Source organism: Pyrgilauda ruficollis, unplaced genomic scaffold, assembly GCF_017590135.1.
Source record: "Pyrgilauda ruficollis isolate IOZ18807 unplaced genomic scaffold, ASM1759013v1 scaffold1, whole genome shotgun sequence".
NCBI lineage: Eukaryota > Metazoa > Chordata > Aves > Passeriformes > Passeridae > Pyrgilauda > Pyrgilauda ruficollis.
In genome coordinates, this window is record NW_024508100.1 from 18,909,810 (window position 1) to 18,970,220 (window position 60,411).

At 36.7% G+C, this 60,411-nt stretch overlaps 2 protein-coding genes across 3 annotated transcripts; both read left to right on the forward strand.

Annotated features, from left to right (window-relative positions):
- The first annotated feature begins 1,422 nt into the window (after nucleotides 1-1,422).
- On the forward strand, nucleotides 1,423-15,775 carry TMEM33 (transmembrane protein 33). Its single transcript, XM_041467511.1, has 8 exons — nucleotides 1,423-1,491; nucleotides 1,583-1,647; nucleotides 2,945-3,039; nucleotides 3,491-3,678; nucleotides 4,656-4,723; nucleotides 5,428-5,561; nucleotides 7,488-7,571; nucleotides 8,939-15,775. Exons 2-8 carry the CDS (start codon nucleotides 1,591-1,593, stop codon nucleotides 9,066-9,068), a joined length of 756 nt encoding a protein of 251 aa, XP_041323445.1. The 5' UTR covers nucleotides 1,423-1,491; nucleotides 1,583-1,590; the 3' UTR covers nucleotides 9,069-15,775.
- A 4,977-nt stretch (nucleotides 15,776-20,752) lies between these two features.
- Nucleotides 20,753-50,048, forward strand: SLC30A9 (solute carrier family 30 member 9). 2 transcript variants are annotated; one of them, XM_041458747.1, is made up of 18 exons: nucleotides 20,753-20,839; nucleotides 21,555-21,731; nucleotides 24,085-24,147; nucleotides 26,848-26,947; nucleotides 27,310-27,402; nucleotides 27,625-27,707; nucleotides 28,599-28,657; nucleotides 29,360-29,427; nucleotides 30,781-30,883; nucleotides 32,723-32,778; nucleotides 34,048-34,183; nucleotides 34,610-34,649; nucleotides 35,061-35,162; nucleotides 35,632-35,739; nucleotides 36,661-36,826; nucleotides 42,157-42,286; nucleotides 45,049-45,162; nucleotides 46,622-50,048. In XM_041458747.1, exons 2-18 carry the CDS (start codon nucleotides 21,626-21,628, stop codon nucleotides 46,664-46,666), a joined length of 1,572 nt encoding a protein of 523 aa, XP_041314681.1. In that variant the 5' UTR covers nucleotides 20,753-20,839; nucleotides 21,555-21,625; the 3' UTR covers nucleotides 46,667-50,048. The 2 variants fall into 2 exon arrangements, with proteins under 2 accessions (XP_041314681.1, XP_041314765.1); XM_041458831.1 differs by having other exon boundaries at nucleotides 20,757-20,839; nucleotides 35,091-35,162.
- Nucleotides 50,049-60,411: the final 10,363 nt, after the last annotated feature.

Consider the following 60,411-nt stretch of genomic DNA (forward strand, 5'->3'; position numbering starts at 1 on the left):
TACTTCTCAGTCACCTAAATGAGAGATTAATGGTTGGGAAAGAAGCAAGAAATCAGGTTCTGCATCTTCAGTTTAAAAGTGTTAACTAGCCTGAGATTGCTTAGATTATTTGTAATTGTTATAGTATTAGAATCTCTATCAGCTGACTCTTTTGCTCCTTTCTCGTCAACCTACTTCATTACACATTCTTCCTGAGTGTCTTCCAATCAATTTTCAGGTTTAATCACCATAAGTCAGAAATGAGGCTGATTGCAGATGTTGATTCCCAGCATCCTTGGTGACAGGAATGTGTCTTTCTTGCTGTTAAAGAGTAATTGAATTGAAAGCCTCTGGGAACGATTAGAACCTGGCGCAGACGCTCGCTGTCCTGAAACCCGTGCTGCCAGGAGGGGGAACCTGCTGCACATCCTTGAGAGAAAGCCAGAAGCACAACTACATGAAGCCACAGCAGCCAAAAGTCAAAGGTGTCGGTCGCCAGGCCTGCATTTTCTTTTCTTTTGCTTTGATGACATTTCAGACGAGTTACTGACTTCCAACAGAGAACAGATATATGTTCACACAGCTATCCGGCACAAATAATTAAAAAATCCGTCAATATTAAGGGCAAGGGGAAGATTAATGAAAGGAGGATTAAACCTTTCCAAGACCTTGCAAATTACATAAGCTACATGTTGGAGAGTGAACAGAAGGCTGCTTCTGCTTTGTGCTATCCTTCTGTCAGAGGTTGCTGAGTACCTGTAGCTGAGTAAAGCTCCCTAGCTTTATGATTTGATGATTATTCACCAAAGATTTCAGAAACTTGTTTCAAAAACCCCGCTTTTTAACATAATACCGCTGACAGTCTTTAGGCCCATGTGGCTTTGAAGCAGTGCGTGTTTGGGTTTTTTCCCCCCGTCTTTTTACATTATAGGGAACCAATGACATTAAAACACAGGGGCACAACCTTGCACCGCTTGTCTGACACCACGGGGCCACTGCAGCACCGGGACCTGCGGATCGCCCTACACGGGTCCTGTGACGCTACAATTCCCATCCGTATTGCTGATGCTCAGCACTGAGCATCGCCAGGCTGCTGTGGAAACCCAGAGCCCTTGAAGTCCAGTCGGTCTCAGTGAGCAAACACTCCCCAGACTGGGGCCGACGCGAGCATTAATACTGTTGCTGTTGCTGTCACCACGCACAAGCGCCCCTGAACAGACTGTAAAGAAGGAGCCGAGCACCTGATGTCCGGGCTGCTTTACGGACAGCGGAGAAGGGACCAGAGTCCTGCCCAGCGGGCTCGCCCCGCGACCGCAGCCGCGATCCCGCCGCGATCCCGCCAGGCCATCCCCGCGCTGCCTCCCAGCGCCGGCCCGTGACGCCGCCAGGCGCCGTCGGGAGCATCCCAGTCACCGCCTACATTGCCCGGCAGCCCCGCGGGAAGTGGCGTCCTGCCGCATCCGGGAGTGGGGATCTGCCGGAGCGTGTTCCGTGCCTGGAGTGGCGCTTGCGGTGGGTCGCGGCCGGGCCGGGAGCGGGAGCTCGGGGGGCGGCGGCTGCGGTCGCCCGTGTCCCACAGACTGAGGTGCTTCTCTCCCCGCAGGTGCGGCCATGGCGGACTCCACGCAGAACGGGCCCATGCCAGGCGGGGCCGGCGGCGGGGCCGTGGTAAGGAGCTCCGGGGCCTGGGGGCCCGGGCCGGCCGCGGTGCTGCTCCGGCGGCGGGCGGGGGGTCCTGCGGGGATGGCAGCGAGCGCTGCTCGCCCGGGTGCGGCAGGGGCGAGCAGCTTTCGCTTTCCCATTGAAAGCGTGCTGTTGGTGTGCCGCCGCTCTTGAAAATGGCTGAATTGGAAGTAATTCAGTGTGCTAGCATCTGTATTTCACAGAATCATAGAATATGTTGAGTTTAAAGGGATCCACAAGAATCATCGAGTCCAACTCGTGGCCCTGCACAGGACACCCCAGAAGTCACACTGTGTGCCTGAGAGCATTGTCCAAAGGCTCGTACTCTGTCAGGCTTGGTGCTGTGACCACTTCCCTGAGGAGCCAGTTCCAGTGCTCAACCACCCTCTGGGTGGAAAACCTTTTCCTGATAATCTAACCTAGCCTTGACGCGGCTTCATGCCATTTCTGTAGTTATATTGTGCAAGTAAGATACGAAATCATACTATGAAGACGCTTGTAGGTTTCTGGTCATTTCCATAGACATGCACTAGAAATATAGAGGAAAAGATGACTCTTCAAAAGCTGGTCCAAATTTGGAAAAAATTTGAAACTCTATCAGAAGGAAGGAAGCTGTTGTTTTGACTTTGATGCACATATAGCCAAAAACATTCTGTGTTTCATTAGAGCCTTTAGGGCACTTTGGCTATATCAGGACTGAGGAGGGCAGTGGTTAGGGAAGAGGTGCAGGATTACTGTGAAAAGTTTTCTGCTTTTTGAAGGCCAGGAACATGTAAGCCAAAATGATGCCGCTTTTCTTGTAATGTGGTTATGCTAACTTTACCTGACCCTATATTTTTCCTCCTTCAGTTGGAAGAATTGTGGAGATTTAGCCCTAGGTTTGTGCATTGAATTCTAAAAGAAGCCTTGAAGCAAAAGTCAGGTCTAGAGACCCTACATTATAACATTTGTGAAGCTGTTTAGTGAGGCGTATTTGGATAGAAAAACTATTTTTCTAGAAGTTCTTACTGCTGTATTTGATTGCAATGTAAAAAGGAGCCTCTTGGTTCTGAGGAAGCTGAGCTATTTTTGATCTGGCTAGTAACATCATATGAGCCAAGTATCACAGAACAAAAAAAAAGGTTTTCTGCTTCAAGCTATAATTTGCTTACATTTGAGGTTGGGGAAAGACTTGAAATTTAATAGAGTTGGGAAGAATGTTCATTGTATGCAAGTATTAAGATACCAACTTCTGGTGGGGCTGGGTTTTTTTTCTTCTTTTATTTTTTCTTTTCCACTGTAGCAATTTCTGATGGCTAACAAGTTGGATACAGCAATGTGGATTTCCCGCTTGTTCACAGTTTACTGCTCAGCTTTATTTGTCCTGCCTCTTCTAGGGTATGTACTGTAACATAAATATAAATGTTATATGCTGAAATATAAATATAAATATTTACAAACAATCTAGGTTCTCTTTGCACAGAATTGTTTTTTTCATGTAAGGTAAATTGCTTTTATTCAGGTTACTTAGATGCTTTTTGTCATAATAGCTTACAGATTTTAAATTGATTTAAAACACTTGTAGATGTGTTTGGAAAATGTATTGAAAAAATGTAAAGTAGTGGTAAATGCATGTTTTTGTTTGTAAATGGAGTATTACACTGAGTTGTCTTAGGCACCTGCAGTAAAGTCAGTGTTAAACAGCTTTTGAGTTATTTTCTGGAAATAGTGTTTATGTACAATAATATAAATAAATACTTCAGGTATTGTTCAGTTGTGATGCAATTCTCAAAGGTAGAAGCCTTCTGAGCTTGGTTCACATGGTAACATCTCCTCTGATGATTTGCAGGTTGCACGAAGCAGCAAGCTTTTACCAGCGTGCCTTGCTGGCAAATGCTCTTACCAGTGCCCTCCGACTACACCAAAGGCTACCGCACTTCCAGCTTAGCAGGGCATTTCTGGCTCAGGCTTTGCTGGAGGACAGCTGCCATTACCTGTTGTACTCCCTTATCTTTGTGAATTCCTACCCTGTTACAAGTATCCTTTTCTTGTGTCATCCTGCTAATGTTTTTAAATATATTAAAAACATGATTCTTTTCATCACCTTTGCCATGATTTGAAAAGCTAGTTGAACTAGTTTGATATGTTTGCTATTCATAGAACATACTCTATGTAAAATATGAGAGGCTTATGTTGATTGATACATATTCAGTTTAATCAGCTCTATAATTAGAGCACTGCATTTTCTGGCTACTTAGACTTTCTTTTTTTGAGGCTTAAGTTTAGTGGATTTTATGACCAGCCTCCAGTGATATTTGGAGGAGATGGTAATTTTCATTTATTGCCAGTGCAGGGTTTATACATGTCTTCTCACTGTAGTAGACATTCATCCTGTAGAGAGACAATTATTCAGTAGTAACTGTCTCACATAAGTTATTAAACTGATAAAGTCTGCAAAATTTGCTCCTGTGGATTGTCAAAGGTGACATGTCAGAGCTGACATGTCCTTATGCCACACGATGTGCACTTAATGTCCTACTCTTTAAATCCTTCTGGCAGAGAAATGTCTACATTCTTGCTCTGTAAAATCAGAATGGCTGGCAACTGCATGTTCTTTGGTAAAGAAATTAATTTTGTAGCATCTTCTAACAAAAACTACGACTACGCGTATTTCAGAGGTTTTGAGTAGTAAGCTCAGGTGTGCCTTCTGTGCAGAGAGAATGCATTTCAGTAGAAGCATACTGGTGTCTAATGGTGTGTGTTATACTTTTGCATACTTGCAGACACAAGACAGACTTTAATTTGAAGCTAATAAAAGTGCATAGCAAAGAGGTGTAAGAAGCAGAAGGAAGAGCTGTAAATATAGGTCTTAGACTTATGCATATCTTCATCCAGTATAGGTCATTCCAGCCAAACTTTTGCAAAGATCCATCGAGCCATCACTGGTGTAGTATAACATCATGGAGAAATAAAGCACATGCACACCCTGTAATTTTCCTTATGGCTTGCTTCAGTGAGTATTTTTCCAGTTCTGCTGTTCTCTTTGCTTCATGCTGCCACATACACAAAGAAGGTTCTTGATGTAAGTATGATATGTATATGTTACGATGAATACAGTTAGTATTCTTGGGGTTTATAAACAAGTTTGAGTTGCAGCTCTGGTTTGATTTTCTTTGGCTGCATTAGAGGAATTAGAGTGAAACTGTAATACAGAATCTCAGCTAATTATTTTTCTCACTAATTATTTTTCTTCAAATGCTTTTCTTTGAAGGAAACAGAATCTTTGAAACAATTAAGTTGAAACTTAAGACTTGTCTTTTTCAAGCTAAACCACAGCCTCTGAATTTTACAGTTCTATTTCAGTAATAAAGTAACAAACTACAGGGTGAGACTAGCAAGCAAAATACTTGCCAGTTGGACTTGCTGCTCAATGCACTGCCTTGTGCATCTTAACATAACTCCAGGCTTTGGTGTTCCTAACTGGGCTCTTGCTACCATGGGCACTTCCTCCTAGTAGACTGAACAAGGCTCGTGGCTGTCTCTGTGCAGTTGAACCTAAAATTGGTGGGTGAGGGAATTGCAAAATCTGATGCTTTTAGTTGAACTCTGTAAATTATGGAATTCCAAGCCTGCAGTTTTCCTTAGGATATTAATCTCAAAACTGATAAAGTCTTAAAATGTTGAAATGGGTGATAAATAGCAATTGTTTGCATTTTGTTTTCTCTGTACTAATGGAGATGGATGTAACATTTATGTTTTCTGTAAATAATTTTTTCTTCTTTTAAGGCACGAAGTTCAAATAGTTTGCCTTTTTTGAGAAATCTCTTAGAGAAACTGAATGCTAATCAACAGAATATTCTAAAATTCATTGCTTGCAATGAAATTTTCCTGATGCCAGCTACAGTTTTTATGCTCTTCAGGTAAGAATAATGATAAATATTTAAATAATTAGAAACTTGCTACACAAGACTGCTTTTTGCAAATGAGTTCTCTGTGGCTCATAGTACTCCATTTGTGTGGCTCTGGCTGACAGGCTTGAACTTCAAATAAAATTGAAATGATTCTTAGGCTTCTTAAGTTGGTGCATCCTGACATCAAAAGGCATTCACTATGATGTAACTGAGCACCAAAAACCCTTCCCTTTGATAGTGTGGGTGATGAGTCACATGGGAGTTTTTCAGGCTTGACACTTGAATTCGCCTACATTTCTATCAGCACGTTGTTCAGTAAGTTTAATTTTGGTTTGTTTAGTAGAATATTAAGATCTTCAGCTTCACTGAAAGTGAACTATTATTTTTGACAATTAGATTCCTGAAATTTAAATGGAAAAATTTCATTATGCAAAAAGTGTGCAGGCAGGAGTAGGTTGCATTCTCTCCTGTGCTCCTTCTGAGCAGTGACCCTTCTGGGTTTTTTTTATTCCATTTGATTTTGCTTGCTGTGTTGCCTGTTGAAGTCATTTTAGGGATCTCGAACATGTTGGAATCCTACTGAAGTTGTGCAGGCATAATGACCTGCCAGTCACAGAAGTTTGGGTCATTGCCTTTTAATATTTGGAGGGGGATTGCAGCCTTTGTTCTATACAAGTTATGGCAAAGTGGGAACATTTGTCTTGAGTGGTCTCATAAGCAGTAGAAGGGAGGCTTTACTTTCTTGGATAGGTTGCATAATTTGTCTTATATTTTGATATATCAGCTGAACATTTCAATGCTTCAGCCCTCAAGGATTGCATTCCATCTGAGACCACTTACCAGCTGACAGATACACTCTATCCAGTATTTGAAACTTTCAAGTGCTTTGAACTTAGTACAGCTTTTTTATTTCCTTTTGCCTCTGTGTGGAGAATGTAGTATGTGAAATATTGCTGCTTGATATGTCATCTGGTAGATACTGAAGTGTTTGTAAAAGGTCATATGCTAAATTTTAAAATAATTGAATTGCTAAATGCAGCTATTGTGAGATTTTGTTCTTTAAATGTTGTAGCGTATAACTTGTTTGTCAATACTGTACAGGTTTCAAGATTTCCTCTTTCTTCCCTCATGTAGCTCACTTTCAGTTTATATTTTTCTTCTGCCTAAAGATGCTGCTAATACTTGAAGGAGTTCTTACTGGAACTTACTTATCATGATGTTTAAGTTCAAACACAATTTTTCAATAATATGCTATTTAAAGTGGCTTCAGTCACTAAAATTAGGGCATTTCTGTGCTTCACTGTGTATGATCTATGTGTTATGTTTCCACTATTTCACAGCACAGCCATGTCAAACAGCAGTTTTGTGAAATACCAAAGCCTAATTTCACTGTAACTGGGTATTAGCTTGGCATTAAAGTCTCATTATACATCTGTAATTGTCTACAGTGTGTTCTGAGAAGTTATACAAAAAATGCTAGAAATATGGTCCAGATATTCAAAGTGCTGCAATTAGACTGAACAGGGTCACTGTAACTGGACTGCTTATGTCAGCCAGTTTCTGGGCTTACCAGCAAGTGTTTTCTTGCTATGGAACACGTGTCCACCATCATTCCTGTAATTCTTTGCACAGCACCAGAAATGAGGCATATGAAAACGCTTCATAAATATAAAATCAATACAAGAACAGCACTTCTTTAACTGCTTCATTGAGCAGTTTTATTCTATAATGTTTCTGCATTTCTAAGTGTATAGTTATGTACTTTTGCTTGTCAGATCTCTATTTTCTGATCCAATGTGACCCAGATCTTGTTTTGAGCCTAAGTAGTTCGCTTGCTTTTCTTAAAAAAATTTTTCTTAAAAATTCCTGGTTTTGGTGTTCTGTTTTGGTTTTTTGTTTGTCACTAGTAAGCTCTACTGAACTATTCTCTTTCAGTGGACAAGGGAGTCTGCTGCAGCCATTCATTTACTATAGGTTTCTTACATTACGCTACTCTTCTCGGCGAAATCCGTACTGTCGGTAAGTGCTAAATTGATTTTGGGAGTTCGTGTTTAACTGCATAGTGCTTAGGCATTCAGAAACTTCTCATTCTAAAATGAATGCAGAACTCCTAATACTACATCTGCTAATGGCAACTGTAGAATGTGAAATACACCTGGATGCTAAATAAAAGCCTGGCTGGTTAAAGGTTAGATTTACTGAATGTAAGTGATCAGAAAAGTACCACCATTCTTGAATGGGAGCTTTCAGAACATGCTTGTGTAATTAAACTACACTTTGTGAATAGGAAGTCTTTCTTATGAGAGAGATACCTTTATTTTTAGATTCTAGGTATATCTGAGGCTAAGCCCAAATATGAATAGCCACTTAAAAACTTGTGTAATATTGAGAGAAAAAGGATGTGGATGACGTTAAACATGTTCATTACCTTTTTTAGTTAAATTCATAAGTAAAGCTAATTGTATTTGAAATAGAACCTTACTGATTTTGAAAGTTGGTCAAGCCAATATTATTGCTTTAGATTCTGAAATCATAAATATTCCTGTGAGTGTTGTCTTAGGTGAGTGCTTTTTAGAAGTTTTCTTATGAGCATTGCATAGCATAAGATTTTATGAACAGACTTTCCAGTCTACTTGATCAGAAAGTGGCTTGCTAGAGTGCCAAAAAAGTGGCTTTGGCTGCCATGATATGCAAAGACAGGTGTGAGAATCATAAGCTTAATTGCCTTCTATTCCTTATTTTTGTAAGATCACTTGTTCCATCCTGCTACATAAATTTGTTTTCAACAACACCAACAACATCTATGAAACTGCTTTACTATTTTGGTATCTAAAAATAATTTAAGCTGTACATACTAAAATTGACATTCAGTAGAACTAGTTTATCCAAAATGTTCTGCTGGCATTTTTGTAGTTTTAAGGAAAATTTTTGACAATGATTTTATTTCTCATGTCTGTCTTCTAATAGTTGCTTCTGCAGTGCAGGGTTCTTGCATATTGCCAAGAAGTAGCACAAACACAATAGCCTCCCAGCTCCTTACACTATTTGTGATAAAGCATTATTCCTTTTTTTATTTTTTATAGTGCTTGTGTAGCCTTTATAGTATTTTTTTCCTTTTGTATTTTTTTGCTTGAAGGTGGAGTTTTTCTGCTGTCTCTAGCTCAGTAACTTCCAGCTGAGTATAGAGTTAGTTAAAATGTTAATGTTTAAAAGTCAAGAATTCTGAAGCTCTTGGAAGCAGTACTGAGTTGGTCTAAAGAATTTAACTTAAAATGTGTATGTGAGTGTGATATTGAGAAAAGAAGTTAATGAAAAAGATATATGTGGATAATACTTCTGATAAAAGCTGTAGGATTTTAAAACTGTCTTTAAATCTGATTTTTCAGGACTCTCTTCACTGAGCTCAGGATTGTTGTTGAACACTTAATAACGAAGCCCTCGTGCCCTGTTTTTGTAAGAAGACTATGCCTCAGTGGCATTTCCTTTATAAGCAGATTGGCACCAACTGTTGCATAGCCAAATTCAGGCACTCGTGTTTTGTGAACATTATGAGCAGCTGGCACTTCTGCTGATGATTGGAAATTCCTGGTTTTACACTGATTTCACTCCAGGCTGTATAAAAATACATAAATGCTTTTCTTGGAGATAATGTGAAATTTAGCATATCAAAAACAAATAATAGAAACTTAAATTAACTGTGCTGTATTGTTAATTGATGAAAAAAGTAGCTGCATCCTATCTAAAACATGCCCTATCATACAAGTTTGTTGTTTTGTTTTGTTTTTCTAAATCAATGATTGTTTGAGATTGATTGAAAGTTATTATAAGAGATCTGTGCTCTCTAGGTTTATGTTAGTTGGAATTCTAGCTACTTTAGGATGTCTCCAGTGGATAGCAGTTGATACATATACCTATGCAGTACACTTTGGACAGTATTCTTCTGCTTACTAAATGTATTTGTAGAACTATTTTGTCCAATTTGCTATACTCAGTGTGGAAATACGGCTCACTTTGAAGTTAACACAAGGGATTAAAATCTATCAAGCTGACAGAGATAACACTCCTTTCTGAAGGAGAGGCTATTTTTATTAATAATACTTTAAAAGAACTCTCCCATGTTTCTACCTTGTGACATAATCTTACATTATGCTGTTGGAAGAAATACCAAGACTGATCACACAAAACTGTGCAGTTTTCTTGTCATAACAAGTTGTTTTACCAAGCCAAACTGCTGACCTGTAGATTTAAGACTAAGAGGCAATACTTAAACTTTTAACAATGTCTCAAATGAACTAATCAATGTTAATGAAGTAACTTTTGCAGAGTCATTGCAGATTTGTTCTCGTGTCCACACAAATGTGAGACTGCAGTAATTCAAGCATGTTAGCTTTTTAGAAAATTAATCTGTAGGTAGCTCTGTATAAATTGCTATTTGAGTTTCTGCGACCCTCATTGTGATGAGAAATTTGCATAAAGAATTGCACCTGTTTAGGCAGCTTCTGAAACATATGGGTGTAGGATTTCTTGGCATAAATCCATCTGATGACTGATCTGAAGCCAGTGTCATGACTACAAAAGTGAATATTAAATTAAGTGCATAAATTAATTACACTGGTTATGCATTCACCCAGCAGCTGAAGGGTCGGTCATGGAAAAATAATACTGTCTGAACACAACTTCTTTCCAGAAATTCAAGGCAAAATATTTGCTGAATTTTAGTTCAATTTTAGTAGTTAGTGTTAGTATTCTAATTGCATAAAGTTAAAGGGCTTTCATTGGCCTTTTGTAAAATTCTGTAGTACTCAACTATTCTTCCATGATCAGAGAAACCTTATGAGAAAACAGTTTCAAAGACAGTCTTGAAGCAAAGTATTTTCCTGTAACTATTGAGTTATCTTGTTTGTGATATGGATATCATTACGACTTTCCAGTTGTATTAGTTTTTAGATCAGAGCCATGTATTTATAAAGTTATTTCATTTTTTTTTTGCTCAACCTCTTGGTACTGATGAAGCAGTTGGTAATTGAATATGATATTCTTTGACTACTTGTCTTGCTCTCTGAACGTGATTAGCTATTTATAGAATACTCACACACTGCAGAAGCAACTGCATGCAGTTAATGCTCTACAGCTGCTAAAGACTTGCAATGAGATTGATTATGTGTATATCCTGTAATTTGAGGATTTGATAAAAACTAAAATTTCTACTGCAATAAAAGGAGTGTTAAATGTAACTCGCTAGGCTCTTCAGGCTCATTTTCTCTCTTTAACACAACTTACTGATGCTTGAACCTGGAAGTTGAGCAGAATGCTGTCCTGTGTGTACGTGTGCATGTTCTTATATTCCCACTGCTGCTTCTGAATTGGAATATAATGTCTTGTGCATTTCTAAATTATTTTTTGCCTTCTAAAGTGCAAAAATTGATCACCTTTTCTTCAAAATCTAGCTCAAGTATAAGCACTGCAACAATGGTATCTAATCAGAGAAAAATCCAGACCTACTTACTACTGTTTCAGTTCCTCAGCACGATTCTAGACCCTCTGCCATGTTGCATGATGTGTTTTTTGAATGGTGACATCAGATTCTCTTCAGCTGTTGGCACCACTGTGATGTAAAAATGAATTTGGTCATCTAAGTTGATCCCCCATACTGGGAGTGGAAGGTAAATAAATCTGTAATTACAGTAAGCAAAATAACATGTTACTTCTGAGCAAATTTTTGTGGTCTGACTGCTGTTATGGGTGCATTCTACTGTTCCCTAATTATATGATGGTACTAAATTAGAGAGGAGTCTAAACTGGATCCAGTGTAATGCAGCTGTAACTGAAGGATGCTAAGTAGAGATCCAACTCAATGCATGCAGGAGAAGGCTTAAAAAGGAGTAAGTGAATGACAATGCTGTGAGTAAAGAGCTGGAAGACAGTGCTGTGAAACAGAACTTAGATGTGAAACTGCATTTATCTCTTTCTACTAAGTCTTGAAAATGGACGAAGAGAAGTAAATTCCATAAAAGGGATTTGATTTGGTTTTGCTAGTAGCATATTCTTGGCTTTGCTTGACAAAAGAGCAGCTTGTGGCCTGGTAAAACTTATTTCTCTGATGTGTCAAGAAAACATGGAACAATGTTGTAAGAATAACGTTCAAGCCAAATATATAGAGCAATTGACCTGTGCTCTGCATCAACTTCGATTTTTACTGTAGCCTTTCAGCTGCCTGAGTGATAACATCAACTTTCCTCAATGCTGGCAAAAACATTCTATCCTTGAGCCTGCCTCCTCACCACATTTTTTGACTGTTTCTATTCTAATGATTAAACTAAATGTAAAATGCTGGTAGTATCCTGATAGCTTGAGGGGGTTTTTTGGTGAATAGAGCTGTATGTTCATGCTGCTATGCTGTCAACAGCTAGCTGTGATGCAGAGGCTGTGACAGAAGTCTGTGATTGTAGAGAAATTTTGCAACTGACCATAAAGTGCCTGCCAATCCCAAAATGAAGCAGAAGAGATTTTGTATTACTGAAAGGTTTCCTACTTAATGTGATAACTGCTTCCACTGGCATAAATCATACCGCTCATTGCTTTTTGTTGTCTTAGCTTTTGTAAGTTAAGTGCTGTTGCACAGATTCTGTGGGTAGACCAAACCCTTGCTCTGTACAAGCTTTCTGTAGTAGTGATGGTCCAGCTTAACATTTGTCTGTTTTCATCTGTAGATAAAGTATCAGGAGCCATTGGGTCTGTTGGAATAGCTAATGCCAGTTAGGATTTCTTACACGCAAAGTAACTCACCAATACATCCATCCTCTCCTTTATTGCATTTTATTTGATTTTATACATATATTGTCATTTCTGTGCTGTCAGTTTTATGTTTTTCCTCCTTTCTTTGATGGGTGTTTAAGTGGAGCAATATCTGTTCATGTTGTAAGGATTTAAATAAAAATGAATTATAATTATGAGCCACTATTTCTTCCAACAGTTTTGGAGCTGCTAACTATGTATGTGATTGTATTGTCCAAACAAATAACATAGCCAGTTATTTTGTACAGTCTGTGTTAGACCCTTTTATCATTAGGTACCTGTATTGCAACATTTGCTGTACAGATGCCATGTTTATTAAGGAAGTTCTTACCCATTTTAAAGACAGGAATGGAGACATGGAAGGAAAGAGCACTTACCTGATGTAAGAGTTCTGGCAGAGCAGGAAATAGAAAAAAGTTGGACAAGTGCCCAGATGAAACTCATTTGTTTCTGCTCGACATATAACTTATTAGTCCTGCTCCTAAAATTATTGTAACTGCGGTCTTAAATACGTTAAAAAGTACTGTACCTTACATTGCTCAGATAAAAAGTGCTGTACTTTACAGTGCTCAGATTAAGGGTAAAGAAGATAGTGCGCTAAAACAACATATTCTTTTAAAGTCAAAACTGATTTTCACGTGCAATGCTAGGTATGCCCCTTGTATCACCATCTCTGACAAAAAATAATGCAACAGAGTAAGATCCCAAGCCCTTAACATGCTAGATGGTAGTAGGGTACACTAATCTGTTTTAATTGTCTATAATTTTTAATTGCTGTGGTACACCTATTTGTGATTAAACTATATATATACTGAAATTGGTTAGTGTATCTTTGTATCATAACTTCTGTAGTGCTATAATTTTTTTAAAGTCACAGGAACAGTCAGGCCTTGCTGTTTTAAATCACCTTTAAAGGACACAACCTTAAGCAATTCTTTATTCCAAAGACGGAAAGATATCAGAATGGATAGTGTAACAGAATTTAATCTTGAATGTGGATTCAAAAATATTTTTCACAAAATCTCAGCATTACTTTTTAATTTCTCTGCAGAAGCTAGCTCTGTGATAATGGCAGATGTTGTGCAGGTAAGGGAGTTTCATTGCTTAGTTCTATGCCATCCAGATGGTATAAACTTTTAAAATTAATTGAAAAATTCATCTTTTACTTGTATTCAAGGACTGAGGCACAAAATGCTAATGTAAGGGCTCAGAGGGGAAATATAGTTCTCCTGCATATTTGAGAAAATGTGAAGCCCTTTCAAGAAAATCTAATAAACATAATAATCGCAGGCTGCTGACACTAAGGAAAAAGCACCTCATTCGCTCTTTCTTTTATGCAGCGATTTACCGGTCCCTACTGATTTTCAAATTGGATCACTGCAGTAAATTATCCATACCAGTACCTGTGAAAGAAAGCACTGGGATCCATATTTGTTCAGTGCTGTGCTTAAATCAGCAAGAATGATAAATTTGATGGTATGAAATTGGAAATACCAAGGGCTTCTCTCAGTGAATGAGCAAGTAGTTCCATTTGTAATTTATTGTGACCCTTTTTCACTGTGTGTGCTTTGTATGTCAAATATTTATTTTGAAACAAATTAAATAGTTTTCTGTATTGATACCTATTGTTTTGTTGATATTCTTGAAATCAAATTCTGTATTTCTTCTGGATTTTAAATATTACCAGTTTGTGTTGCAAAACAGCACTTATTTAAGTTCAGATCTCTGAGTGAGTTTGAGTTACTGACCAACAGCTTTGTGTTAAGTGTTCCAGGTGCATGTTGGGTGTTGTTTTTTTGTGTATGTGTTTGGAATAGTGCAGAATGCAGTGAGCTACTGCAACACCTCATTTACTTTTTCTAGAGAAACAGGAAGATTAGGGTATATATCAAAACAAAAAAGAGCTGATCCCTGCCTTTAATTTATTGTAACTATTCTGCTTTATACCTGGCATAGATAATACCAAGTCCTGTGGGAAAAAATCTATCTATGTGCCCAGTCTACTGCTATGTTTTCAGTGCAGGTGTTAGCAGAGAAAGTTGTATACCTGTGTTTTGGCGTGAGGAAACTGCTTTCTTGGAGCAAGTGCAGATCATGATATTTTCATTTGCTATATGTGTCCCTATGAGTAACTCGTGTTACTTTGCCGGTGTTAAAAGCAGTGTTAAAAGTAATTTAGATGAAGATGATGCATCAGTTCAGATATTTCATGGGAAAATGAAACTGAAAATCAGAAATTGTAAAAGATGCAGGACTAGATTATCTGTAGGATTTAAAGCAGTATCTACTATAGTTTTCATGAAGATAGAAGAATGGGGAGAAAAATAATGAGAACACAGAAAATCACAGAATCATAGAATATACTGAATTGGAAGGGACCGGTCAGGATCAGGAAGTCCAACTCCTGACCCTACGCAGGACACTCCAAGACTCACACCAGTTCTCTGATATAAAGATGTCTGGAAGTCCTGCTGGATGCTCTGTTGCTTTCACAAACCCCATTTCACCAGTCATGGTTTCATGCCATCAGTATCCTCTGAATAGTACTTAAATTTTCAAGCTAAATTTTCAAGTAAATTATGTATAATTTATTCTCCATTAAAAAACAGTTGAAATAGCCATACTGTACAGGAGCTGACAGTCTAATCTTTATTTACTTAAAATGGAAAACAGCTGCAGTGAACTATGTTTTCTTTTACTATGTTTGGAAGTTCTGCAGTGAAAAAGTAAAGAAAGAAATAATCTGGGCTTCTTGGCCTTTTTTTTTTTTTTGGCTTTTCCATGTTGCTTTGCTATATTTTTTTCTTTGCAATCTGGGGGAAGACCTTGTATGTGCAACTCATGAGGTTTTGTCCTGATGTATGCTTGCATAGAACACAATATAACTTAGTATTAAGTTATAACATGATGTAACTTAGTATTTTAATATTTTTGGATTTATTTTTTTTAATCTAGAAATTCTGACCGAACAGATGTCTCCACACTACGATCCCTTTCAACTTACTTTCTGCTGTAATAACTTCAGTTAGGTTCTGACTAAAGCAGAACAAAAATAATTGTGAATCCTTTCAGTAATAAAGTTTAAATCAAAGCCATGGATCAAAAGTTTTTTGTAATGGTAGATGGAAATCTGAGGTTAACTTTCTGAATTTTCATATGTCTAGTGGCATTTTCATTTGTGTAACTGTGTAATACAGAGAAATATTGAAGCCTTAGAAAACTACAGGTACAGCAACAAGCATCAAGTTCAGAATGTGTTTGTGCATCCAATGGCTGTATTCACATTTCTAATTATCTCAAATTTTTTAACATCACTCTGGGGCAGAGGTAAGATGTTCAGTTGCATTAATATGTATGTACTGTGACTGGATGATGTATATATATTTACAGCAGTAGATAAATGACTAAATAAAATGTAGTACTTTGGAGGTTTTTTCCCCTTTTTGGAAATGGTAATACACTTTTGCACTTCATGATGAAACAGCCTCTTCCTGTCCTCTGGTGTCCTTCTCTCTTTGCAGAGTGCTACACATTTGCAAAGGAAATAGATGTTTAAGAAGATTGTTGCACTGCAAGGTGTTTCTAATATACTGCCTTTATGCACTTCAAAAGTACTAATTGAGCTTATTTCACATTCTTGTAATTCTTTTTCCTTTTTCCTTATGAGCCAAAGAATCAAGCTGCTATTAAGCTGGTCCTTGCTTCGTTCATGCAAGAAATTATAGGACAAGGAGCAAGACACTGGAACTGATTAAAGAAGCTTCCTTCAGTCCTGTGTTCTTATGCATGTCTGTATATTACTGTAGAGAATAAGTAGTTGTTTCAGTATTTTGTGTTATGTACCTAGTATTGTTTTTAAGAATTTTAAGCTAGCTTTCTTGCTTTTGGATGAAGGTAAGTGCTGCAAGGCTTAAGAGTTATTTTTCCTTGCTCAGAGGCTGGAAATTTTATTTGATTGTATGATTTATCTACTTGAAATGAAATTGAATTCTTCCTCTATGTGCTAATTTTATTCCAAACCACTGACCTCTAGTGGCTGGTTTGCAACTATGAAGCTAAAAATTTTAGTAATGTAATATGCTCTTCCTGAGTCTCTTGGCTACAGGAAAGTAATTTTCAGTTTAAATTTCTCAGAAGAATAATACCTCTTCACGATTTACTGTCCTTTGGCACTTACTAGCTGCTGCTGGGTTTGAATCAGCTTGTTGAGGACTGTTGCCCCCAGTTTAAGAAGCTGCAGATGACTGCTGATGTTAAGGTGAATGAACTGCATGTGAATAACTGAAAACACTTCTCCATGTGCTGGAAATGAAAATATTTACTTTTTGTTTTTGTAGATCTTTGACCCAATGACCATGAAACAGCTTTACAGAGCTGCATGACTCAGAGTGCTGTTATGCAAGCTTCTGAAGATGCACCATTCTGTGCTTCAGAAGAGGCATTCCCCTCATGCACCTGCCTGTCATAAAATATTTTCTCATTTTCTGTGAATTTAAATGGTTTGCCTGAAAAACTTAAAGGCTGTTTGGGAACACTGGACATGATGTATTCACAGTTTTTTTTGTACTATTGGTAGCTGCTTTGTGTTAACTGTATATCATAAAAGGTTACAAAAATCAAAAGTCTTTCCCTTTTGCCTTCTTTTCCTTTCTATGGTATATGAGAGACCCACAAGGCAGGATATCTGAATTCTGAAGAGTAATTTAAACTATATTTAAAGTCAATACCTTCAGCTCTTCCAGTGGATCTGGGGACATTGCAAGTCTCTCTCCACTCTATGAACTTGCAATATTTAATGAATTTCAGAATAGAAAGATACTCAAATTTACTTTATATTACTTCATTTTTCATACAAGGAACACTACATATCCTTCATTTCTTATTAGCCCTTACATATCACATATTTCTTGCTAGATAGTAATACTAGAATGTTTTATCATGATGGACTTGAGTAATACAATCAGTTACTGAGTTATTTTAAATAAACAGGGATAAGAAAAAAAGTTTTCAAAGACCTGTATTTCAACCCAGTCACCTGTCTTTCCTGGTGTGCAACCAGTTCTATGTAAACTTTTCAAGTGTCTCCATAAAACAGGTTGTAAACCTTAAAAGGTTGTAACCATAGTCCCTGTTCTTCCTGAAGACCTGGTAAGCCAACTTAACCCTATAATTTTTTGTAGGCAAGGTAATATGCTGTATAAAAAAGGGCTCTAGAGTTTTTGCAAAAGGAGGCCTGAGGAAATGATTGATAGCAAGTCTCCCCCCTCTTATGAGCAACATACCAAGATCTTCACACAATTGGTCCCCTAGACAGAGGTTCAGGTGGCACAAAAGAAATAATATTTTTTATCAGTTTAGCATTTAGCAAACTGAATGTAGCCAGTTTGGATGAAATACCATGCAATTTAGGATGTTTCTCTCTTCATTGCTAGTGATTGATAACTAATGGTTGAGATGCTCATAAATAAGGTTGATATTTTTTTCTTAGGATGCTGCAGCTGCATGCCAGGATCTGTTAATCTGTCTATGATATTCCAGTTTTATTATTTTCCTTCCTGTTTCATATTTACAGTACCAAAACCAGACAAAACAAATTCAGTTATTCAGATGGATAAAATAATATGAAATAGTTAGTGGCTCCATTTGGTTTTAGAGAGGAAACAATAAACCTAAACTTAACATCTCTTCTAGAGTATAGCGGCGACTCTTCAGGGACAAATGTTTCAAGGATTTCTATATGCTTCCAAATGTCTTTGTGTAGGGGAAAAAATAGGGACTCTTAACCTCCTCTTTCTTTTTCTTTTTTTACTGTTAGGCTCTTGCCAAAATAACAAGCAGCCAGAAAATAATCAGCTGCTTGTTAGACTCCAACACTGACCTCACCTGTGCTACTTTACAACTTGCAGTCAATTTAGTATTTAACTCCAGCGCTGTTCATCTGGTACTTAATGATACAGCATCTGTTGCAATGCTTCTGATTCATTTGGTATGGCTGCAATTGTACTACGGGGAAGATGAGCGTTAATTATTGTGTGGAAGTATTCTACCTCAATCTGCCTCCCCTGGGCTTCTAGGAAAACTTGTTTTGGCAATGCTGCTCACTAGGTGGCTGGTAAAGATGTGCCAACAAACTTTGTTTTAAAGTCTAATTGTGTATGTTAAAGGTAGGCACCGTAATAACTCTGCTCAGTGATCAAATGCTTTGTGGATTATCAGGTACATTAATTATCCAAATTCCCTGTCAACCTATCTTCTGGTGAGCTCCCATGTTCCTCCCAGTGTGCAAATGAAGACAAGGAAGCCTGAGACATTTTCAGTCATGTAAACCAATATCAAATCTATAGTGGAAAAAAACCCTTTTATAAAAAAGAGTGTAATACAGTGCCAGTGGGACTGATTACAGGCATGGTCCTGAGCCAGGCTATAGGTGAGCAGGGCAGGCGGTGTCACAGCTGGGCACAGCAGCCCTTACAACCGTGGAGCACAGGATCAGCCACATGGTACTCTCCCTAGAGGAAGACATCATTTTAAATCTCATTTTATCAGCACTGATCTGGGAAGTGCATTTTAGGAGATGGCTTAGGCTAGGGGACCACATTTTCATCTAGAAATCGTGCAAACAGATTTAGTGTACAAGCTTTAATGTTGCCTATGTCCAGGGAAAGGCAATGAAGCTGGTGAAGGGTCTGGACCACGAGTCTTATGGGGAGTTTTGGAGGGAGCTGGGGGTATTTATCCTGGAGAAATGGAGGCACAGGGGAAACCGTACCATTCTCTACAACTGTCTGAAAGGAGGTTGTAGCCAGGTAGGATCGGGCTCTTCTTTCAGGTAGCAAGTGACAGGATGAGAAGACATTCTGAAGCTGGGCCGGGGAAAACTTAGACTGGACATCAGGAAGAATTTCTTCCTGAAGGGGTCATTAGACATTGGAATGGGAGGTGTTCGAGAAAAGACTGGCTGTGACATGGTCTAGTCGAGAGGGTGGTGCTCGGTCATAGATTGAACTCGATTATCTCGGAGGTCTTTTCAACCTAATTATTTCTGTGACCCTATTAAAAAATCCTCTGATGTGTGTTTCTGCTGTGCTAAGGAATGCAACGCGCGTACGTTTGTTACACGTACCCGTACGTATTACCCTCCAGCAGGGCAGGGGCTATTCCGAGGTGCGGCAGTCGCGGCCCAGCCGCTCCCCGGGCCAGGCGCAGGCGCGGCGGGCGGGGCGGGTGAGTCAGCGGCGGCCCCGCGGTGCCCCCGCACATCCGGGTGCCGCGGTGCCGCCCACCGCCGGCCTCCGGCCACCGCGGCGGGGCTGCCGCGGCCTCTACCGCCTGTACCTGCGGTGCCAGGCGGCGCCGCGGCCCCGCGCCTGCCACGGTGAGTCCTGCGGGGCCCGGGCCGCTGCGCCGCGCCGGCCGGGGCTCGTAGGGAGCTGTGACGGAGCTCCGCGTTCGCCTGGGGCGCGGCGAGGGCCGGCGCTCGCAGGCGGTGGTGGCAGCCGGGGTCCCTCCCGAGGCGGTAGCGCCGCTCCCGGCTGCGGGCACCCGCGGTCCGGGGAGCGCCGGCTGCTTTCTGAGGGTCGGCTGTAAAAAGAAGGAAAACGCGCAGGTGTTTCGTGAGCGCGGTGCGGGGCCGGGGTGTCCTCGGCCGGGCTGTGCCAGCCCCGTCTGACGTACAAAGGCGTGTCATGGCCGGGCCGGAGTCTGCAGTAATTACATAAAATATAGCACGGCCTTACAGGGCTTCTGCTGGCCCGAGGGGCGAGCCCTGGCTCGCTTTAGGCCACAGATCTCAGGGAATTTGAATTCCGAGCAGTTCTTCTCCTTTCTGGGTAGTCACGGTTAAATTGCAGCAAATGCCCTTTTTCTTTTGCAGTTTCTTGTGTGTGTGGTGATGAGTAGGAAAAATACCTTCTAAATGTGCTGATTAAGTTTCCCCTTTTTCAGTATATTAAGTTTCCCTTGCTCCAGTATCATGAAAGCGTAGGAAACAACACTGCTCATCTTGTGCCACGTGTTTATTGTAGGGTTTTATGAATTCGTAATAAGTAAGTTCAGTGAACTGCGTTATTAAGGGCTTTTGTCACATTGTGACAGCTGTCAGTAAGAGCTGTCCTTTTTTGGGAAATTTTTTCCTTCAGTGAGGTTCAGGTGAGTGCATGTAGACATGCAGGTGTGCAGAAGACTAAAAAGGAAAGCTGTTGAGACTTTTACAGAATGGACAGTTCTGTAAAATGGTTTTTTTTTTTTTTGGTGAGAGTTTTGTTATTCATGGTTAAGTCGTCATGCTTGGTATGATTTTATCTGCTTAATTGTTTTTATAAATTTATTTATATAAGAGACTCTATCTCTTAATTATTTAAAAAAAAGTATTTATTTTTTAGTGAGTGCTTTCCAAAGCAGACAGTTTCCCTGCTGCATTTCTGGTTGGAGGTGTTATTTACCCTCTCTACAGAAGTATTGTGCTCCCTAAAAGAAACTGATTGCTGATACAGGTTGGTCTGTACTGCAACTCTGCTTTTGGCTAATCTTTTGAGACGGAAAATTGCCTACCCAGGGTGGTTTCTCCATGGACTTTTTTGCTTCTTTATCTTGTAATTTTTCTGTTGTGAATGCTGCAGGGTTTAAGACACTTCCCTGTAAAATGCTTTGTACAGTGATGTCCGCTTTTCTATGTGATTTCTGTAGCAACTGTGTAATTTGTACACAGTTCAGTTTTTCTTCATTGGTAAGCCGTGATTTGTAGAGTGTGTACAGAGTGAAATGAAATGGCAACACTGGCTAACGGTTTAGTAGTGATCTGTATTTGTTCTTTTATCAATATATGGTTTTTAAAGACTTTGAGGCAGTATGACTAGAATGAGACAATGTATCACAAAGCCAGTCTTGTCAAATAGCTTTGGTTTTTGGTGGTTTTTTTTTTTTTTTAACGCTTAAGATAATCCAGAGGTTTCTGGGAAAAATGCATACTGGAGTGTGGGAAAAACTCCCTAGTGTTAGAATCAAATTTAAAAGTGGATGTTTGAAGGGAGGTACTGAAAGCATGCTATGTACTGTCATTTTGTAGTTCATAAACATGGGTAAAATGAGTGTGGGTCAGTACTTACAAGCTAACTTTCCATAACTTATGCTGCCAGAGCAGGACCGCTTTTCCTTCTTTTTCTTTCCAAAATGGCTGCCTGAAACAGCTTTTTTTCTTCGCCTTGTTAGGATGGAAAGTTTCAGTGAAAAGTGGGAGCCTGTCTTATATTCTGCCATGTAATCGCCTGCCTGTGCAGTTGATGAGTCAAGTGAGAGTTTATACCTCCAATGGTCAGAAGAAAGATCTTGGATCAGAAGATACAAATGGATCAGCCCGTGGAGAAACCCTGCATAAAGTTGAAACAGGTAGTACTAAACTACAATAAAGAGTATTTATAAAAATGTAAAGGCTTATTATATTTGCTTATAGCAGTTTTCTTAATTGTATGATATTACGATTGCAGAATTCTTAGTATTTTTGGTTGTGGGCATCTATATAGAAATTCAAATGCTTAAGCAGGGAGGAATGCTAAAATTTATTTCTTTGTCATTCTAAAATTTTAAGTGTTTAAGTTTAGAGTAATCAAATTTAAAGTGATGGAAAAAAATGTGGATGTTGAAAGGGCTTAAGTAATTTAAGGGATAAGAAATGGCATGTGTTACTCATCTTTCCCAACTTTGCTTATTTATTTGAATATTTTTGGTAGTATTTCTGGTTTGTTGTGTCAAAGGAATTAATGGTAAAAATTGAATGAGTGCCACTACTGAGCATTGTGGCATCTCAAGGCCAGGCTATAAAATGACTGGTAAAGAGGGTTGAGCTGTTTCATCAGCTGTAGCTTTCTAATCTGACTAGATAAGAACTGCAGCATTCACATTCAACATTTGATACAGTGTGCATAACCTGACCCTCCCTGCTGTTCAGTCGTGGATTTGGTGCTTGTTAGGTGCTTGTGAAATTCAGAACTGTCTTGTCCTTGCTTCATTGTAACATCCTCTGTTTTTGATGCTTGTTAACTGTGGGACTGCACAGATACAGCCTCGAAGACTGTGCTTAGGAGATAACAGACGCTTTTCAAAATGAAAGCTCTCTTTCTTTGTGCTTTTGTCTACAATGGAGTGGTCTTCTAAAGAAAGTTTCCTTTTCCTTGTCAGGATAGCAGATATTTGTTCCTTCTTTAGTAACTCGTAAATTCCTGGGGCTTGCAACAGTCTTTAAAAGCTAGTAACTGTAGCCAGCTAAGAGGATTACATTCTGATGTTTGAAGTACAAAAGTGACTCTTAAACATTGTTCAGTCTTGACAATTCTACTGTATCAGCTCTACTTGTCTGAGAAACTGATTGTGAGTGGAAGTATTCTGTATCCTTTTCCCTCAGTGATGCATTATGATTTTGTTCTGACTCTAAGCCAAAGTAATAAACTTTGAAAGGGTACTTGATGTCCACAGATCCCTGTGCATGGATATAATCTTAGTATTTTTGTGCTTTCCCAGGTAAGAAAAGAAAGGAAAGGAACAACAAAGGGATTTTGTTTCTTTTGTTTTCAAGTGAAAGGGATGACTGTTTAAGGAATGCTAGTTAGTTATGGTGCAACCTTATTTGCTATGTAGTAAGATCAACTTCCTAAATGTATGATTGTTATTTTTCAAAAAAAGTATCCTTGAATTATTAGCTGTAGTTTTCAGTTGCTTTTAGGGAATAAACTGATTGCCTTATTGAATCACAGTTATGTAGTCTAAGCTTCAAAAGAATCTGGTCTTTAAATAATTTAAGTATTGTATTAGGCTAGAAGTACCTCATTACTTAGCACTAACCTGCTAAAAAAATCTTAATTAAAAAAATCATTTTTAATAAGGTAATTTTTAATTTTGTGATTGACTATGAATGTGTGGCAAACCTCCAATGTTATAGACTGGTAGGGCACAAAGGAGTGGGTATATTGGTTTGACATGTTAGAACCGTAAGGTTTTTGTTCTGGAAGCTATGTTGAGATGTAGGAGACAGAGATGCAATATTTGTTTGAATTTCCGAGTATTAATTCTGGTTTCTAACTAGAAATCTCACTAAAATTACTGGAATTTGTGGTTTTCCAAATATTAACGTTCATTTCACTATTGTAAGTTATGTTTTGTTGGGTTTTTTTAATAGAATCATATCCTCAGGTTTCAAAACCAGCTAAAAGACTTTGTTTTCATTCTAGCTCCAGCTTGTTACCTATGAGTTGTAAATTTTAGTTTAAATATTCTGTGTTTTAAGGAGCTAACTTCTTGTAAATGAAAAAGCTTCCGTCCCTTAAAATTGAATCCCAGCTTGGAAATTCTGAAACACTCTGATACAGAGAAGCCATGAGCCATATAGAAAGCCATATAGAATTAATTATATTTACTGACCTACAGTTTTAAAACTTGTCCCAAACCACAAGTGCACTGTTAAAATATTTCTTTAAATTTGGAGTGCTTTCTGAAATATGTTCCAAATTGGTGTTCTTCTGCAAGCTGCTAGAAGTTTATTGATCAATGTTATATTAAATATTTACTTTTTTTTTCCCTTTGACTTTTGAGATTTTTAGATGTTGGAAATCAGGCAAATGCATTTTCTCATTGTTAGGGTGCAATCCAATATTAAGATATATTCTAATGTTATGTCAGTCAAACTCTTTACTAAATAGAAAAGTAGGTACTTCCCATATTTACAGTGAGCTTTAATTTTATTTTACAGGACAAGATACAGCCAATGCAGGCCAAAAGCAGTCTTCACCTAAACAGCCAATCCAAGTAAAAGGTAAAGAAATATTTAGTGTATTGGAACTTTACTGCTGTTTGCTAGTGGTCAAAAAGAAAAAAAAAAAAAAAGAGCATAAGGAAACTGTGGCTCCTCTTCAATTGTGTAAGCAAGTTATGTGAATAGCATTTTCAAACACACTTGTGTGCCAGCTTTGGTTGGTACTGTTTGTTTGAAAATTATTCATAAAAAATCAAACACAGCAGTATTTCTTCTAATTACTCACTCTTCTGTGTTTGTTTGTAATTTTCATTTAAGCTGCAGAGTTCCTTAGGAAAAGACTGATTTGTTTTTTCATGTGTTGTTGCAGTCTGTCCTCCTTGCATGCCTCTTTTTTAGGCATGTCCATTCTCCCTCTCAGACTTAATGTGACTAAGCTGAATATTTGATCTTTCCCATTCCTTGTTCTAAGTCTTCCTCTGTTCTTTCTTATTACTGAGTTAATCTAATCAGTGTTGCTTCTAAATATATTTTGACCACATGAACTGCCTAATCTGAGTTCTGTAAAATTCCCATTTGTGTGTAGTAATGTGGTGGGCTTGGCACTGGCTGGACACCAGGTGCCACTGGTCTATCACTCCTCTCCTTAGTTGGATAGGGTAGAGAAAATGTAATGAAAGGCTTACGAGTTGAGATAAGGACAGGGAGAGATCACTCACCATGTACTGTCACGGGCAAAACAGACTGCATTTGGGGAAAATTAGTTATTTTATTGCCAGTCAAATCAGACTACAATACTGAGAAATAAAAACTAAATCTTAAAATACCTTCCTCTAACCTTTCAATTCTTCCCAGGCTTAATCTTTTCCTGCTTTTCTCTACCATCTCATCCCCAGTGGTGCAGGGGGTGTCAATTTCTTTAGATTTATTGTCTCAGTGTGTGCGTGCAGGGAGAAAATGCAAGGTAGATAGGAGAAATTTCTGTGAAAATAATTGTGAAAATAGATAGATGTTTCAGTAAGAGTTTTTCCTCTCTTAATTGAAGATGTGCAAGGAGAAATGTTTATGTTAAGGATTTTGCTAGTGTCTAGAAAGTGGAATTCTAGTCTTAAAATGCTGCTCTGGCTGAGAAACTTACTGCTCCAAGTATTACTAAGTATTAGAAAGACAGTAAGATTTTTAAAGGCTCACTAATCCTAAACGTGCTTTTTAATCATCTTTTGTTGAGCTTGTCTTTCTTTTGGAAATAGGGGGGGTTTTTTCCCTCCACATTTACCACAGTTTTGTACAGTTATTTGAACTAGGAGTAGGATTGTTGGTATACTGTGCAATATACAATTACAGTACAGTATATGCAATGTACAAGGTATTATTTATTTTAGTGAAATTTACCTGTATTTCTGAAAGGCAAGTTAGTAAGTTTTTGATAAATCCATAAATTGTTTTTTAGTAAGGTTAATATGAATTGGGTGTATATTTGGTTTAAATAAAAGATGGGAAGTGTTCTTGATTAAAAATTATCAGTCTGTTCTAACCTTAGTAAATGGTGTACTGTTTTTAGGAAATATCTAAAGTCTTTTTCATTACCTTCACTCAGGAGCTTTGTGGGATGAATGTGATTATTCAGGGACTTAAAAAATTCTTCAAATTCAATGTGGATGAGAGAAATCAGATTATTATGATAAATATTGATACCTTTGCTGTTAATGCATCATGGAGAGTCAAGCAATAAATATATTTTGCTATTAAGCATCAAAATGCAGAAATAGGAAAATGTAGAGCTCTGGGAAAATTTTCTCAAAGTCTTTGAAAGCATTGTCTTTCTGTAAGTATCCTGTGACTTAAGGAGTAGTTCTGGACCAGCCATAGAAATGGTATCAATCCTGTGATTTGCAAGAAGTTCACATGTTCTCTAAAGTCTCACCAGTAGAATCTGAGCTTTTTGTTTTAAGTTGTATTCTGTAATGTTACTTACATTACAGTGTTACTTAGTTGTGTTATAATCTTCTAAATGTAACTAGTCTTCCAATGAATGTGTTTTTAATGCATGTTAGTGTACAGTGATTTACATTTGAGAATAAGATGAAATTATGTGCAAGTAGAAAATAATAGCATAAATTTAAAATTCCATTTATACTTTTTCTGAATATGTATGGTATTCTTTTCCTTGTGCATGAAAATCTGATAAGAGTACATCTTCCAGACTTAAAAAACATTGTAAATAAAGCATGTATGTTTTTAATTGTAATAAATGCCCAATGTTGAGTACTAAATTTGAACATGATAGTTGAGAAAAATTATGTATACAGTCTGTCTCATTTCTCTTTATGCTCTGCAAAGGTCAAAAGTCTTATCTGCAGAAAGTGGACTTGATTATTGGAAAAAATAGAAATGGGAGCAGTCTGTTGCTATTTTAGTTGTTAGACCAAGGGTTTCCAAATGGCAATATTTGAATGTTATTTGTGTAGCCAAGCACCATCTCTGACATCAAAATTAGAGAAGGAGCTGACTGTGACAGTAAGGTTTGAGAACCCTGAACTGCAGCTTAGAAAGTAGTAGTTTTGGAGGTAAATCATTCTACCTTACTCATTTCCACAATGAAGAAGATACCGTTCTCTTCACTGTCAATTTTCTGTATCACTGACACTGTTTTTCAGATTTCCAGTAAGAGATATGACAGTATGATATTAAATTGAATTAATTTTTGAGGTTTCTGCTGTAGTCTCTATGAGTGACTTGTGTATCTATTTTTTTTTAAAGTGAAACCAGTCCTTAAAAAAAGAGAATATGGACCAAAATACACACAGAATAACTTCATCACTGGAGTCAGAGCAATAAATGAGTTTTGTCTTAAATCCAGGTATGATGGGTTTGAGTTGAAATTTAAATTCTGAATATTTGCTCATTTCTGCATGAGAAGTAATTGTGATTGTAGAGTGATTTTGCACAACTTTTTTTAAATGTTTTTGTGGTGAACATAATTGTAAGTGGCTGAAGTATGAAGATATGATTTGGACTTCTGGATGTGAAAAACAGTAGTTTTCAATAGCCTGCTAGAGATCTTTTGCTTCATGTTGTCTGTCTGTTCTATTTGAAGTAGACAACTTCCCCTTTTTTGTACAACAAATTAGTAATATAAAAGTGGTAGATCACCCAGACATAAAAGTCAAATTAGGACAATATGATCCTTTTCTTACACTACACTTTGTCCACTTTCCGTAGTGATTTAGACCAGCTGAGAAAAATTAAACGAAGAAGTCCCCATGATGACACTGAGACTTTCACGGTGTACCTGAGATCGGATGTAGAGGCAAAGTAAGAACATTTAAAAAGGATGATATGAGAGAGAGAAAAGAGTTTCAAAAGTCGGGTTTGCAATGTGAAAGGGCAATAATGTTTTCCATTTTCTATCTGAACATATGTTATATCCTGATTATTATAATTACATTGTGTATAAGAATTCAATGGTATGGTTTTATGCTTGAAAAAAAAGTTGGGTGAATAGAAACATTTTTAGGATACTTTTACTTCATGCAGGTCTCTTGAAGTTTGGGGTAGTCCAGAGGCTCTTGCCAGAGAAAGAAAGCGACGTAAAGAGGCAGAGATCAAGTACAGAGAAAGTGAGTAGAGTTCTCAAATACCTTGAAATGTAGCAAGGAACATTTCTACAAGGATGTAGAAATCCACAAGATAGTGTTACTTTATTGAAAACATGTAAATTTGTAACTAGCAATTGCTGACTAGGTTTTATGGCGTAATCTTAGAGTAAAATGTTACTATCTGTGCAGATACAGTTTGTTACTGTCTTGCAATTTATCATCTTTGTGATGTAGGAAGAACATATATTCAGTGGAGATCTGTAGTCATAGTCTTGGTGGGAGGCTTTCGATTTTTAGATGATAATTTACATTTTCAATGCTTTTGCATTTTATCTAATTGAGAATTTTGAGAAGAGTTAAAACTCATCCAAATCTTTATACCATGTCACTACTCATTAATTATTTTACTCTGAAAAGAATTCAGCTTGCCTTTGTGTTTCAGAAGGGGAGAAGTACCCCCACATAATTTTTTTGGTGTAATAGTATTTTTATTATCCTTGCTGGTATTACCAGTAACATGTACAGCCAAATCAGTAGCTTGTGACGTATACTGAAAGTGCAGTCAGGAACCTCAACATTTTTATTGACCTGAATAATAATTTTTGGATATAAATAAAATTTTTGGATATAAATAAAATGAATTTGCAGAAGTATATTTTGAGGTTTTTTTCTCTGTGCATTATCATTTGTTGGTGGAAATGGTAACCATGTATAGGATAATAACAAATTGAATTTGGCATTTTGCATGAGTATATAACAACATGTGTTTCTTATTAACAATATCAAGGGAGGAATTTTTTCATAGATCATCTAGCTCTTATCAGAAGTTGGCTGCTGCATAAAAAAGTAGACTTCAATTCCTGAAACTGCTAGTTGCTAATACATATTCTTGATGCAAATTTTGTACTGCAGATTTGTTTAGAAACCAAAGGCTGTTGTGGGAATATAAGGAGTTCTTTGGAAATACTAAGGTAAGGTCATTTTCAAGTGTTTGGCTAGAAAAGTGTAGTGAAATATGTTATGACACCTTTTGAAGGAAAATTTGTGTAACTGAATATTACTGGAAGATTTTTTTGCACTGTGATGTACCAGATCTATATCTGATTGTTATGCAGTAGTAAATGTTGTGATGACAGCTTGAATGGGTTCCTACTGTGACAATGTAATCCACCAGTAAGAGGGTTTTCTTTCAGTTGCCTTCTTATCAAAATTGCAGCTGTACACATGATTTCAAGTATAACCTATTACTACTGTATGTAGTGAATATGTTGTTAATTTAAAAAAACCTAAGTAAGTTTCTTTAAGAAAAAAGACCCTAGAAGATGAATGCTTTTGTCTATGCACTGCTGGCCTTTCCTTTTTGCTTAAGTAGACACACAACCTAGATCCAGGTGCTTGGATGTACAGAATGATTCCTTAGTGGGCTCTGGGCCTTTTGGCTGCAGTGGCCTCTGCTGGAGACTTCCCTGGACGTTTATCTTTTAAATGGCCAACCATTTGTAGAAATACCTAAGACCCAACTGCAGTTTGGCTGAACATTTAGTAGTAAATTAGTTGCCTTCAAGAACTTTTGCATTACAGGGCAGTGCAAAGTTTTTTTATTTAATTTGCATGGTAGGTGTCTCATGAGATCAAGCTTTAATTATTGAATAATCTGTTATTTCTTTATGTAGCCACGCTCCAGTACAGCAGCTATGTTTTTCAAGGGACCAGGGAAGGTGGTAATGGTAGCTATTTGCATGTAAGTAAAACAAAACAAAACAACAACAACAAAAAAAAAAATTTAAAAAAAAAAAAGTTTTGTTTATGCAATATAAGTAATTTATTTATATTATCATGGAAATAGTAACAGTGTGTGTTGTGTGTATTTAAGATAAAGATGTTACAGAGAAGAGCAATTTTTTTGAGTTGATCACCCTATACTGTTTCTTAAAGTAAAAACTAAAATTTTGAAGGACCTGAAGAAGCAGGTATTTGAAGTTGTCCATTTTTCTTGCTCCTTCTTGAGAGGAAGCTTTTCATACATTTTAAAGAATGTTCCATATGATCAACAGAAAAGAATTCACTTTTCTCTGTGTACTGTTATTTCTTTTCTAATTGAATGCTGCCTTCTCAGAATCTGCTGGGTTTGCTTCCTCTAACTTGAATATAATTTCTGGCACATGTTAAAATACTAGAAGATGTTGTTAATAGTTTCTTATAACAATTTATTTAGATACTTAAATAATTGGCAATAAATGAAACTCATGTTAAAAAATATAGAGGAAGATATTATAATCCTCTAGTCTGATTTTCTGTGCAATATGTTTATAGCAATTAACATACTGATTCTGATAATGTTTGAAGTGAGAATGTAGACTTGGACTTTGGTGTTGATAGTTACCTTTGTGCATCATAAGACAATGTTTACTCCAGTAAACCTGTAGCTGTATAAATGCCTTCGTAATTCACACTGAGCATCTTAATGGAGAAGTTCCATAGATAATTTTTACAGTGTAATCCAGTGACAGCCTTGTCTTCTTGTCTGTTGTCTCACATCTGTATCCTACTGAGAATGGCTCAGACTGAGGATGAAGTAGGGAATCTTGCACTACAGTGTTGGTGGAGGATGTGTAGGAGGCAAAAGATTGAAAAAAACAGAAAAGGAAGTTGTAAAGACTTGTATTCTCCCACTGGTAGAAAATTTCCTTGCACTACAGCATTGGTGGAGGATGTGTAGGAGGCAAAGGACTGAAAAAACAGAAAAGGAAGTTGTAAAGACTTGTATTCTCCCACTGGTAGAAAATTTGTTGCTCTGAGTAGTGAGTGTGATGGTCGTTTTCAGGAAGTGTAACTGATTTGGAACTGCTTAGAAGTTAATGATTTCTGAAAAGTAAATTGTGTATTTTTATCAAGTTTAGCTGAAAGGACTTCTTTCACAGTAACCATGATGCAGAAAATCTCTAAGAATTATCTGTTTGCACAGCTCTCTAATTATTAAGCTGATATTTGAGTTGACCCTTTCTGGCAGATAACACATGATTGTACAGCACTTCCAGCTTTGCTGAAAATATTAAGCATCAAATATTCTGTTATTTCTTCTCTTTGTTTTCAGAAATGGGTTGAATTTTTTCTTTAAGCTACTTGCTTGGGTTTACACGGGTTCTGCAAGTATGTTTTCAGAAGCCATACATTCTTTAGCAGACACATGTAACCAGGTGAGTATTTTTTTTCCATTCGGTTCAAGTTAGTACTTGTAATAAACCTAGGAATAAAAACAGATACTTAGAGTAGTTGTAATGCGCTTGAATTAAAAAAAAAAATAGGCTGCTTCTTTATTTGTATTAATGTAAAAATGAGAAGACAGAATGTAGATTTTGAAGATTTTTAGAAATAAGTTGAATGAGTGGAGTTGCAGTAAGAACTGTACTCAGCTACTTCATGGATCATGAATGGTACTTGAAACTAAAATGATTTTGGTTAGTATTTTGGTTAAATGTTAACTAGAAATGCTTTTCCTGTCAGTTACTGTAATACAATGACAGACTTTGTTACTTATTCATCTCTAGGTAGAATAACGATGGGAATTTGAGCATCTTGTTTTGTTTTTCTATTCCTTGATTACCTATCAGCCTGTCACAGCACAAGTAGCCCCATATGTGGCACATTTACTTTGAGAAGTGGAGTGGCAGGCTCAGAATTTGACACGTAATATTAATGTGCAGGGATAAAATTATTGTTGTTTCTTCCAGTGTTTTCTATAGTGTGCTTGAAGCATACGTTATGAGACGTTGAAATAATATTGCAAGGCTTTGGGGGGAAAAAATCAACCCTTAAAGAAAGGGTTGAAGGAAAGGCTCCTGCAGCTCAAGCAAAAGGAGTTGTTGGGTAGCTTGTCACTCATAAAATGCAACAGTCTTGTGCTCCTCCAAATCTGAGGAATCTGTGGGACCTTAGAGCAGACTGAATATATTGAAAAGTCTATTAATATAGGTTTGACAAACTTTTTGCTTGAGTTGGACCCCGTATGCTTCTCTGTCCAGAAAGACTGAGTTGACAATTCACATTTTGTTTGATGGTTTCACACAGTCTTTCAGGTGATCCAGATGTAAAGCGAAGACAGGGGTGTTCCTAATTCAACTGATAAGGCTGGCCTCCCCATAAATTTAAGTATGAAAATGTGTGATTTTTCACTTGGCCAAGTGTGTCAATGTGAACTTGGTGAACCAAGTTTAATAGTGGTATTATATGCATTGAAGAGCTACTCTGTTTTTTAAATACCAAAGTTGAATGTTCCACTGAAATGGGGAGTTTTGTTTTGTTTTTCCAAGTAATTGAGTGTGTGATTTTGGGAAAAACACAGGAGAAACCTTGCTTTCTCAAAGCAGCTTGCTGCTAAGACTAAAGTATCTGCATTTTAATATTCTTATTTTTATTTAATATTAATTTACTTGTTACTATGTTTCATTATCCATAGTCTTAAACAAAACACATGCTTTGCAAAATTCAGGTCTAGATTTATAACTTCCTGCATCAACAACTTAATACATGCCTAATTGAATATACCCCAGGTAGGCAATTTAGATAGCAAGAGGTTATTTCTTCCTTCAAAACATGCTGACAAGTTGCAGTGTAAAGTTACTGCTTTAAATGTTGCCATCGCCCTACTACACCACAGTCTCAGTATAGTTTCTCTTCAAGAGGGATTTATTTAAATAGCTTTGTTCCCTGAGCAACTTCATTCCTTCACACTGAAGCACAGCAACAACACTTGTGATTGCACTTAATGTTCATTTTCAGTTGCGATTCTTAAATTATAATTAACAGTAATTATATATACACACCATATAATTGCATATATATTATATATGTAGGTATAACTAACAATTTTTTGGGAGTGGTAAATTTAGATGACAAATTTTGAGGATTATATTCCACCTCTAATATCAGTAGCAAAGCATATATGCAGTTCAACAAATTACATTTGCCTTTACCTTTCAAGTTCAGTTGATACAGAAAGTTTCTAATATTTTTTTTTAACCTCTTGTCTTAAATAGGCATTGCTAGCTTTGGGCATCAGTCAGTCTGCAAGGACGCCTGACCCTAGTCATCCGTAAGCTTTTTGAGTAAATAAAGATTTTGGTAACTATATTTAGCAGTAAGATCAGTTCTTCTTTGTGCATCACCTTGTTGTTTTAATTTGCTGTTCTGTGTCATTTCTGAAACATATTATTTCTGATTTTACAAGAGCTAAACTAAGAAAAGGGTTTTCTTTCAAGCTCCAGGAGCTGGAATTTCAATGGCTTGGTGCATGTGTTGGGTTTTTTTATTTTTTTGTGCTATGCTTCTGCTCCGTTTTATTTTAATTGCCATTATTTCTCTAAGTTGTTCTGGGCTCTTCTGCCTCTTCCAACTAATAGATCTACTTTTTAAACACTGTTCGTGTGAATCACAGGATTTAAAAAAAAAATAAATTACTGTCTTCTTCCTTTTTTCGACAAAGTGCTTTTATGCAAGCTAGTTACTTGTACCATAAGGAGTTGTGTTTGATATAAACTGCTCTTTGTTTGTATCTAGTTATAGGGATATTACTTGATAAGTTCTTAGAAGTTCATGAAAGTTATAAGCTGTACTCTCCATGATATTTTCTCGGTGTTGAGCTGTTTTACTCCTCATATTTTTGGACAAGTCTAAAGTACTACTTCAAAAATGTGTCTAATTTATGGGATTAGTTATGCTTTTTTTCCATTAACAGCATCATTAAAATTTGGAAAACTTAAATCTTAAATTTGTGCAAATATTCATCATATCTCATTTTTTCCTCTCACTCCTTTCCATTCTTCCTCAATATAGACAAAAGAAGTGCACTGTTTGTAGATGGAGTTAAAACCAAAAAAAGGGATAAACACAAACTTTAATTATTGCTTTAATTCCTCTACTGTGCTTAAAAACTGCAAGTGTTAGCTGAACTACTGAGAAATGTGTAAATTTTATTCCTATTAGAATACTGTGTTGCTCACAAAACTAGAGTCCACATTTAGAAGTAGCATTTCACTAAAATCATGAAGTGGTACAAATGTTGTTTATTTTAGGTTTCTTTTCAGTTGTAAAATAAAATCCTCAGTCATTGTATAAGAGCTAATACAGCTGTTTAAAAACAAGTTAGAAAAACATTTATGCTTGATGTCCTTACATGTATTAGATATCCTTTTTCAAGTAGGTTTTTTTTCCCCCTTGTATTAGATTGAATTTAGCAGCTTTGACTTAAATAGATGCCAAGTCATATGATGATAATTTAAGTCATGTAAAAATTAATGGCAAACTCTGAGATATGTTTGTAGCGATGTAGAATCTTCCTAAAATAATTTTTTCTTTCTTCTAGATATGGTTTCACAAATATGCGCTATATTGCCTCCCTGATTAGTGGAGTAGGCATTTTCATGATGGGTGCAGGACTTTCTTGGTATCATGGGATCATAGGTTTACTCCACCCTCATCCTGTGGAATCTCTTCTCTGGGTAAGCTAATCTTGTTTGGTATTGTATTTAACACCAGTGACTTAATAAAAAATAGTGGCATAGTCTGAAACTCACTTCCTGAGTCGGTTTGAGTCCCACCACAATCAACTCAAACCATTCTTAATGAAAATGTGTTTTAAGAAAAAAAAAATCTTTAAACTATAGTTGATCCTGAAGCAAAATGAGCTGTTGTCTAAACCCTGCATCTTCCTTTCATATCCCGTCCTCCAAAAGGTCCTGCTGTCCTGTTTTGGAATATATTGTATGATCCAATTATTATTGGTTTCTATCTGTTTAGGGACAATTACATGATACTGTGGGTAATGTGGTTCTGGAATGCTACATTTGGATAGCCTGTGGTGAAGAGATCTGTAGAAATAGGCATATAATATAATATCATATCTGATTCTTGTTTTTTCCATACAGGCATACTGCATTTTAGCAGGATCATTGGTATCAGAAGGAGGTATGCAGTTTCAAGTTTCTATTTAAGTATTTTTAATCTCTTAAGATTACAATGCCAGTAATTACAGTAATAATTGATCTTTGCTTACACAGTGAAATTTTGAGCTCTGTTGCAAATACTTGTAAATAGACAAAAAGAAATGTTAAAACTTTTCTTTTTTATATGTGTCTATATAGTAAGAAGTTGAAGAACACAAAATTTGGAAAGTAGACATGGATTGCCTTTTCAGTATTAAACTATCAACAAATATAACTGTTCTGATTTGTATGGGAGACACACTTGTGGAAAAAAAAAAAGTAACTATACTTTATTCAAAGTACCAACAATCAGAGATTTCTTGATGATCTGTCACTATGATAGTTTAACAAAAAGCTCCTCTTTTCAAAATGGAAAAACCCCTTTTGCCTCTAGCAATTGTCAGCCACAACTTTGTTGTTTCAGCCACCCTGCTTGTTGCTATAAATGAAATTCGAAGGAGTGCTCGAGCCAAGGGTCTTTCATTTTATCAATATGGTATGTATCATTATAGCAGTAAGGTATGTGGTGTTATTTAAATAAACAATCTGTTCACTAGTATTTCCATAATGATAGAAACAATTTTCTGTTTTCCCTCTTACCTTCCCTTTATTGATCTGTTTTCTATTTTACTAACAAATAACATTTTACAAATTAGGTGAGAACTGTTGATTTAAGAGCGCTATTAAACACTTGACTAAGTGCAAGTATTTTTCAGGATAAATGCCCCTTTTAATTTTTCTAACATTTTTGAGAAGCTGCCATAATTGGACTTGTTCTGTGTATGTATAAATGCTTTCGGAAGTGTGAGCATATGCAAAAATTCAGTTTACACCTATATAATTACATAAATTGTTCTTTTAAATTGCGGTTGTTATTATAGTTTAAGTTAATTTACTATGTTAATGCATAACATAGTAAAGCTAAATTTTCAGAGCAGTGTAACTTTTTTCTGTTGTGTGTGCAGTTGTGCAGAGTCGTGATCCTAGTACCAATGTGGTGTTACTGGAGGATGCTGCAGCCGTCCTGAGCGTGGCTGTAGCTGCAACCTGTATGGGACTGACTTCTTTAACAGGTAAAATTCTGCACAGAACGTGGATTTTTCCCTTGCATGATATGAACAGATCATTTCATTTATATTGGTTGACTTAAATATGTCTCTGCTCTTCATTTCTGATACTTGTACTCTGTAAGCAGATGTTTGAGCTGTTTTGTCCTACAAACTAAGTTATTTTTTTACTAAAGGTAAGATGATCTGTATGCCAAGTGGTTCAAAGTACATCTTTGCTGCATCGTTAAGTTTTCTAAAGAGGGATGTTTACTTATTCATCCCTTTTTAAGAATTGATTTTTTAAAGGGAATAAATATTGGAGTTTTGTTTCTTGTGGCTTCTAATGACTTAATTACAAGTTTCACTTTTTATATAGAAGGAATTTTAAAATTTCATTTCTAGTTTCCTTCATCAACTTAAAAACACAGTACTATTTCTGTAGGTCTGAACATGAATAAATGTTTGAGACTTTTTAAGTACTATGTTGCAGAAATGGTTAATACTTGCAAATTTTTGAGTTACTGATGAAAGAACACTGGATTTTGTTCTGCTACCTATGTTTCAGTGTATATAACTTTGTGTATAAATTTATGTTTACTAATATAGAAACACATACAGACAAGAGTTTACTCATTTATTAGTCCTGCAGGAGACAGGAGTGGTCAAGGGACAGGAGGGACTTAAGCCTTTTTTTTTATGATAAATTGTTTTGTTCCAGCTTTATCATGTTCCTCAGTAGGAAAAAATTTCCACTGAATTAAGAAAAGAAAAAAGTAAAATAAATGACTGACTAAAAAAAATAAAAACACCAACCAAAAAAAATCTCACTAAAAAGCAAAACCCAGAAAACCCCTCAAAACTATGAACTCTTTTCCATGTGAAATTAGAATTCTCTGCTATGTTTTAGAAATACTCCGTGAAACTAATTTGCTATATCTTGTTTAGGAAACCCCTATTATGACAGTGTGGGGTCTCTAGGTGTTGGAACTTTGTTAGGAACTGTGTCAGCATTTCTGATCTACACGAACACGGAGGCGCTGCTGGGACGATCCATTGAGCCTGAGCAGCTGCAGCGGCTCACCGAGTTACTGGAAAGTGATCCTGTCGTGAGGTAAGAACCTGTACAGCTCAGTCTCTACTATAAACACCAAAAAGCAAGAAAACATTTAATGAGAGAAATCTGGTAAGATTACTTTTAGTGTGGAATCTTCTGTATAGGGATTCTAGAGTCTTTATTATTGCTGACTTCTATTTCTGTGCTAAAACTTATAGTAAAAGAATACTTGTACCTCTCGGGTGTTCAACAGCTAAAATAGCATTGCAGATACATTCTAACTGTCACAATTATTGCAGGAATTGACAATGACCTAATGAGAAAGCCATCACAAACTTAAAACTATTTTCAAATTCATGAAATGCGAGCACTTAAATGATACTATTATGTTGTTTGAATAGTTTATTAGCACCTAAATATTTAAATTCTGTTACTGTTAATATTCAGTGCATGGAATTCTGTAGTAGTTGGCAGGACATGCTGCAGTAATATATGATGCAATGGATTCCTCATGTTATATGCTTATAAATTAAGTCATTGCTAATTTCTCCTTCTTAGCAAGTCTGCGATTTGTAGTAAACTTATAGCTCATTGTAATTCTAAATCTTGCTTAAATGCTTTTCAATGAGCTATTTTAGCTTTACCCTATTAATCTTGATTTAGAAACAAACTTCTTTTTGTTTTCTTTTCGATCTTTATTTAGGAATATATTTCTGTGTAAATCAGCTGAAGTGTTGTAGTGCTTTTTTTATTTGTAGTAATTTTTGAGCTGTGGAGGGAAAAACTCCAAGCCCATTAGTTAATAATGCCAGAGTACTTGAAAGAAACTAAGTGCTGGCACCATCACAGTTCTAAGTTCTATTTGGAATAGAATTCTGTTAGAATTGTCACATGCCAGTAAATTAAGTATTTGTGGTGGCCCTGGATTAGTCTGAATGGTGAAGGATGTGTCAACAGTGCTGTGTTAGAGTAGGTGAGTTCACATGACTTCTGTAGTTCTTTTTTCCAAAGTGCACAGGTGGCTTTTGCTCATCTCAGGATGAAATAATAAAATTTCTCCTAGGCCAAGTACCATTTTATATTGTAGTCCGTTTTGTAGGTGGCTCTGACTTCTCAACAGAGCAGACTTAGTTCATGTTCTTCTTGCTGTAAACATTTTTTTAAAAACAATAAGTACCTTACTTTAAAAAAGCATGAATAATAAAAGAAATAAAGACTTGTGAGAAATTGCATATAAATAAATATAAATAAATATAAAAATATTGCAATATTTTTATTTCTTTGAGGTTAGAAGCTGAAACATGTTTAGCTGCTTATCATACTCTCTGTATGCACTTTGTCTTCAGTTATCTCTTTCTTAGATCCATCATGTTACCAGCTTTGATTCCTTTCAGTGCCCAGTTTGTCTTTGATCCAGTTCTTACAACAAGCTTGCTATCTCTAGCTTGGGTAACACATCTTCTGAGGTGACACCTGGTCTTAATCTCAGTTCTCTGCAATGTAAACTTATATTACCCTTGCTTGTTACTAGGTATAGATAGGTATGATTTGGAGAAAAAGCTGAAAAAAAACAAACCAAAGGCTGAAATAAGGAAAAAAATTATAGCAGTGAAATGAGGAAGCCTTTTAACATTAGGTATTTCTTCCAAGGCATACCTGTATATTTTCTTCAATATAAGCTTTGGACTTCTAGGAGTGTCAGCATTTTCTTGAACATTCAAACTCTCACACTTTCTTAAATGGAGATGTGTAGTAGTGTGTTGCACTCTTACATATCCTTCTGAAACCACATGTAAAAGAAAAAGCTCCTGATTTGGCCTGCTTCTAATAGTGACTATTTTTTGCTTTTTTATTTCAGCCTTTCAGGGCTTTCAGTTCTCAATGCAATGCTTTTTGCTGTTCCTGCTCCCAGAATATTCTTCCCTTATTCTTTCAGGCATGGTTTGCAATGTTTATTTTCAGATGTGTTTTGCCAAATCAGGAGATCTATTAGGGAATCATTCAGTATTCATCAGAAAGTATTTTAGATCCAAATTGACAGAAGGATCCAGGGGCTCTGATATCTACTCCCTCAGCCCCTGTTAGCACCACACTTAAGTTTCCATTCCAGCAGTAGCTTGACTGAACATTGTGATCCACTGCTAATTATGAAGTATTTGATTATCAGACAATACTAACTGCTGTCCCACTAAAATAAGTCTCTGGTGGTGATATTTTTTCAACTAAATCTTGATACTTTTTTTTTTTTTCATAACAGGATTGTTTGACAAGGCCTACATTGCTTAAAATCTTAATGACTTGAATTAGTGTTCTTAATATAGAATTCTTCTCTCCACCTTTCTAACTATTTTTCCTTCAGTTGTCAGGTGAAGCTGTCCTCACTTAAATAGATGGACTTATTTACTCTTCTTAAATTTTGGCACAGTGTTGTTAATCTGGTTTTTTTGTTAATTCTCATCAGTATTGCAAGATGAAAAATTTATTTGCCTTCACAGTTATTCTTAGTTCTTTTAACTCTTGAATATAAATTATGGAACCTGTTGGATTAGAAGCATTTTCTTTCATTTAAATATCCAATATGCTTCTCTGCTCTAAGTAGGGAAATGCTTTGTTGTACTAATCTTGCTTTTTTTTTAAAGACACTTACTGCATTTTTTTTCCTATTCTGTTTCATCAGTAACAATTTTCCATTTCTGTCTAGTAGCAGACTTGTTTCCATGTTATCCTTTGGTTTTGTATCCTTTTTTATCCTTTCCAATACTTTTAAAAAGTTGGTTTATATCTCACGCTGTGACTTTTTCTTCTGCTTCTCTTTTCAGCTTGTTGGACTTTATAATTTCCCATTTCTTTTCATTTTTCTTAGTAATTTCTAGTTGTGTCCCATGTTTAACTCATGATCCTGAATAGTTTTCAGAGTTGTTCTCAGCTGGAAAATGATTTGATTTTATTTTTGTTATACAAACATTGAATTCTTAACTCTCATTGACACCTTTGGTGCATAAATCATTCTTGTGTTCAGCTTAACTGAACTGTGGGAGATTAGCCCTTCATAACAGTGAAATAAAATATGTGATGTGGTACAGACTCTGTCCTGATTCTGTTCTTATAGAATTTAATCACAGATTCCTAGACATAGTGACAGTTTCATCTTTAATTTTACTTAATTGTAACAGCTGTTGTATAGTGGTGCTTCTGTTGTGCTGGAAAATCTGTCATTCTGGTTTGAACGAAAAACAAAAATATTACAACCAGTTGCTCAAAACCAACAACTTGATGTTCTCTGACAAATTTTTCATTAATTTGAAACTTGCTCTTTTCCCTAGTTAGAATTGATGGTGTCTACTAACCATGCAGAAGCTTCCATAAGCAACCTTTGTAGCTTAAGATTTAGCACACACATTTGTATTTTTGAATGATTAGTGATTTTTCTCCTCCTGACTCAGTGTCTTTATCTTTCCTGGGCAGATTATATGCACTAAGGTAGACTGTTTTCCTTCATATTTATGGAATATGCATAATTTCACTGAATTTTATCAGGCTACTTCTTAATGAGAATCTGAAATACCACTTGTTATCTTGTTGCCTAGTTCTGATAGCCACTTGATATGTCTTCAACAGTTTATGGCTCCAAATTATCTTTATTAACCACATCTATTATCTTAAATACCCTCTTTGGGATGAGGTAGTTTGATGCCATCTAGTTTGCTCCAATTAATACTGTTTTGATTTGATAACTTCCCACAGAATAGTTGTGTGAATTGGAATGGAGCTGGAAAGTATTTATTGCTACCAGTAAGCTGATAGTTCTTTTAATCTGCTTAAATATTTACTAAGATGTATTTTTTCGTGTCTCTGTATTTAGTTCATGTTCTGTTTCTTTTTTAATATACTTTCCTCTCTTCTACCCTGAGTATTACAAGAAGTATTCTGTAAAAATTTCCTGTGATTACTCATCTTAAAGTTTCTGTCTCCTGTTCTATTTTGGCTGTTCATTCTAACAGGCTCCTTCCAACATACATGCCTTTTGCTTTCTTCCTGCACTACTGCCTGTGAAGTTATTTCTGATTTATAAACATTCATATACAAAGAAGCATTTCTAGTTGGGAAGAGTAAATTTGCTTAAGACAAAGGGCATGCTGAATTTACAGATTCTGTGACATTGCACGATTTAGCAAAATAAATGGAGGTAAAGTTTGGTACTTTCCATCAAGTGAGCTGCATTGCTCATGTGTTAGAATTTACCAAATAATCAAGAATGCATTTTTATGTTAATAAAACTAAAAGTCTTTGAAATCTTTTATGCTTGTTTTACTTTGAAAATGTCAGAAGCAAGAATTTTAAAATGTGAACCTTTTGTGATTCGTGTCCTATGTTTTAGTGTCAACTTATTTTTTCTGACTTTGACAGGAAAATATGTAAACTTGCTCTGCAGTGACAATTTAAAATTTTCTTGGCTTTGAAGATAAACTGAGTTTTTGTTAATATAATTAGGAAAAAGTCAAGTATTTTATTTTGTGTTTATTTCACTCTTGAAATTTATCACTATATGTCTTGGTCCTGAGTTTGCTTCTTATCCCAGAAAAATTAAGAGCTTGTTGTTTACTACCTATATGCACATATTAGAATTTGTCCAACAAGCTGGAACAAAACTCTGCTACAGAAACCCAGAATTTTTCAAGGTACCAAAATATAAACATTAGAGGTTTCTTGTTCTAGTGTTTGTTAGGAGCCTTTAAATAAATACAGATTTTCAGCATTTACAAACAGATGTATCTTGATAAGCTGTGATTAATAGTTCTGAAGGATCAAAAATGAGTTCCAAACACAATATCCTTAACTTTTTCTTAAGTGTATTTTTGAAAACTCTCCAAAAGATCATGCCTTTACCAACTTTAGGAAAGGACACTTCTATAATTGCAATGTGTCCTTTCATTAATTAACAAGTTCCTTTCCTCAGAATTGAGGGTATTTAAAGACTCTTAAATAGTGTCGTGTATATGCACGAAAAATTCTCTGCAGTGGAAAATAAGTTGGACTTAAACTTTTAATACAGAATGGGGAAATTCTCACATTTTTAATTGTGGAATTTTTTTAATATACTGTTAGTCTAGTTCTAAATCTGTGATGCTTCTGGTTGTCTGTCTTCTATTGCAGTGATTTATAGATATTTTGGTATTGCAAAAACCTGTGGAAGTGATGTAACCAGTTAAACATAAATCAGTATTTAATGGAAGTGTGGGTGGGCAAAATGAGGTTTTGTCAAAGACTGAGCTTTTAAAATTACAGGAACATTTTGTGGTGACAGTATTGTTAACATGAGAAGTCAAACTGGCTAGTGGTTTGTTATATGTTGTTTTACATTGTCTTTGAAAATGTGTGTGTTTCAGAGCAATTCATGATGTTAAAGCCACAGACATGGGAATGAGCAAAGTGAGATTCAAGGCAGAAGTAGACTTTGATGGACGTGTGGTTACTCGGTCTTACCTGGAAAAACAAGATATTGAACAGCTGCTACAAGTATGTAGAAAAAATTGCATTTGTAACCCCCAATATTTGATACTTACTTTTCAATTTCAAGTACCTCTGAACCCAAGACTTGCAAGTAGATGAGATACATTTCACTTCTTTTGGAGGGTTGCAGATGTTCTTACTTTATGTTAGAGTTTTGAATGTACTTAGAGAGAACTGTATTATGTGCTGCTGAAAAAGACCTACTTTTGGCCTGAGAAGGAGGAAGGCGGACTTTTTTTTTAAACTCATTACCCTTGAGATTGGTTCAGGTGGTCAGAGCCAGGTGCTAATAATGCCAAGGTTATGCATTTGCTCCCTGCACTGGCCATTCATATAAGTGTTGGAGTAAATAACCCTTGTGTGCCACCTCCACACTTAATATTCTATGATTCTGTGATTATTTTGTTAGAAAATACAGATTTGTTAAAAAAATTGAGACCATAATTCTTCCAATACATTTATTGAATTACAAGATCTGCAGTTAAAACTAGAAGCTTGTCACCTGCAAATAGGCATCTGTTTTGGCAGAGCCATTTGCTCTGGGTGTTGGTGGTGCAGGTTTACAGGTCCAGCCATTCAGATTCAGTGTGAATATGGATTGCCTGTGTCACGTGATTGAGCACTTTGATGATGTTTAAGAATTAACAATCTTTAGTAAGTGTCAGTCTCTGATTTCAGTGTAGTTCAGAGTAGCTTTTCTTAAGCCCTCTTTTCAGGACAGAACTATTCTCTGCTGTATTCTATATGGCAGAATTATGAAATAATTATTTATTTAAATTAAAAGGAGAGTTTTAAGTGAGCAAAATGTTTTGGCAAGACAGTGTTTTTGTTTTCACTGGTACCTTTCTTATATACATTTGTTTGTTGAAAAAAATTTCTTTTCTACCCTTTCAAAATGAAATACAGATATCTGCATTTTGTCTGTCCATTAAGCATGACTTAGAAGTTAAGTTTACCTTTAAATGTTACATTGCAATTTTTAAAATCATTAAGTCAGTATCCCAGTTTTAAAAATATCTTAATGTCAAAATAAGAATTAAATATGTGTCTGTATAGTGCAATATCTGATCTGTTAATCTACAGGACTTCAATTTAATAAACTTTTGAGAGGAAGAGTGTTGTCAGCTTTGTACCACTGAGACACTGCAAGTTGGCTGGTTATAGATTGCCAGTTGCTTTGCTGTTGCAGTTTTTAGTACACTAGTCTTCTTTTCATGGCTTTGTTAGCTTTTGTTCTTTACCTGCTATTCCCTTTGGCAGTTGCATACAGCCTCCACTAGTTCTTACAATACTTGGAGTATTGTTGGGAAAGATCTTCCTGATTGATTCTAGGTTGGCAACTGTTTCTTACACAGGTCATTGTTGTTACATGTAGTAACCTCATGTCAGCTATAAACACATCATTGAAGGGTAGCTCCTTTCAGTAGGCTTCAGCCATCTGAAGTTAAAGGCAGACAGTGTGCTTGCCTTTTGACCTGTACTTTTTCAAATAAGCAGCTCATTCAACTAGCACTGCTGTCAATGTTATTCTTTCTACAGTTGTGAAATGTTTGTTGAAATGTTATAATTTAGATTACCTTGGTTTTTTTCTTGTTAGACTTGCTGTTATTGTAGTCATGGGTTATTGTGGTTGAGATACGTTTTAAGCTTGCTCAATTACATTATTCCTCTTCAGTTTTAGAGTAGTGAGAAGGGAAAAGAAGTTGCTGCACAAATCATGCACTTGTATACACAAGAAGAATAAGTAGTTTCATAGTTTGTATCTTTTTGAAATAACCTATTTATTCTAAACATACTTCAGCTGAGATAAATTACAGGACAAATGGCTTCCAGGCAGGTTGGTGTGAGACCTCTAAGCAAAGCTCATGGCTTTAAACTGAAAGGTGATAGACATAAAGTAGATATAAGAAAAAACTCTTTACTGTGATGGCTAGGGTGGTGAAACAGTGGAACAGGTTTACTAGAGAAGTTGTTGATGCCCCATCCCTTGAGGTGTTTAGGACCAGGTTGGATAGGGCCCTGAGTAACCTAGTGTAGCAGAAAGTGTCCCAGCCCATGGCAATGAGGGAACAAATAGGTGATCTTTAAGGACCTTTCTGACTCACACCATTGTATGATTCTATGGCAGTACTGTAGTACCTGCTTTGGTGCTGCTGATGTCTGTGTTTTTTTGGAGAGTGGAGTTTAACATTCTGTCTTCCTCAATCTCATTACTTCAGTTTTTTATGTTGTTGGTCTCTTAGTCTGACTTCCTGTCAACTGTCTTCAAGTTTCTGATATTATGGAGGAGTCATATTTACAGCAGTATTTGTCATAATCCTTGTGGACTTTCAGCTGGGTTGATTATGTGATGCCTAGAGAAGACAGTGTAATGGAATAGCAAGAATGTAGAAAATGGAGAAAGAATACACAGGGGTACCCTGCTCTGCCTTGCTGTGAGGAATACCTCAGAAACTTCTAGAAAATGAATGAAATTCTCTAAACTTATTTGGAAAGTTAAGGAGGAAATCAGTTGAAGATAGAAGAAAGGTTTGTATTAAATGCAGGTGTAATGACAGAGCCAGCTGTTTTCATCGAATAGATGCTGCTCTTCTGTGTCTTTGAGACGCAAGAACAGATGATGTTTTGAGAGTAAATGGCAAAAGCTGAAGTGTTTTGTTTGGGTTTTTTTTTTTCCCTCCCTCTTGAAATATGTCAAGACCCTCTGGAGTGTTATTCCTTTATTTTCTTTTCCTCATTTCAATCTCTTAAATTTAATTTCTTCCTAGGAAATTCAGCAAGTGAAAACCCTTGAAGAATTAGAAGCCTTTATGCTTAAGCATGGTGAGAATATCGTTGACACGCTGGGAGCTGAAGTAGACAGACTGGAGAAGGACCTGAAGGTAAATTTAACTGCTTATTAGTGAGTGCTTATGCTGTGATATATTTGAAACAATATCTCTGCATCTACTTTCTGGGATTTAATTTGTAAATATGAGACAGGGAAGGAAGTTGATACTACAAATGCAGATTTTCTTGCTCTAGTAGTATTATCTAAGTTCTGGCCACCAGCAAATCCTTACTTTGCCACTTACCTATTTATTAAATTTTTTGTTCCATTTTTTACCAACAGAAAAAAATTTTCATTCAGTAGACCTGAATGTGTCTTTTTTACTGCATTCTCAGAATGCCAGGCTATTTATAGGCTGTTGAATTCTGTTTTCGCTGTAAAAAAGAAATTTTTTTTTTTAAACTGGTTCTTAGAATTGTATCAAATATTTCTGGATGATGGGACTTTTACTCTTGTTGAAGCTGTACAGTGTTTATTTTACTTTACAAAAACCTCTCAGCTGTCTTATTTTTTTTTTCATTCCGCAATTTAAATACCCTCTGGCTGATGCAAGAAAGGGTTGTTCCCATTTTTGATTTTGTAAGTATATTGGGGCTGTCAGTCATACCTTCCTGGTATGAATTCAGAACTACAAGTATACTGACCCCCAGATAAATGCAGTCCTGCTATGGCTGTTTCTTCTGGCCTTGAGACACTACTCAAGAGCATGTCTGTCCTTGCTTGTTGTATTTCATAAATATTCTAGTTTAAGTTTCTATCCTTAGGGTTGTCCTGTTTAAGAATCAAAATATTATTTTTGATTTTAATTGCACCATCTGAATCATTTCTTCATGCATGGTTTTTGAGGAGCAGGATCATGCCTAAATTTTTTATGAACATGGATACTGCTTTGTAGTATAGGCATATATATATAGTGATTGTGTTGGTATTGAATATGCTTTACTAAATGGACTAGTCAGGTTCACATGCTGGATGTCTTTGAAGTCATGACTTTCTCATGGATTGTACAATTCATGTAATGGTGATAACATATTTCTGGAATACAAAAAACCGCATATTTCTTCATAGAAACAGTGTTCTGAATCTTTATAATTAGCTTCAGTGGCAGAGAACAAATTATTTCAGCAATCTTACCCATTATTCAGGAAAGTATCTGTTAAAACTTTAAGAAAGTCAGAGATATATATGTGTATCTGAACAGTTTTCTATAAAACTCTACTGCCTTGTTAAAATTGAGAGCTCCTCCATACTTTATAAAGCATAAGAACTAATTTATCCACGATGTTTAAAAGTATTTTTCAAATAAAAAAATGACTTTGCCTTCCAAAAATGCTTTATAATATGGACAATGTTTATTGAAATTCTTCCTCATTTTAAAATAGTCCCTGTGTTACACAGATAGGGGATTTGTTATCCAGTTGACAACATCATACCAGAAACACATTACTTGTAACCATGTGTGAAAATGTACTTGAAAATTTTCAACATATTGTTTTTAAATTTTATTTCAGCAACGAAATCCTGATGTTCGTCATGTGGATTTGGAGATACTGTAGACTTGAGCAGGAGAAATCTTCATGTTGCTACCCTTGTGGAAGAAGTAATGTAAAGGGCTGAAAAGCTTCTGGGATTGCAGCGACCTCCGCACCATACCTCGCTTCCTTTGCCCTAGGCTTCCTGGACTGTTAGCACTGCTTCTGTTTCTGGAAGAGCGCTAGACTTGCAGACAAAAATTTCCATGGAAAAACAGTTTCAAAAAGCTACTTGAGTTAAATTCCACAGGAGAGTCAGTCCAAGTATATTTACTGCAATTCAGAACTTAAAACTTGAGGTTTAGTTTGGCAAATACAGCTGCCTGAAACTACACAACACATGTAGTTTTCCCATTTGTGTCCCTTTGCAGTCTGTTTGCACTTCTTTAGTTTCTTTCAAGATATCATTAAAGGTTCTTGGGAGATATTAAGATTAGATAGGAAGAGTTTGTTCCAGTGGAACCTGCCAACCTTAAATTGTAACATTTCAACTGTGTGATTGTTTCACAGTTTTTCTTTTCTATGAGATAAATTGTTTCATATGGGCACTGGCCTTATCTCAAGTACCATGACCTGGAAACCTGCTTTTTGCCACCATTGCAGCTGCACTTGAGGAAAACAAGGCTTTTCACCTTAGAGGAGCCAGCTGGATGGGTTTAGCCAGAGTACATTGAGCTACTGTGAAAAATTACTGCGTACAAATTTCGGTGCACTTCCTCTCTTTAAATTTTGGTTTTTTCCCCTACTTTAACACTTGTTTTCTTATTTGTAAGTATCTTCAGATGTGATCTGGGAGATATTTATGGTAGTGCTTATTAAAAGTTACCTGGCATTTTTGGCTTTTTATATTTTAATAGACTCTATTGCCAGATATGGTCTTTGCTAGAAGATATGAGAGATGTAGCTGGAATATATAATAGTAAAAAATTATCTATTTATAATTAAACAAAGAATACATTGTATTTTTAATTTATTTACCTTTAGATATTACCTGAATTCAAAACCACTTACTCTGAATTTTTGTATATCTTGACCTTGCTTGTTTGGGAAAGTAGAGTAATTCTATCAGTGGTCCTCAACAATCAGAGATAAGTGATTAGTTTATAACTTGGAAATGTGAAATTCTAGTGCTGTGTACAATTGTCTCAAGGCTTTCTGCAGTAGGTACTCAAGTTGTACCAGATTCTTTGAGACCCAGTCTTTATTAAGAAGGTCATGAGTACTGAACATGCAAGTTGAAATATAGGTGAAATAACCGTATTTAAGTAGCACTGAGGAAAAGTCTTTATGCACTTTAATGTAAAATAAGATTTGCTCATGGGTGACAGGTGGTAATAAGACCATCCTAGTAACTCAGTTGCTGAATAATGGCTGAATTGCTGAAAAAAGAAATGTTGATATGAAACACAAGTCTTCAAAAATCAATTTAAGATATTATAAGTATTGCTGCAAATAGTTGTGGAGACCAATATGTACAGATTTCACTAAAAGCATTTTAGATTTTTTTTTTTTTCATACTAGGTGTCACTTTACGAGTGAACAGTGAGAATTTAAAATAACATGCCTTTTTGACAACTGCAAAGCACTTTGCATGCTGGTCATTTTAAGTAGAAAAACATTCCAGAGTTAAGTTACTGATGGGGCTTCACATACAGTAATTGTGGGTGAAAGGATCTTCTTGGTACCCTTTTCCATAATCCCTATTCACTGGTGGCTTCTTTATAGCATATTACCTTATTATAGCTAATTCAAAAGAAGGCTTACTTTATCTGCTTTTCTCCTATTGCAAAACTAGTTAGTATATTTAAACCTGATGATTTAAAATGCAGTTTAAAGGTAATTTGGAAGTCTCCCATATCAAATAAATAAGGCATATTTTTAGCACATTATAAATAATTTACCTTTCTCCTCACCCTTCTATGTAAAATTCATCTCATCTCAGTATGCACTCTCCTGGTATTAGTCTTATTCATGAAGAGCACTGGAATCTGGTAACGCATAACATGTTTTCTTCTCCCTGGAATATTTATATGGATTTTGAATTTGAATAAACACATTAATAAACCAGATATTTCAGAAATCAAAAACCTGAAGAGAAGTAAAACTGGGAAAATGTTCTTCCTGCAGAGGTTAGTGAAGACAGCCAATGTGATCCAAGTGGTTTGCATGCTGGAGTTACTGATGAATGAGTAGTGTCAGTGTGCTCTTTGCAGGGCAGAACTTTCCCTGCAAGGTTAGTAAATGTTACCTAATTAGCAAAGTGTTCCTGTATCATTTTCAAGAGGAGGTATGAGCTTATATTCTTACAAGACATCTGCTCTAAAAGTCTATTAAAATGGATTTTTTTATTCATTGGAGATGTAATTCATCTGAATTCTGATCTTAGTTTCCTTATTTGAGTCAGAAGAATACCCATTCAAACCTTTTGTTTATATTCCAAGAGAGAATTGTGTTCCTTGTCTCCTAGTTTGCTGATTGTAGCATCACAATATGATAAATTCAAGATACCAGGCTTGAGTGGTTTTGAGTACATTACTGTTGACCTGTCTGAGGACCCAGTTGTGTTTTGTTAAGTGGCCTGGATGGTGATGTACTACAAAAAGGCAGGCAGACTGGTTTTGGCAGAAAGTAAGTTTACATGTCAGGCAGTTGGATGGAAGTACTGATTCATTGAGCCTGCTAGGTTTGAAAAGAATAGTAATTCCAAGCTGTTACATTTTAATTTATATGTTAAAATTCACAAATTGTTTTTAACAGATATGGCATATTTACTGCTTTTTTTTCTTTAACTGTCTTTATAGTCAAAACTTTGAGGTAATGTGGGTCCACTACTTAGTTTACTTTTATTTTAATGTTTTTGAGGAAAACAATTAGGTAATAAATTTACATTTACATGCTAGAGTCCTCAGATTAAAAAACTGTACATGTGTGAAGGAGTGAATTTTTCTTTATCACAAATGCAATTACAAAATGGGATTTTTTACAGATTTTAAGGAAAATAAGTGAGGATTTACCTAACAATAAAGTTATATTCTAGGATTTTTTCAATTAAGGTGTGGTGTTTTAAAATAATTTATTTCTGTAGACTGGCCTTGCAGGTTCTGTTTTTTTCAGATTTTGTTCCAACTATGGCTGCCCTCTCTGCTTTGTGGAAGATTTCTTATATGCTGTGCAGTGACTCATAATTCTGTAAAACTTGCAATGTTTTAAAAGCTTGTCTTAGTGATCCAATATACTGAATGATCTTAATGTATTTGAAGTCCATGTTGGCTGGATACTAATAATACATTTTTCTATAGAATTTTTTTTTTCCATAAAGGATAAAATTTTGAAGTGATTGTCTTTCCCCCAGCAATGAACTTCAAGTCTAAATTGTCTCCATTATACACTAGAATTCTGCTTTTGATGTGGTGTCCCTTTTCTCCTCTAGTTTTAAAGCATTTATTAAGGATACAGTGCTAGTAGTAAACACCCCAGTGGATTGCTGTATTACAGGGGCTCTTTGGGGGTTTGTGTTCTGGTCCAGAAGTAGTGGGGGGAACACATTTTTTTAAGGACAAGTTTGCACCCTTTATTCCCCGTGACTCATCCTTGAACTGAAGGTTTTTTAGACTCTTATTTTTTTCCTTCCTTGTAGTCCCACACAGATTTTATTGGTTTTTTTTAATGTGACTCTTACTTTTCGAGGAAGAAGCTATTACAAGAAGAATTAAAAGCTATTACAAGAAGAAGCTGTTTTTGAAAGCAGGGCTGAATTCTACTCTTGGTCTGTGAATTTTGTACTGTACTTCTTGTTCATTAATAGTTAAGAATAGTGATTACTGCTCTGAAAGCTACAAACCATGTTAGCCAAAACCAAGTTTTCTGATCTTGTCAGATTGTTTTTCGTCTGTGTCTGGAGACTCATTTTTAGAGAGATTTCTACTGCCCTCTCTTTGATAAAAAGAGAGTACAGGAATGTTTTTAGGTATGTTTTGTCTAGGTTATACATTGATTGCAGTCCTGTGTCCTCTTTATTTGTAATCATTTTAGCTGTTTTTTTCTGTAACAAAGAAAAAATATGCATTATAGAAGTATCTCTAATAGTGATGAGTACATCAGATACAGTCTTCATACAAAGAGTTTTTGTGCCCTTGTCTATTCCAAGTGTGGCAATTTTTGAAAATTATCAATGAATTAATCCTTTTTCTAAACTTGACTTAGATGTTTTCCGTAGGGAGGAAACCAGAGCACCAGATCGTTTAAGATTTGAAAAAAAAAAAAAAAAAAGTGTTTCCTTTTACAGTCATATGTTCTTGAGGCATTTTGGCATGGTAGAACAATTGATGAATATTGACTCCTGTACAAAACCTGCCCTTCTGTGCATACCTAAAGGCTTACAGAAGTGAGTATAAAATGACAGTTTGCTTTTTTTCCTTCTAGCTTAAGTATCGTGCTGCTTCTATTCTTATTGTTGTCTCTGAATAGAAAGTACCACTAACATCTCTCTTGCAGTTTACCTGCATAATGTAAATGAGAAGTACCCAAAAGTTGGGTTTTTTTAATAGAGGGTTTGCATAGCTTAAGTAATTTTTCCTTTCTTGTTAGTGAGACACAAATCATTAAGATCAAAAGGAGACACTGTATTACATAAAAAAGAAATAGGAATCCAGGCTCTAAAGCACAATAGTTCAATTTTTGAAATGTGTGTCCTTTGAGGAAAATAAAACAGAAGCTGTAAGTGGATGTATGGTCTATAGAAACTGCAGTCAGTCAGGCTTTGCTGAAGCAAAAGAAATTAAACTAAAAGTATATGATTAAAAGAAAAGAATCCAAGGAAGGAAAAGACCCAAGACATTGAGCACCTGGAAATAGGAAAGGATGAAAATCATCTAAAAAACTTGTCCAGAAATAAGAAATAATGATTGGAGAAGAAAAGAACAGTAAAAAATTATCTTCTTTTAGAATGTACAAAACTAGGTAGGATGATGTTTTCTTCTTTTACCAATATTCTGATAGTTGAATAATTCCCCCAGCAAAAACTTTTTTCTTTTCCTTATACTGGAAATCAGAGCCCCTGTCTAACTTTGTCCTGATAAGGTGTTCAGCCTTGCAGGCCCAAACCTATTTGTCCACTGAAAGCTGCTAAGGGTGATGTTGTAATCTGAGTTGTTGTTGGTGAGGTATGTGTTTGGTAAGTGGAGAGTGAATAATGTTATTTGTGGAAGTGAGAGCTGGAGTGAATTAAAGAGAAAATTAATTGATTCTTTTAGACAGAATATGACTGAAGCACCATACTGAATGTGCTGTGGGAAAAGAAGTGCTCTTTCTGCAGTTCTGAGGTCTGCAGAATTCTTGCAGTGGACTGTAGTCATTGATGAATACATCAGTCTTTATTTTTCAATTTGCTGAGATGTCTGTGGATAAGCAATCTTTCTAATTAAATCACATTCTGAAAAGGAGATAAAACATTCAAAATGTAATGTGAAAAGGATCTATATTTTTTAAATACCACAGACACTATAGCAAATTATAATAGATAACCAGAAAATATTCTGTATTACATAGGGTGCTTGTGGACATTTTTTGCCTGTGTAAATTAAAGCCACCAATTAAAATAAAAGGTTGTGGTTACTTTTTATGAGTGTTACACTAACAGCAAGCCCAGTTAAATTTTTGTATAGCCAGCATTCATAGCTCTGTTCTGAGGTGCCTGTTAAAATAGTGGAATACACGTCTATAATCTAGCATAAATTTGGCTTTTGTAATCTAAATTACAAAATTAAACTGTTTAAAACTTTTGAGGTTGGGATTAGCTGCTTCAAATCTGAAGTCAGAAGGAAAAAAAAGCAGTGATGTATAAATGATGTAATATAAAAGGGAATTTTGTAAGTTTCTTTTCAAATTAAATATGCTGAAGGACTGTGTGAAAAGTGCTCAAAAAATGCTTAAACTGTTCGGAAAGCATTTTGGCTATTGCCAAGAAACTTGAAAGTCAACAGTGAGGATTTTTCACTTGTGGTAGAACTTTCAAAGGGCAATGTCAAAGTCAAAATCCATTTTTCCATGCATTCTTTTAATCAGATTCACCAGCCCCCTCCCCACCCCACACCCTGCATTTTGGTGTATTGGCTTTTTCATTCTGTGTCTTGGTTACTCCATATTAGTATGGGGAAATAATTTTGATTTGTGAGGTGTAGATATTGGAATACTTACCTGCATATGTTCTTTGTTTTGTAATTATACTTGAATTCAGTACATTCTGTATCGTGGCTGGAAGTCGTAATTACTCAGTAAAATGTTGCATAGCCAGTAAGGGTCGTGTTCTGTTAATTTAAGCAATTTTATATGAATTGGAAAAGTAAGCAATAACACTGGCTTTAGGCAGCTGATGACTGGCTGCGTTTCTGAATTCCAATTGCATACAACTATTTTATGGATGAAAAACAAAGGTTCTGTCTGTCTGTTTGTGCTAGTTATTCACTGCCTTCACGATGCACTGCCTTCACTGTTCAATAACAGCATGTGCTGGGTGAGGGAGCAACATGCCCAGGCTGGCCAAGGTCTGTATTTGTTCTCTGAACCTCACTGGCAACTCTGCCTTTCATCCTATTCACTCCCTGCCCTCAAAGAGGGTGATGGTTCCTTCCCCAGTACTGGGAAAGCTCTTTCTGCCTGGCTCAGAGGCCCCACTGGCACTGTCTCTGGTTTGGGCTACCTGTCCTGATCCAGGTGTAAGGATGACATGAAGAAAGGTGGATTGCATGTCTGTGCCTTGACATGTCTGTCAAGGGTGTGAAGAATTCCTTGAAGAGGTTGGATTTATGTGTTAGGCTTGCGTAGTAACCATAGCTTCACAATCCCAGCAAAGCTGTCCAAGCCTCTTAAGAAAAAGCTTGAAATTAGTCAGCTTAGAAAGGATTTAATGTACTGTCTGGTACACTTAAGTGCCACTTTTTATCACTAATACCAATAAAATTGCCTATTTATCCAGTTATGGGAAGAACTACTTCTAATTGGGCTAAAAAACATTATGTGGTTGGAAAGAAGAGTCAAAAATGTCAGTAGTCTGGCTGATGAATTGGAGAAACTTGAAAAATTGGTTTTTGTCTGTATGGTATCAGATATCAGAAATAAAGTGGTCAAGCAACACATTGCAGGAAAGATTTTGGCTATGCACTGTGTCCTTATTGCTAAAGGTGTTTCACTTCATAGTTAAGGGACTCCCTTTCTCAAGGGAAGGTTTTTTGGTTTCCTATGGTTTTCTTGTGTTTGTTTTTTTTTTTCTCTAATGAGCCAAATGGCACAAGATCCACCTGAACAGAGAAGTGACAGGCTTGAGGGCCTCATCTTTTGTCTATTTGAGTTCAAGTTCAAATACTGGGCTGTCTTTGGGCTGTTGGAATAACCAAGTAAGTGGTCTCAGCCACTTTGAAAGAGGGGGAGAGCTCTGTCATGTCACATAATGTAACTTGGAATCTTCAAAATCCTTTCTTTATTTGCTGTCTGTGGCATTTATTGAAAGGCCATTCCAAAAGAATTGCGTTAAATCAGGGGTAATGGTTTGAAGTGGGACCTTGCAGTCAGCTGGTTGAAGGTGATCTAAAAAGTCCTGTTCAAGAATGAGTTTTGTCTGTCTTTGCAAATATTTTATGAGGGACTTATTAAAAGATTATGAAAAGTAAACCTTTCTTTACTGTTTGAATTAAACTTTTTTTGAAAACCCTGGGAAAAAGACATAATTTCTGCTTTCACAGAAGTTGTGCCAGCTCAGCTCCCAGTAAATTATGTGTATTGATTTACCCAAGCTCTTTGTGATTTTATTATTTTTTTAAAATTTAGACTTCAGTTCTGATGCTGAACTGGGGCTTAGTAAGATCTTTTCTAGGTTCTCTTTCTGACACCTTTCTGGCTGAAATGTTATTCACTGCTCTGGTGTAAACTGATATTCAGTGTTTTAGAGAAGTATTTTTTTTAACCCCAAATACTGATTCAACAGCAGTTTACCATTAAATCAGGCTACTCTGGATACACAAAGCATTAAGTTTAGGGTTTAAATGTGGGGGTTTTATTTTTCTCCAAGGCGGTCATAAAGAAAATCCATCTTGAATTTGATGCACATAAAAATGCATCCATATATGAACCTCTGTCTCTGCATGTTGTAACTGTGCATAGGTGTCTTTGGCTGCAGATTTGTACTCACTGATGTTTCTCATGAAAGACAACTTTCTCAGCATCTCAGCAAAACATAAAAATTAAATACTGTGAAAGAAGATGCTAATAAATTTGGACAACTTGCAAACCTTGAGGCAAGAAAGAATTTCCAGTAAGGCCATGGCTTGAGCCCATTCTGCTCCTTTCCCTTTATGCTTTGCACTGATTTCATTGGTTTTGACCTTTACTGTAAATCTCAGTTTCCAGGTGGTTCAAAACAAGGGTTTTAGGTAGAGAAGACTAATTCCAATATCTGTGTTCCAGGTGTTCCGTCTGATGAGTAATGGACACTTCTGGATCGTTGAGGGAGATGTGCAGTGGTACTCTGGCTAGAAGTTGGTGGGTTTACAAATGTGCCAAGGTCAACTTTTTTTGTGGAAATGTCTCAGCCTGGATCAATCTTCCTGATGCTGTAGGTGGGAAAGATACCGCAGGAGTTTCCTTGACATTCTGTTTGTCAAGAGACTATGATGGAACTTGCTGCTCTGCTTCTTTGGATTATCCTTTAGCAAACAACAATTCTCTCTTTCCATCAATAAGTAGTTCAGGTTTTGGCTCTTTGAGGTTCTCACATAATTTTGGAAGAAGAATTGCAGCTTTTCAATCACATTGCTACCAAGCATTTTTGAAAGGTTTAATTAGACTTTTTCTGCTCTACTATTGACCCTGTTCCTAAATGGGAACTAAATTTTATATTAACTTTTCTAATGGGAAACTACTTTGAGTCATTAGCAAAGCTGTTTCTTTCCATTTTCTTACAAATACAACCTAGGCTGAGGCAATTATATCTGTCAAATGAGTGGGAAAGTTTAAAGCATTTTTAAGGACAAAAGGGTTTTTTAGCTTTTTTCCTTATACAACTTATTGTTGTATAAGTTCATGTCAGATATTTTTCTCTCAATTTAGCTAATTAATCTGCTGGTATGGTTTTTTTTCCTTAGTGTGATACATTTGCAGTAGAAGCTGCTTTTATGCTTCAGATGTTGAAGGGTCTGTGGAGGAGGGTTTTTGCATTCATAGGGCAAGGTCATATATGAGATCTGCCAAGTATTCCAAGGGGCTCCCTGGTGCAGCAGGGAAGGTTTATCCCTGGAGAGCTGCTTATGTATGAACTCACTAGGAAATAACCAAGACAGAGCCTCTGACTTAAATAGGCCTTAAGGTGTGGTCAGGTCACCTCAGTGGTGCTGGCTTGCTCTGTCAATAACTAAGATTTATGTGATGATTTCCTGGAGCTGTATTCACACTCACCTTTTGCTGAAGCCCTGGGGTACCATTTGTAGTTACTGATGAGCATAAGTAAGTCAGGTAGGGAAAGATGAGTTCTTTTTGAGATACAGCCTTCTTTTTGGGATTATGTGCATGTTTCCAAACAGAAACTCACTTTGCAAGTCAGTATTGTATTGTTGTCCATGCTGCCTGAGCTAGTGGCAGTCCACTGGCTTCTGTCAGCGCCTCAGCAGAGGGAAGGAGGCAGAGTAAACCCTGCCTAGCTGAACTCTTGAGGACAAGGTTTTGCAAAGTGAGTAATCTTATTCAAGTAAGATGACAAACACTTTAATAATATGAGCTTGTTCAAAGCGAATGAGGTAAAAACGAAATACCTTCATATGCATGAAGTTCAGTGTCTGTCTTGGACCTTAAAGTTCTCTTCAGGGACATCTCATGCCTCAGGAGAGACATAACTGCCAGCATGGGCCACACTTCTGAGGGCACCAGCTCTGCAGCACAGCAGCAGCACAGGTTAGCCATTGCCTTAGCAGTGTGTTTAACAGGTGGAAGAGTGATAAAATGCAACATTCTTGAATTACACTCCCCATCTGTGCTGCTTGTTCCACTGCAGTTCCTTCCCAGGCCTGCTTCTTCCCCATCCCAGGTAGCTCTTCTGTACCCTTCTCTCTGCCTGCCCGGCCCCAGGCACTACCTCTCATGCTTATCCCCTTGCATATGCCCTGCTTTTAGACCTAATCTCTCTTTTTGAGCTCCATAAACCAAATTTCTGCCTTTCCCTACTTAGGTTCTCTTCTTCCCTGCCGGGCTCCTGCCTGTACTGCTGCTGCACCCTGTTTGGTTTGCACACAGCCCATCCCTGTTCCCTCCTGCCTCCAGAGCTACCCTCAGACATGTCCAGCCATTGCCCAAAAGTCTGGGAAGTCAAAGTTTTTCAGAGAGAAGCTAATTATAATTGTTGCAGATGGATTAATACGGATTTTCTGCTTCCATTTCTCAGAGTTACTTGAAATTATTTTGGTGGGGGGATTAGTAAATGGTTCTCACTAATTGTGATCTTCACAAAAAACAGCAGTAGGCTCAATCCCCTGACCTAGAAAACACGTGCCCAACCCCAGTGAATTTTGCAGCATTACAGGCACCCAAAAGCATTGTTTTATAATGGTACTTTTGGTAACCATTTCAAGGGGCTGACACCATCCTGTGGGCTGGCCCTGGCCTCACAGCCCAGCAGCAGTGGCTTGCCATGGTGAATGTTTGTCACTGTAATTCCTCTACAAATTATCTGGAGCCAGGATTTTCTAAAGCTTTTAAGTGAACAGGATACATTCAGTCATCACTGGATTCTGAATTAAAATGGGATTTAAACGTCACTGCTTGAAAATCCAGGCTTTAAGATTGCAGATGGGTACTTCCTTTGAACAGTCTTTCTCTTTCACCAGCACATAAATCTATGTGGCTGTATATTGAGGTGAAAATGATTTATATTACATTCGTACTTGAATTCCTCATAATCTTTTCCTGTGCTTTCTGGTGCTTCATACCAAACAAGCAAAATGCAAAAGAAAATGCTCTAGCCCTTTATATAAATCTAAAACTTTTAATATATATTTATAGTGACACCCAGGTATCATGGCTGCCACACTGACACGAGATTGCCTCTAGAGAAAGAAAGAGACAGGTTAACCAGAGACTACCTTTTATTGTGCATTTTTTTATGCAACAGAACAAATGGAACTGGAGGTATGTAGTAATAAAACCAATATTCAAATTAGAATCAACACCTGAAATAGTAAACTGTAGGTAACAAATGTCTTTATAATTAAAAAATATTGACTGTTTAAAAAATTCTCTAAGATTTTATATTCTTTAAAAGAAATGTGTGTTGCCACATAGAAAACAATTCACACATCCTATAGAAATAGTCACAAAAACCTTACTAGTCTATATTACACTATGCACTTTTGTTTTGTACAATATCTGATAAAGGTCTATCCCTAAGCTGTACTTACTCTACACAGTACAATCATCATAAGAAAGTATTCATAGAATTAACTACACCATAACGATAAAAATATCAGGATTAATGTTTTTTTTTAATCACAGTTTCTCCACAAATATTTGTCATAGAAAATATAGCGAAGGCATGTTGGCACAGATGGGCGTGCGGTGCTGCTACACAAAGTTTGAGAGAAGGCAGATACATAAATGACAGTAAGATTAAAGCATATGGAAGGATAAGACAAGAATCTCTGTCCTCCTGGGACTTCCTGGAGTGACATGATAGATAGCGGTTTCCTTCTGTTGCTGGGAAGGGATGTGCTGGCTTATAAAGCACACTGCCTAAATATGGATATCTCCCTCTGCAAGGGCTTATGTGCTATCTATTATTTCAGGTCCCATATCTAACATACTGCAGATATTTAGATGCTTCAATGTGTATGAATATATAACACCTAATGAACAAATTAACTGGAAAAAGCTGTTGTGCAAGGTTTGGGATTTTTAAAATGAAATGTGTGGGTCAAGTGGCCACGATGGCAATCGAAAACAGACAACTGACAAAAGTTTTTATACTCTGTTATTTTAAAACAAAACATGAACAAAAATATGAGCTGGTGTTTGTTAATGCCTGTCTGTGACCATGATTCATGTCACTGGCCAGTGCACATAAGCAATTGAGGACATAATTTTGTTCATAAAGAAAGGTCCAAACCTGCAAAGCCACTTCTACTGCCAAAGTGGCTTTCAGGGTGAAATTATACTTTTGGTTATTTTGCACAATGAGAGTAGCGGATTGTGAGTGGCTCCAGGATGCTGGCTATGCTTTTTACACTAAAAATAAAGCTAGGCTTACTAGTTACTTCAGCAAATCTTTCAGTTATTAAGTGAGAGGTCTGTCCAGTTCAGTAATTCTGTTCTGTGACTGTTAAAAAGTGTTTATATCTTAAACATCATACAATTAAGCATCTGAAAGGAAACCATCACAATGTTTACAAAAACACAGCATGATACATATCGCTGTGGACAAATTTACAGTATAATGTTGACTCACACGTTCTGACATGTTTTACCAAATAGTTCTGGCATGTGTCACCACATTAAACATAGACCAGCAAGACTTACACCATCTGAGCAATGTAACATCTTCTATTATAGTTCTTTTTAAAAAAGTGTAAGTTCAACACCGAAAAGCTACTATAGGATATCTGTACTGTGACATTTCTATACACTGAATTTCTCCTCCGGAGGCCACCACGTGGTGTGACCGCTCCAAGAAAGTCACCTCCTGCCTGTAATGAAGGAATGCTGTCACAAAGGTCTAGTGAGGTCCTTTGTGACTAAACTGCTAGTTGACTTTAAGAAAATAAATTAATTATTTTGGGGCCAGTGAGTACCTTTCAAACCCCTTTCAAAAAAAAATCACCAAAATTAAAGTGAACCCAGAGGTATTGGAGATTTGAGGGCCTAAAGCATATGGGGACTGAGCGAGGTCCCCTCTATGGCAGCGCACGGTGAGCCCGTGTCCCCAGATGCCCCACGGGCTGGAGAGACCTGTCACAGCCACAGGCAAAGGAGGCAGAGGGCAGGAAGGGGCTCCTGGGGGGGTGAGCTCAACTCGGAGAGACCGCCCAGCCCTGCAGCCAGGCTGGGCCTCGAGGAGCACTGCACCCCAGAGAGCCCGTCCTGGTCCCTGAGGAAGGGACCAGTGCCTCCTGCCTTGCCTGGTGCTTGGGGAGAAGGTGGGAAGGGAGGAGAAGGGCAAAGGGAGCCATTAGTAGCTGCGCTCGTGGCTTGCACAAGGCGGTGAGGAAAGCTGGGGCAGCGTGAGAGACGCGTTCAGGAGAGTCAACGCTGATGAGGTAGCACTAGGGATGGCAAAAGTGAAGTGAGCTTTCTTCCCGAAAAACAGCTCCCTGTACCTGCCAGTGGGGAAATGTTGCCTCAGGAAGCGCTGGTTCAGGCTGTGGAGGATGCCAACACCAGCCTGAGTGAGCACAGAAAGGTAAGGAGATGGGAACTCTGATGTGGAAAGGAAAGGGCATCATTTCTTTGGCATTGCATGTTTCTGGCATGGATCAATTTAGAGGGACAATGGACTCCTAAACATTTAAAATTGAACTGTTTTTGTGGATTGACTTGTTTTTAAAGCTAGTATCTGCTTCCAATGTTGTGCATCATTGCAAATTCTGCTCCAATACTCTTTTCTTACAGCTCTCAGTCTGGATCTCATGTCTACCTACTACAGAACACCAAATCAGGTTCTTCTAGCCCAACCCCTCCCTGAATGCAACATTGAGCAAAACCAGCACACTGCCTCACCTCTTTCAAGGAATGGATATAAA

Bases quoted from the DNA above. Each gene is read 5' to 3' on its own strand.
- TMEM33 (XM_041467511.1), top strand. From the start codon at position 1,591: ATGGCGGACTCCACGCAGAACGGGCCCATGCCAGGCGGGGCCGGCGGC. The intron at 3,040-3,490 runs GTATGTACTGTA...GATGATTTGCAG, and splicing joins TTTGTCCTGCCTCTTCTAGG to GTTGCACGAAGCAGCAAGCT. The intron at 3,679-4,655 runs GTATCCTTTTCT...GGCTTGCTTCAG, and splicing joins GAATTCCTACCCTGTTACAA to TGAGTATTTTTCCAGTTCTG.
- SLC30A9 (XM_041458747.1), top strand. From the start codon at position 21,626: ATGAGTCAAGTGAGAGTTTATACCTCCAATGGTCAGAAGAAAGATCTT. The intron at 27,403-27,624 runs GTAAGAACATTT...TACTTCATGCAG, and splicing joins AGATCGGATGTAGAGGCAAA to GTCTCTTGAAGTTTGGGGTA. The intron at 35,163-35,631 runs GTATGTATCATT...TTGTGTGTGCAG, and splicing joins TCTTTCATTTTATCAATATG to TTGTGCAGAGTCGTGATCCT.